Here is a 72,089-nt window from a genome sequence, read left to right as displayed (position 1 = left end):
TATAGAAGTAGTAGCAGGGGTAATGGTATAGTAAATGTCGTAGCTGCTGTCGTAATGGTAATGGTTGTTGCATTAATAGTATGATGCCGACATTCAGAACTGGTATGTCCAAAACAATTTTTAACTTTTAAAATGATACAATTATGCATCACTTACTATCACTCCCCCAAAAAACTCATTAAAAAGGCGAAATAGGGGTTTACTCTCGTTTTCACAGAGTGAACGTAATCAACCCCAGATTACTATTTTCATTGTCTTAGTTGGTACTACACCACATTATGTCATCCGTTGTCTGTTTAGTATAGGGGCGGGACGTAACCTAGTGGTAAAGCGCTCGCTGCATGCGCGGTCGGTCTAGGATCGATCCTCGTAGTAAGTCAGTTGAGCAATTTTTCATTCCAGCCATTGCACCATGACTTGTGTAACAAATGCCCTGTTATGTAATGTCCTGTCTGTGGGATGGTGCATATAAAAGAGCCGTTGTCTGTTTATGCCAGACGTTGTCCTAACTCCCGCCCCGGAGTTGCTCACTGGCTATGTCAGAGGCCATATCCGGGGCGGGCGCGCCCGAACCTAAGTTGAATAGGGGCACGTCAAAAAGTTTCCGCATCCCATTGTCCTAAGTTTTATTTCTAACTACTGAGCCACAGATAAAAAATATTTTTAAAAACCTCACAAAAACAAACATATATTTTTGGAATCCAAGTGTTGTAAAACCGGTATAGCAGCTGTCAGTGAAGATTTTAATTCTTTTGAAGAAGATAATTCATCATGCATGAACTCACAACATAGTGTGGTGATATATTTTATATATGACAGATAGTCACTGTTAAGACATGTGGGTGTTGAAAGAATCCATTCCATCATGCTGGTTACACCGGTGACCCAACTATCTGTCAATATATATTATAAGTGAAATTCACAGCTTTAAAATCACTTATTTTGGGTTTCAGGTATCAGAAAATAGCGTTTCATGACTTCTAAATTTTAAAATGTTCAGGGGGATTATGCACACACACACACACTCAAAAAAAAAAGAAGAAGAAGAAAACCGCGATCCACAAAAATAGTTCGTGTGTACTTTGTGTCTTGCATATTGCCTCAGTCCACCCCCACCCCTATGTAAAAATAATATTCCCCCACTTTTGCTGCTTATGTGTCAAACAGTGCGCGATAGGCGTATATCTTTCTCTCTTTTTTTGTCATTTAAAAAAAACAAAAACATTATTGTGACTGTAGAAATATTAAACCTTTGCCCTGACTGTGAACCATGACGCGAACACTGGTTCAGTATTATAGTATTTATACTGCTTACATGTGTCTATCCGTGGAATAACTCACGTGTACAACCTTGTGTGATACCAGACAATATTACCTGCATAAAAGAGATATATCAACAATACACAGTGATGTCATTTTGTATCACAACCTCTTGTGTTGTTTTGTAATACAGATTAACTTTAAATCCTTTGCGCGATCATTAAGTGTCAGTGAACTTTGAAATGTTTTCATTCAGAATGTAAACGACAAGAAACAAATATGCGAGTGTTCTGGGGAGATAGTCAAAGAAGTATTACGATTATTTTACCTTGACATTCTTTCTTCTGTACATCCAGTAGACCGTGTAACTGTTTGTACAATGCTACGTAATTAGAATACGTTATATCGGTTATGTATGTAAAGTTTATATTAAATAGGCTACGTAATTACGATACGTTATAACGATATGTTATGTAGGCTACGTACTTACGATACGTTATAACGGTATGTTATACACACTATGTAATTACAATACGTCATAACGATATGTTATACAGGCTACTTAAGTACGATACGTTATAACGGTATGTTATACAGGTCATGTAATTATGATACGTTATAACGGTATGTTATACAGGCTACGTAATTATGATACGTTATAACGGTATGTCACAGCGGATACGTACTTACGATACGTTATAACGGTATGTTACACAGGCTACGTAATTACGATACGTTATAACGGTATGTTATACAGGCTACGTAATTATGACACGTTATAACGGTATGTTATACAGGCTACGTAATTATGATACGTTATAACGGTATGTTACACATAACAGGCTAGGTACTTACGATACGTTATATCGGTATGTTATATAGGCTACGTAATTATGATACGTTATAACGGTATGTTATACAGGCTACGTAATTATGACACGTTATAACGGTATGTTATACAGGCTACGTAATTATGATACGTTATAACGGAATGTCACACATAACAGGCTAGGTACTTACGATACGTTATATCGGTATGTTATATAGGCTACGTACTTACGATACGTTATAACGGTATATTATATAGGCTACTTACTTACGATACGTTATAACGGTATGTTATACAGGCTAGGTAATTATGATACATTATAACGGTATGTTATACAGGCTATGTAATTATGATACATAATAACGGAATGTTTTAGCGGATACGTAATTATGCTACTTTATAACGATATGTTATACAGGCTCCGTAATTATGATAGTTTATAACGATTATGATAAGTATGTTACATAGGCTACGTACTTAAAGGAAACATGACACGAGACCATATTATAGCTCATTTTAAAAGAAAAATGATATAAAAATAATATACAAATAACTTTATAACAATAAAATACGTGTAGTTAACTTAAAATGAAGAAATTACGCTCATCAGTATCAAAGTACGATTTATGCATATTTCTTCGTGAGCGTTCGGAAAAAAAGGGAAGTGACGTCAGAGCCGCTGTACTCTTCCATTGTTGTTAACTGTTTATATATGGAGTAAGGGGCTTACGATCTTTTCAGTCCAACAGTGCCGTACTGCGCGGCCTTTGGGTGTAAAAATAAACAGTTTAAACAATCGGGATTGTCTTTTTATGGTTTTCCAAAGGATTGTATCCGAAGAAAGACGCGTGTATTTTATCGCAAAAGAAAAGATTGGACACCAACACCGCATAGTACTTTGTGTCGGCCGATTTACAGCCCGGAGCCCGAACGTTACCCGGAGACAAAAACAGTACTCGGTTGCGAATGCCGAGGTGTACATTGTACATATTTGGCACAAAGATACACCTCAGCATGATGTATTTATATATGTTAAAACAAAAATGTAGAATTTTTTATTTATTTATTTTTTTGAAAAAAAAAAGATTTTTCATGTTAGGGCTGTAGGCCTACATAACAAAATCTGTATTCACCGTCCGAAGAAGGAAACGTCAATAAGTAATTAAATATGGCATATACAAACATGGGATTTGGCATGAGGATACATCTCAGTACGATGTATTTAAATATGTTTTTAAAAAACGTGTAGAAAACAATAATAATTTTAAATAATGTTTTTAATCTTCGGGCGGAATACGTCACAAAAACGTTCCTCATCGCCCGAAGCCCCAAAGCAACACGAAGTTCAATACAAAATAAACCACTACTGTCGGTGTCGAAATAACTATTATGTTTCATCCACGGGCTGACTTGAGAATCGGAGTGTTGTTTTAGTTAATTGGTCCTTTCTTTCCGTGGCCTGCACATGTGATTCCTGATTGGCAGGTGTATATTGCAGGGTATCGACCAGGTAAGTGATTACCACGGTCTAGACATACGTACAAAATACGTGCCAGTTTTTTTAAGTTCACAGGGTATTGTGGCGTAACCTGTCGCGACTATAGTACAATGTTAATGGACATTATCAGCCGCCCTGCTTCATTACTGTAAATAATGCTGTAAAACCCTTGATTAAGTAGACTTTCCCCATCTAAAATTACAAAACTGACCAATTACGTAGTACCAAAGAAAAGAAAATTATCACTTGGGTATCGTGAGTGGTCGTTTTTTACTCTAACGCACCCTACCAATAGGCCTAATAATATGCTACTTTTTTTTATGAGAGAAAAATACTATAACCCCATTTCGTTCTATTGATGCATAGAAATATATTTAGTTTAAAAGTTGATTATACTCTCAAGTCATTTATGTTGTTTTACAAGCCAGGTTAATGAAAGTGAAGCGCCTTGTCGTAAATTAGAGCGTTTGTTTACACTGTGCATACAGATTTTATTATGTACAGCCCGAACATAAAAAATGCGATATTTTCAACAAAAAAAAACCCAAATTTTTTTTGTCCTACATTTATATTTTTTACATATTTAAATACATCATATCGAGGTGTATCTTTATACTAAATATGAACAGTATACACCTCGGCATTAGCATCAGAGTTTTGGTTTTGTCTCCGGGTTACTTTCGGGCTCCGGGCTGTAAATTGATCGACCGGTCTGGTCTGGCACCATCAGTTTCTCCACCCTCCGACTCGCTATCCGTTTTGTCTTCAGTATCACTGTTGTAAGTAAATGTGTGTCTTTCTTCATTTACTAACAGCTCATATTGATACGGCAAAACGTTTTGCGAACGAACACTCATTGTTTTGGTAAGCTGTGCAAGTCTTAGATTCTTTATGAGTGGTACGGACTAATGCTTTTAAGTGTAAGGCTTCAGATCAAGCGACGCGTCTCTGACGTCACGGACCTCGTGATTGCCCTGCTCATTAAAGATCGGCAATTTCCGCTAAGAGCTCGTATCTGGGGTTCTTTTATGGAGATATCTTAAGTAATTTATTTTTTATAATTTTTTTTTTTAGGTGATTCAATTTATAATTAATTGTACATGGTTGGTGCCAAATATGGTTTACGTGACATGTTTCCTTTAAGATACGTTACAACGGTATCTTATATAGGCTACGTACTTACGATACGTTATAACGATATGTTATACAGGTTACATATTTATGATACGTTATAACGGAATGTTTTACAGGCTACGTAATTATGATACGTTATAACAGTATGTTATACAGGCTACGTAATTATGATACGTTATAATGGTATGTTATACAGGCTACGTAATTATGACACGTTATAACGGTATGTTACACAGGCTACGTGATTATGACACGTTATAACGGTATGTTATACAGGCTACGTAATTATGACACGTTATAACGGTATGTTATACAGGCTACGTAATTATGATACGTTATAACGGAGTGTTTTAGCGTATACGTAATTATGATACGTTATAACGGTATATTATATAAAGGCTTCGTAATTATGATACGTAATAACGATTATGATACGTAATAACGATATGTTATATACTGTTAATCGTGGGTTACAACGTGTAATCGTCTCTTCGCATAGCCATTAAAAATTATAGAAATGTTTTGGTAAATATTTTAATGTGTTGTACTGTTCAGATTTAAGGGGTTTTCATTGATTGAATGAATGAATAAATGAATGAATGAATGAATGAATGAATGAATGAATGAATGTTTAACGACAACTACTACTAAATACTACTAATGCTACTACTTCAACTACTACTACTGCAACTACTACTACTTCAACTACTACTGCAGTTGTTACTAATGCTGCTACTAATACAACAATAACAGTTACTACTAATAATAATTTTACTACTACTACTACTACTACTACTTCAACTACTACTACTGCAACTACTACTACTTCAACTACTACTGCAGTTGTTACTAATGCTGCTACTAATACAATAATAACAGTTACTACTAATAATAATTTTACTACTACTACTACTACTACTACTACTACAACTACTACAACAACAACTACTACTACTACTACTACTACTACTAAAACTACTACTACTACTACTACTACTACTACTACACTACTACTACTACTACTACTACTACTACTACTACCTGCTATTTTTCAGTTTTTCAGTTGTTGCGTCTAACTGTACAAGTTTAAAGATCAGAACAATATTTGTCTTACCTGTTAGAAAGAGCGAAACCGTGTGTAGTGGAGTGTAGAAAAATTAACGTCTCACGGGCCAGCGTAAATATGGCCGTTTTTACTTGGAGACTTAGTCCATAAATAGATTAGCTCTCCATGCGGATAATCACACGTGCAGACAACGGAGTTTACACAGAAAGAATGATTAGTTTTCTCTGTTGTGGCCTACTAGGTGTAAGACAGATAGGATATCCGAGTAGGAAACTGTGTGTGTTATTTAGGGACACGCTTATTAAAGCATGACATAGGATTTTTCTTAAAGGGACATTCCCGACTTTGCTGCATTGCAAGATGTTTCAGACTAATAAAATATTTCTACTATTGAACTTACATATTAAATATATTTACTTGTTTAGAATATCAGTGTCTGTATATTCAATGTGTTTCTGGTCTTCTTAATATTTGTAAGAAGCCCAAACTGGATTTTGTCTTCCAATAATTTCGTACGTACGAAAAAACATATTTTAGGAAATAAAATGAAATTTAACCTAGTACAAATAATAGAACGACCAGAAACACGTTTAATATACAGCCACTAATATTTTATGCAGAAAAATACATTTGATGTGTAATTACAATCGTTAAAAAGCCTTTGTTAGTCGCTAACATGTTAAAAATTTCAGCAAACTCAGGAATGTCCCTTTAAGAAATTTCGATTTTGTTTCATCTTTTTCCCCCCAGAAGTTCTTATATTTTAAAAGGTAACTGCTTGCAGATATATTCTGTATTCTTGCACTTTGTATATAGATCATTTCCCATTGATGATAATGCTGACCGAACATAATAAAATTTTAATATTGTTATTGGGGTTTTTTTTGTATGTTTTTGAATTATAAAAACATGTATTTGTTGGGGGGGGGGGGGGGGGGGGGGGGGTAGTTGTAAACGGGTACATTATAGGGGTGTCACGGTACACTAATACAATGATGCATCACGATACTACTGCTGACGATACGATACACGATACCTTAACTTTTGTATCGATTCATATTTTTAATTCCTGATCGATCTACCAACACCAATTTCTACTGAGATGTACTTATTGTTAAGTTAAATCTGTCGAGGAACGACAGTGGAGTGGACATATGATATGTCCCTGCTTATGTCAATGTGCCTATGATATGATATTTCTATATTAAAACTAAGTTTATCCAGTGTTTCACTTTTATCATGTTTATTTCTGATTTTTAAATCACTTCACCTAAGCTTAAACGTCTTGTTTTACGGGGAAAACACCATGGATGAGGTATTGTTATACGTATCGTATCGTGGCTTATGTATCATGATACGTATCGTATCGTGGGCTATGCATCGTGATACGTATCGTATCGTGGCTTATGTGTCGCGATACGTATCGTATCGTGGCTTAGTATCGCGATACGTATCGTATCGTGTGATATGTATCGTATCGTGGGCTATGTATCGTGATACGTATCGTATCGTGGGCTATGTATCGTGATATGTATCGTATCGTGGGCTATGTATCGTGATACGTATCGTATCGTGGGCTATGTATCATAATAAGTATCGTATCGTGGGTTATGTATCGTGATACGTATCGTATCGTATCGTGGCTTATGTATCGTGATACGTATCGTATCGTGGCTTATGTATCGCGATACGTATCGTATCGTGGCTTATGTATCGTGATATCGTATCGTGGGCTATGTATCGTGATACGTATCGTATCGTGGCTTATGTATCGCGATACGTATCGTATCGTGGGCTATGCATCGTGATATATATCGTATCGTGGGCTATGTATCGTGATACGTATCGTATCGTGGCTTATGTATCGTGATACGTATCGTATCGTGGGCTATGCATCGTGATATGTATCGTATCGTGGGCTATATATCGTGATACGTATCGTATCGTCGGATATACATCGCGATACGTATCGTATCGTGGCGTATGTATCGTGATATCGTATCGTGGGCTATGTATCGTGATACGTATCGTATCGTGGCTTATGTATCGCGATACGTATCGTATCGTGGGCTATGCATCGTGATATATATCGTATCGTGGGCTATGTATCGTGATATGTATCGTATCGTGGGCTATGTATCGTGATATGTATCGTACCGTGGGCTATGTATCGTGATACGTATCGTATCGTGGGATATGTATCATAATAAGTATCGTATCGTGGGCTATGTATCGTGATACGTATCGTATCGTCGGATATGTATCATAATACGTATCGTATCGTCGGATATACATCGTGATACGTATCGTATCGTGGGTTGTGTATCGTGATAAGTATCGTATTGTGGCTTATGTATCGTGCTACGTATCGTATCGTGGGATATATATCATAATACGTATCGTATCGTCGGATATACATCGTGATACGTATCGTATCGTGTGCTGTGTATCGTGATACGTATCGTATTGTGGCTTATGTATCGTGATACGTATCGTATCGTCGGATATGTATCATAATACGTATCGTATCGTCGGATATACATCGTGATACGTATCGTATCGTGGGTTGTGTATCGTGATAAGTATCGTATTGTGGCTTATGTATCGTGCTACGTATCGTATCGTGGGATATATATCATAATACGTATCGTATCGTCGGATATACATCGTGATACGTATCGTATCGTGTGCTGTGTATCGTGATACGTATCGTATTGTGGCTTATGTATCGTGATACGTATCGTATCGTGAGGTAGGTGTATCGCTACACCCCTAGTGCGTTATCTTGTGAACAGGGAGGTGGCCTTACAGTAAGAGGGGCATGAATATCACTTAACTGATATATAACGAGGTGTAATATTAGTAACGGACAATTCACCACTAAAAGGAAATTGCAATCTGTTATCATTGTGTACATGTGTGAAAGTGATTAACTACGTATTGTACATTTATTTAGTTAGTTATTCGAATGTTTGATTGCATTATTCTTTTAAGCAGTACACTTGTTACCGAAATGTTTGTAAACCACCTGAAATGTAACACCGATGGCGTTTTGAGTGAATAAAGTTCTCTTCTGTCCTGTACTACTGGGCTAACCCGTCACCCACCCACCCACTCACCCCCACAAAACTTGACATCAATCCTCAATTAGGGGAGTTTGATATAGAGAATAATACATTAGTGGCCGTTAGATACTATTTATCTCACAACGAGTTGTTTTAAAACGTATCTAACGAGCGAAATCGAGTTTGGTACGTTTTTAAACAACCAGTAGTGAGATAAATGGTATCTAATGGACACAAATATATTATTCTATTTCTTACATATCCTAAACAAAACAGGTTTTAAGCAAATGTTAACATCTTTATCGACTAAAAGATTATTACAACCCTTTGCACTTGTAGCTGACTTACGCGTCACAAACACATAATTGCCAGGTTAACTATATGTCACAGTGTAATCGATTTCCCCCGTTCTGGGGTTTGTTTATTAGACGTATGGCATTAGTGACTTGGTCATCACCTAGGAGCAGCCAGTCGTATGTCTTGAAATTGTTAACATACGTACGTGTGTAAACAGCTATGCGTTATCAAATATAACGCATGGTTTTTCACTAACGGGTGTGTAAGAAAAGCTGTTAATAAATATTTTTTTAAATACTAAAACAAAAATTAAAATACTGAAATTTTTCTCCACGCACAACACGTACCTATCATGGATCAGCAATTTGTCAAACTGAACACTATAGCAGCAGTTTGAGTGGTAGCCATGATTCTGAGAAAGATGAAACAGCGTCAGCCGGAAATAATCTGTGCTGTTACCTTTTGCGGTAGTCGCTATGTGCTCATTACAGTCTAACAGGTGAGTGAATCACCTTGATCCTGTGTAGGTACGCCGCATGCTGTAATTGGTCGTTGTATCTAGTCACACAAGGAAAGTAAGGTAAAGGGATGTGACGGTACATGCTCTTAATTTTGTTTTCGCCTGTGGCGATATTAATTGTGTTAGAGGGCCGTGTGCAGTTTCATTGCACTTAGCCCAGGTGGGCAACTTGTTACGTAATACTTCTGCGCGACGGTCCTCGAGCTATACTTTCTAATACACACCCAGCCAGGTGCGGAGGCCATGTGGCGAGTAGTTACGTAATACCTCCGCGAGTGCGGTTTTTACAACCGTGATTTGGCGACGATGGCGACAGCCAGTCTGACGATCAGAGAAAAATATACCGACTCTGGGAGAGGTGGAATATCAGATGATAGGTAAGGTACCGCGTTGTACCCCCAGGCGATATTCGCTGTCTCTAAGAGTTTTGAATAAATAGCTAGGGTTTAGCGATATCGAGGAGAACCATTGGAAGGTATCCCGGGGGAACGTTGTCCGTTTGGACTTTGGTAAATATATTATTTCTGCTCTGTTGTATAACCTTGATGTGATTGATGTGACTTTACATATTTTAATACTGTATTATACCAATATTCTTTAGACAGTGTCTTCGGTCATCTGACGAAGTAAATCGTAGTCTTACTGTTCTGTATTTATACGAGTATTTGGTAATATAAAGCTTAGCCAGTCATCCTAGAAGACCTAGGTAAACTGTAGGTTATTGTCTTTATTGTGATAGGTACCAGTATCAATTCTGTGTTACAAGTTTACTGAATGAGTAGTTAAGGGTTAAAACAAAATTAACCAATTAGGAATAGTGTTGTAATTCCTTTATTCATTAAGTTCTCCTTGCAGCATTTCTCAATTATCCCACGTTATTGAACGAGTAGTAAGGGTTAATTAAAAATTAACCAGTTAGGAATAGTGTTGTAATTCCTTTATTAATTAAGTTCCCCTAGAAGCGTTTCTCAATTATCACACGTGTGGGTGTTGTGTCACGGTGAAGGGATTAGCATATTGTGTAAACTAGACACCTAGAGATTAACTAATTAAGTGATCAGTTCTGGGTTGTTATTATTGTTGTTATTAATTAACTACTGCGGCAGTACATTTGTCAGCGTAGGTTAATACAGATTCCAAAGTGTATTGTGTTTTTCTTGTGTTTTCTAGTGAACTAAACGTGCTATAATAATATATACTTTATATAAGATCGTATCTCTGATCATACCTAGACGAGCCAAAGCGGTTTTGAACTGCCCGTTACAGAGAGATCTAAAAAAAAAATCTAGTTCAAGTTCCTTTTATTGCCTTAAGTTTTACAGCTCATCAGCATCATACAAACAATATAGCATATATTATACAGATATGTACACAATAATGCACAGGATAATGGTGGAGAGTGATTTAACATTATAGACATATATAATACAAAGTATCACATTACTGCTGACTTATATCACATGAAGATAGATATACAGTTAGGAGAGATATTTGGGCAATCGTGTTTTATTCAGTTACGGGTATTATAGAATCCCCGTGACAGGAGTAGAAAATTGGGGCGCTCGACCCGGATCTGAAACGGGACATGCATATTTTAAAAAAAGTATTGTTTGTAAATGGGGGCTTTATAAATTATTTTTACAAATTACCAGAAGTAGCAACGGTGTTCACTAGAAAATTAATTAATAATAAGTGCGTCATATCTAAACATGGATAAGAATTTGCTGGATAGGCCTACGCTCAGTGTAGTGGAGATTAAGCGAGCACGTAAGGCCGAGTTAGTTGAAATCGCGGTGAGCGAGAAATTGATTTAACATCAGCTAAAACCTTAGGAGATATAAGGACAATTATTATCCAGGAAGTTTTTGGTGATAGTCCTGTTATGGAAGACAGTGAGATTGTTCCAGAGATAGAGATAAATGAGTTAAGTGTGGAACAACAATTAGCTTTTAAAAAGCTTGAGTACGAAAGAGAAGAACGTGCATTAGATAGAGAGAGAGAAGAGAGAGATAGGGAGAGAGAAGAGAGAGATAGAGAGAGGGATAGAGAGAGAGAGAAAAAAAGATAGAGAGAGAGAGAGAGAGAGAGAGAGAGAGAGAGAGAGAGAGAGAGAGAGAGAGAGAGAGAGAGAGAGAGAGAGAGAGAGAGAGAGAGAGAGAGAGAGAGAGAGAGGGAGAGGAGAGGAGAGAGAGAGAGAGAGAGAGAGAGAGAGAGAGAGAGAGAGAGAGAGAGAGAGAGAGAGAGAGAGAGAAGAGAGAGATAGGGATAGAGAATTCCAGTTAGCAAAATTAAAAGTGGAACATGAGTTAAAGTCGAATACTGAAGAAGTTAGACGGGAAGCCGGAAATGGTTTTAACATGTCGGAGGCTTATAGATCAGTGCCTGTATTTGATGACCAGGAGGTAGATATGTTCTTTCAACTTTTTGAACGGGCCGCTAAGCAGCTAAATTGGCCGCAGTCTAAGTGGACATTGTTAGCCGTGTCTAAGTTTAAGGGGAAGGCTAGCGTAGCTTATAATTCAATGAGTGATGAGCGAGCAAGTCAGTACGACCTAGTTAAGGCGGCAGTGTTGAGAGCGTATGAATTACGACCTGAGGATTATCGTTTACGGTATAGCGAGTTGAGAAAAACCTATATGTAGGTTAATACAGATTCCAAAGTGTATTGTGTTTTTGTTGTGTTTTCTAGTGAACTAAACGTGCTATAATAATATATACTTCATATAAGATCGTATCTCTGATCATACCTAGACGAGCCAAAGCGGTTTTGAACTGCCCGTTACAGAGAGATCTAATAGATATATAGTTAGGAGAGATATTTGGGCAATCGTGTTTTATTTAGTTACGGGTATTATAGAATCCCCGTGACAAGGGACCATCTCAATGTTGCATAAGGATCCAAAATATTTATTCTTTTTTCTTGTGAAATGTAAACATTATAAATGAATTACATGCCAACAAAACACTGCATCCAAATAATTTAATTTACTGCAGTTTTATAAATTTATATTATTGCAAAATTCAATAATGGTAACCGAAATATGACACTTTCAACTTTGAGAATGGATCTGTGACGCTAAATTAGTTCAGTAACATAATCACTATTACTAATTTATTAACTACAGGCATATACTATTAAAAAAACGTCATGAGAATTTGCCCGCCCAGGTAATACCAATTCGTTAAATTTCAGGGTCTGGCCCATGGACTATATCAGAAAAACAGTCGGTAGGGCGTAGGCGGTTTCGGCTGATAGAATGCCTGGTAGGAGCCACCCCCCACCCGTTTAGTTCACTAGAAAACACAACAAAACACAATACACTTTGGAATCTGTATTAACTTTAAGCTGACAAATATATTTGCCGCAGTTAATTAATTAACAACAACAACAACAACAACAATAATAACAACCCAGAACTAATCACTTAATTAGTTAATCACTGGGTGTCTAGTTTACACAATATTCTAATCACTTCACTGTGACACAACACCCACACGTGTGATAATTGAGAAACGCTTCCAGGGGAACTTAATTAATAAAGGAATTACAACTCTATTCCTACTTGGTTAATTTTTAATTAACCCTTAACTACTCATTCAGTAACCTTGTAATACAGAATTAATATCACCATAAAGACAATAACCTACAGTTTACCTAGGTCCTCTAGGATGACTGGTTAAGCTTTAATAATTTTAGACAGTGGAGCCTACAATTTACTTCGTCAGTTTACCGGAAACACTGTCTAAATAATATTGGTATAATACAGTATTAAAATATTTAAAGTCACATCAATCACATCAAGGTTATACAACGGAGCAGAAAATATATATTTACCAGTCCAAACGGACTAACGTTCCCTGGTAGCCTTCCAATTTGTTTCTCCCTGATATCTCTAAAACCCTAGCTATTTATTTGTTGTAACCCGGTTAAATGTTCATCCCAAGTGTCGGTGGCTAACACCACATCGTCCAGATACACATTGACGTTTTGTAAGTCTGATAACACCTGGTTCATCATCCTTTGAAAGGCAGCAGGGGCAGTCTTCAAACCAAACGGCATCACTCGGAATTGGAAGAGGCCGTCAGGTGTGATGATCGCCAGAATGTCCTTAGCTTCCTCCGTTAACGGAATGGCATAAAAACCCTTCAGTAGGTCCAATTTGGTGATGAAATACCGGTTCTGTAATGAACCCCGTTTAATGGGAAGGTACAGCAGCACTTTATCCCCTAGTTTAAATTCCCGACTCCTAGTCTTCCTATCAAACACTGATTTTATTTTGCTCTGCACATGGCTCAGTTGCTTCCTAGCCTTCCTATCTCTAACTCTCTTATACATTAATACTCCCTTGTCCATATCATAACCTGAACTCTGATCCTCCATCTCACCTTCAGTTAACAAAGTAGTGCGAACTGCCAACAAATCTGGATCAGCCCCCTGCTCTAGAATTAACTCTTGTCTATTACAAGGTAAGTCTCCTCTGTCAAACACAAAGGGTTCGTTTCCCCTCTGCGGGAGATCAACAGGTTCCACCACATTTAATTCCTCGGTTGACTTATCTACCATTTTACTAATAACCTCATCCACTGCAATTTCATGGCTCACACACAAATCACAAATATCCTCTGGGTCTTGTGTTACCCTTCTGGCCATAGCCCTAATCTTTACACACGCGGGATATCTAATCTCATCAACCTCACTCTCTTCTATTGGTAAAGGGCTGTCTTTAATTAACAATTGGTCACATTTCGGCAGACAACACTGACTAGTCAAATCATTACCCAACAAACCTCCTATGTTTTCAGCAGGCAAGTCCTTTACAACACCCATAATGACTGGTCCCGTCACAAACTTCGAACACAATAAAACCTTATGTAACCGGACAACCATTTTTTCGCCAGTAACCGAGGTTAAGGCCAAACTACGTCCTGTTTCTGAATTCTCAATACCAGCTAAATACTCCGACGTGATCAGTGACTGACTACACCCGGTATCTCGATAGACTGATATTGCCTTAGGACTCAGTTCTTGTTTCACATCACAAACCATACCAATGGACACATACGGGTTTTTTACCGGCCTCGGTGGCGTCGTGGCAGGCCATCGGTCTACAGGCTGGTAGGTACTGGGTTCGGATCCCAGTCGAGGCATGGGATTTTTAATCGAGATACCGACTCCAAACCCTGAGTGAGTGCACCGCAAGGCTCAATGGGTAGGTGTAAACCACTTGCACCGACCAGTGATCCATAACTGGTTCAACAAAGGCCATGGTTTGTGCTATCCTGCCTGTGGGAAGCGCAAATAAAAAATCCCTTGCTGCCTGTCGTAAAAAGAGTAGCCTATGTGGCGACAGCGGGTTTCCTCTAAAAACAGTGTCAGAATGACCATATGTTTGACGTCCAATAGCCGATGATAAGATAAAAAATCAATGTGCTCTAGCGGCGTCGTTAAATAAAACAAACTTTACTTTTTTTTCATACGGGTTTACTTTCTCTGCCATGGGACTAACCATTAACTCTCTCGCTAACGGAGCTGACCTCACTAAACCAACCACTTGCGCATTATCGCGTTTCCTTTTAAAACAGTCCCCGACAAGATGGTTATCCTTTTTACAGTAACTGCAATGTGGACGAAAAGTTCGTGCATTGGCTGATAATGCAGGCTTATCCTTACTTTGCCTACCAGGTGCATTCCTTGCCTGACTAGCTGACCAACTAGATGACTCTCCCCGATAGTTACTTTCAAGGAAAAAACCTGGCTGAAATTTCTTCTTATCACCCTGTTGTAAAGAGGTACCCTGTACTGCCTGAGCTTTGTGTATTAACACGTAATCATCTGCCACTGTGCCTGCCTCCTCTATTTTTTTGATATCACGATCCTCTAAATGAATACGTAAGCTAACTGGTAATCCATTTTTAATGTCCTGTAAGATCAATAACTCCCGTAACTCGGTATATGACTCTACCTGATGAGAAACCACCCATTTATCAAACATCCCTGCCTTCTTAGCCACAAACTCACTATAAGACTGACCCTGCGTTTTTCTCAACTCGCTATACCGTAAACGATAATCCTCAGGTCGTAATTCATAAGCCCTCAACACCGCAGACTTAACTAGGTCGTACTGACTTGCTCGCTCATCACTCATTGAATTATAAGCTACGCTAGCCTTCCTCTTAAACTTAGACACAGCTAACAATGTCCACTTAGACTGCGGCCAATTTAGCTGCTTGGCAGCCCGTTCAAAAAGTTGGAAGAACATATCTACCTCCTGGTCGTCAAATACAGGCACTGATCTATAAGCCTCCGACATGTTAAACCCATTTCCTGCCTCACGTCTAACTTCTTCAGTATTCAACTTTAACTCATGTTCCACTTTTAATTTTGCTAACTGGAATTCTCTATCCCTATCTCTCTCTCTCTCTCTCTCTCTCTCTCTCTCTCTCTCTCTCTCTCTCTCTCTCTCTCTCTCTCTCTCTCTCTATTCTTTTTTCTATCTCTATCTTCTTTTTCTCTCTATCTCTCTCTATCTCTCTTTCTCTCTTCTCTATCTCTATCTCTCTCTTCTCTATCTCTATCTTCTTTTTCTCTATCCCTCTCTTCCCTTTCTCTCTCTCTTTCTCTATCTAATACACGTTCTTCTCTTTTGTACTCAAGTTTTTTAAAAGCCAACTGTTGTTCCATACTCAACTCATTTACCTCTATCTCTGGAACAATCTCACTGTCTTCCATATCAGGACTATCACCAAAAACTTCTTGGATAATAATTGTCCTTATCTCTCCTAGTGTTTTAGCTGATGTTAAATCAATTTCCCGCTCACTTGCGATTTCAACTAACTCGGCCTTACGTGCTCGCTTAATCTCCACTACACTGAGCGTATGCCTATCCTGCAAATTCTTATCCATGTTTAGATATGACGCACTTATTATAATTTTTTTAGTGAACAACGTTTCTACTTCTAGTAATTTGTAAAAATAATTTATAAAGCCCCCATTTACAAATAATACTTAATAAATATGCATGTCCCGTTTCAGATCCGGGACGAGCGCCCCAATTTTCACTCCTGTCACGGGGATCCTATAGTACCCGTAACTGAATAAAACACGATTATCCAAATATCTCTCTAACTGTATATCTATTAGATCTCTCTGTATCGGGCAGTGTATACCCGAGTAGCTCGGCTCTAGGTATGAAAAGAGATAAGATCTTATATAAAGTATATATAATATAGCACATTTAGTTCACTAGAAAACACAACAAAACACAATACACTTTGGAATCTGTATTAACTTTAAGCTGACAAATATATTTGCCGCAGTTAATTAATTAACAACAACAACAATAATAATAACAACCCAGAACTAATCACTTAATTAGTTAATCACTGGGTGTCTAGTTTACACAATATTCTAATCACTTCACCGTGACACAACACCCACACGTGTGATAATTGAGAAACGCTTCCAGGGGAACTTAATTAATAAAGGAATTACAACTCTATTCCTACTTGGTTAATTTATAATTAACCCTTAACTACTCATTCAGTAACCTTGTAATACAGAATTAATATCACCATAAAGACAATAACCTACAGTTTACCTAGGTCCTCTAGGATGACTGGTTAAGCTTTAATAATTTTAGACAGTGAAGCCTACAATTTACTTCATCAGTTTACCAGAAACACTGTCTAAATAATATTGGTATAATACAGTATTAAAATATTTAAAGTCACATCAATCACATCAAGGTTATACAACAAAGCAGAAAATATATATTTACCAGTCCAAACGGACTAACGTTCCCTGGTAGCCTTCCAATATATTTCTCCCTGATATCTCTAAAACCCTAGCTATTTATTATAAAACCGAATATCGCCTGGGGGCACATCGCGGTACCGAATACCTACAAGTGATATTTCCACAGCGACCAAGACGGCAATTTTCTCTTAGATGGCCAGACTTACTGTCGCCTAGTCGCCAAAATCACGGTCGTAAAAACCGCACTCGCGGAGGTATTACGTAACTACTGGCCACATGGCCTCCGCACCTGATCTGTGTGTGTATTGGAAACAGCTCGACCACCGTCGCGGGGAGGTATTACGTAACAAAGTGCCCACCTAGTCTAAGTGCATATTGGGACTGCACACGGCCCTGTAAAACAATTAATATCGCCACAGGCGAAAAGAAATTAAGAGCGTGTTCCGTCACAACTATATACCCTGCATATTGTCTTTTGTATTCAATTAGGTGCATTCAAAATTTAATTATTGTACTCACCCCCCCCCCATTATATTTAGACCGTGGTCTTACCATTAAATATTTTTCTAAATTACCCTTCCATCTCAACTGAATCCACCCCCCCCCCCCCCCCCCCCCCCCCGGAATTGTCCACTGGCGAAGTCAGAGGCTAAGTCCGGGGTGGGCGTGCCTGAACCTAAGTTGGACATGGGCACGTTAAACAAGTTCCGCATTGCGCATTCAGAAAAACAGTCAATCTACTAAGTTTAACACATACGAGTACAAACGCTTGATAGTGTATAACTTTGTATGGCTAATCGTATAAAAATAATTCTACATGTTCTAGAAAATAATGCATATCGTGTATTTAAATTAATATAATTGATGGTGTGAATGACAATGAGATACTAAATGAATCGTAATTTGGTGGGGTTTTATAAAAAATTTAAAACAAATTTCTTGTAATGTTAACTTACTAGATATTAAATAGTAGTGGTGGTAGTGGTTTTGTCTTATTTCATTAATAATTATCAACATCAGTAATTTAGTTAGCTCCGTGGTCTAGTGGGTAAACTGCTGGACAATCAAGCCCGTCAAAGCTGGCTTACACTTTCGTTCATCTTTCTTTTCTATCTTTTCTATCAACAATGCCAGATGTAACTGCTGAACACTCTCCGAAGCGGTCAGACTAAGCCCACAGTTCAAAACTGATGGGGAATGACAGGTGTGTGGCACGGATTGCTACAAGAGACAAGCGCCTGTTGCTGTTGGAGAGACAAGGACTGGGATGTGGAGGTGGACAGCGAAAGAAGCTGATAGATAGGAGGAGTTGCCAGATCGGGAAGAAATGAGATGGAATTCAAAGGAGTAAAAAGGAAAGTGAAATATAAGCATATTTAAAAAACCGCCATCAGTTATTTAGTATCATTTAAACATAGTAAACACCATTATTATTTACATTTACTACAACGAAATAATTACACTGAAAACTTAATTTTGTTCTTTTAATACAAGTGTATAGTAATAGTAGTTTGCCTTTAGTTTGGGAAATACACCAGAAGGAGCGTATAGAATTGGACAGAAGGATAGTGATTTCATTATTGGGATATGAATGAATGGATGGGTGGATGGATGGGTGGGTGGGTGGATGGATGGATGGATGGATGAATGTTTAACCACACCCAAGCACAAAAATACACATCGGTTATTGGGTGTCAAACATTAAGAATAAAATGTATATAGTTATGTAAAACCACAGTTTAAAGAGCTGTAGGGGAGTATAATACAATACAAACATCAGTGTAAGTATACCGTTGAATCTCGTTGGTTCGAACCCCGTAGGTGATCGAGAAAGTGTATACGACCCTTCCGAGTTTGACCCTACGAGATTCTACTGTATTTTAAAACGTTGTATAGAAATCAAAGTGTTTTCAAAAGTTTAAATTAATTCTGGGTTAAATTTAAAACAGTGTAGCTCATTTCTCGCAAAGGCGGGACGTAGCTCAATGATACAGCACTCGCTCGATGCGCGGTCAGTCTGGGATCGATCCCCGTCATTGGGACTAATTGTCGTCACAGCCAGTGCACCACGACTGGTATATCAAAGGCCGTGGTATGTGCTATCATGTCTGTGGGATGGTGCATATAAAAGATCCCTTGCTGCTGATCGGAAAGAGTAGCCCATGAAGTGGCGACAGCGGGTTTCTTCTCTCAATATCTGTGTGGTCCTTAACCATATGTCTGACGCCATATAACCGTAATTAAAATGTGTTGATTGCGTCTTTAAATAAAACATTTCTTTCTTGCTTGCTTTCTCATTTCTCGTCTGCTTCAGATGATTACACTCCACCAAAATGAGTCGCACAGTCAGTGTACACTGGCAGTGCTTACACTGAGGAGGAGGGTCCTTCTTTAAAATAAATAAATGTGGTAAATGTGTATCGTCTATGCGATCACAATACAAGACCACAGGTCTCATTCTTCATTCTTCCTGTGCTGCCTTAGGAAGACTGCCACTCTCCCAGGACTGGCTTGACAGAATAAAACTTGTTCCAATCATGTTGCCAAATCGAAAAGATAATATTGGTTAATATACATGTATACTATTTAAAATCACTGTGTGGGACCTCAGCACTAGTATGGAGCAAATTCTAAGCATACTTGCCTTCTCGTTACCCTTATTGTCAACATGGCTGGGTACCCAACAAAATATAACATTTGGGAATTACAGAATACAAATGGTAATATAATATAATTGGTAATATTTCATTATTATTATTTCATTATTATTGTTTCATCATTTGCTAGTTTCGCTTGGGAAGACACAGGTGTAAACTGCAGACGTACACAAAAGGCTTATGTTGAACCAAAATCAGGGTTAGGATAATCCTTGATCACCGTGCATACATCAAATAAGGTTCACGCACGCCACCACGGGTCCAACTTCTGTCATCGCCTGCCGCTGGATCCGGGGTGGAGAGACAAACAATATGCCATGATCTGTCACAAGAGTGTACTTACATGTTACTCCTGAAAAACTAGTTTTTAAATAAATTGACTGGCGGATGAAAATAACTAGACTCGGGGCATTTTCCAAAGCGCAAATGGTGACACCGAAGCACTCAGTTCGAATCCACGTACCGGATCTCACCGAGAGCGAGTTGGATAACGTCTCAATGTAAAGGTGTAAGGCCACTGTGTCGACTTTTCTCTTATTAACTATAAACAACTAACGATTAATCATCTGCCCTGAACCGACAGCCTCGAAATATTGGTTACCACTATTACATGTTCGACTCTCAAATCATTATCTTCCCATTGAAAAAGGCAGATGGAAAAAATAAACTTTAACACATAGAACATGCTTACTGGGTACAAATAACGAAATTGGTGATGAATTTCATTATATAATGTGTTGTCCTTTTTTTAAAGATGAAAGAACAAGACTTCTGCCAAAGTGTTGCCAGTCTAGACCAAATGTTTATAAATTTTAAATGCTATTTGACAGTAAAACAACTGGTGTTCTCAGAAAGCTAGCAGTTTTCTGTAAACAAATTATGCATATTCTTAAGTCCCAGGGCTGAAATCTGTTTTTACAATTTCATTTTATTTGTATATGCAATGTATGTCTTCAAATGCAAGTATGAATCTATAGATATACACTTGTTTTATCTGATGTACATTATTATGATGAATGTGCCATCTTGTCATTTATTTATTTAATTATATTTTTACAATGTACCTTATATGCCGTTGAATTACGGTCAGAGTGTGAATAAAGTTCAGTTCAGTTCAGTTCAGTTCAGATGGCTGGGCGCGTGTGACCAGGATAGCATGAATGAACCTAATCAAATATAAGCATTAATTTCAAGTGAAAATAAAAGGTTACAAAGATAGAAACGCATTTTCTTTTTAATACACTCGCTCTGAACAAATAGTTTTGAATTATATGCTAAAAACACCAGGCACTCAGGCTGTATAGGTTTTTGGTGAAATTTAATAGAGGTTATCGGCCTTAGGCCATTATCTTTCATGTTCTAGTTTAAAAACAATTCATCTTGAATGTGACTATTCAAAACTGAAAATATATAATGAAACCACTGTAGTTTTTAAAGTGACATCATTGATGTTATTGTGTTTATTACTTTAAGAATACCCGCCTTTAATTTGGTCACAGTCGTCTGAGGATATATCTTTTTGAAAGAACTTAAACTGTGCATTTATATGTTTTCTGGTTCTAGTATTTATCTGGTTTCACATGTGAAAAAAATCCATTGTTGCCAAATCATTTTTAAAATATTAATTAACATGAGCCCCCATTAAAAGGACTGCCCTGAGTTTGTTGCAGTTTTAATGACTGTAATTACATATTAAATATATTTCTGCTTAGAAAATTAGTGTCTGTATATTAAATGTGTTTCTGATCGATCTAGTGTTTTTATTAAGTCAAACTTCATTTTGTAAGTACGAACTTATTTGAAGACTAAATCTACTTTTTGCTATTTACAAATATTAAGACGATCAGAAACACATTGAATATACAGATACTGATATTCTAAATAAGAAAATATATTTAAAGGGACATTCCTGCGTTTTCTGCATTGTAAGATGTTTTCGACTAACAAAATAGTTCTACGATTAAACTTACATATTAAATATATTTTCTTGTTTAGAACATCAGTGTCTATATATTCAATGTGTTTCTGGTCATCTTAATATTTCTAAGAAGCCCAGACTGGAATTTGTCTTCAAATAATTTCGTACGTACGAAAAAAAACAATATTTTAGGAAATAAAAGGAAGTTAACCAAGTACAAATATTAGAACGGTCAGAAACATTAATATTTTATGTAGAAAAATATATTTGATAGGTAATTACAATCGTTAAAAAGTATCTGTTAGTCGATAACATCTAAAAAATTGCAGCAAACTCAGGAATGTCCCTTTAATTTTGTTTTGAATTGTATCAGTCGGAAACATCTCACAATGCAGTAAATTCGGGACAGTCCCTTTAAATAAATCACTGCCATAATGTTCACAACAAAACACATTGAATGTAATAACATTTTAATGTGAAGTATTGCTCAAAGAAATCTAAATCTAAATCTTAACCTATCCCTAAACCTAAACCTACACCTACACCTAACACAGAATAAATAGAAATAATCTGGTTTCATTTGAATTTTTAAAACAAAATTATATATATATATATATATGTATGTATGTATGAACATTACAAAAACGTGATTTATTTAGTTTAAGCATTATTCTCTATGTGAAGAATTGCATATACAACTCAAGCACCTCCCCGATTGCATCCCACCTATCCTTCATCCCCATCTCTCAATTAAACAGCCAACAGGATTAAAAAGTAACAAATCAATCCCCAGTTTTGATATAAAGGGAAATAAATTGTTTCGTCAATCACGAAAGCCAATAACTCATTCTGAGGCTGGAGTTCTTTCCCTTACACAAATCCATTTTTGTTCGATTTGTTGCACGCGTCTGAACATAAGGCTACGTCGTGCTCAAAAACCATGCTGAAAAGTTCGACGTTTTCTCATTGTTCAATATCACACATCCTTCTAAGATCGAATAAAGTATTTGCATGTCTAGCCGACACACGCTCCATACGAGTAGCCGATTTTCTCGTCAAATATTATCATTTTGTCGCAATAGACGGCAGTGGGAATGTACAATTTGGAAACGCTGAATTCAGCCTGCGTGTTTTCACGTGTAAAGTTTTTTGCGACAGGTAGGCGGCTTACAGTTTAAAACTGATTCCGATTACCTTTCTTGTGTACTGTTTGTCTCCTCTTTGTCATTGCTAAAAGATTGTAGAACACGTTACTGCTACAAACTGGTTTTTAGTTTTGATATACAAAAGAAAAGAAAAAGAAAAAGATGCAAAGAAGCATATATTATTATTGTAAACCAAAGGTATGAGCGGCAAAAAATATTGTAATTTGTCAAATAGGTCGTAATGTATATGTGCAAAAACTATTTCTAACTATTAATACTGCTATGTCAAAGTATGTTATGTTTTGGGTTATCGTTTCATGAAATTAATAATAATAATAATAATAATAATAATAATACAGGCCTGTACGCAGAAATGTATATGGGGGTGCGTATTCGACGGCTCAAATGGCCGGAGTTGCTAGGGGAGTCCAGAGGCATGCCCCCCGAATTTTTTTTAAATCTAGAATGCAGGAGATACATTTTCCTGCATTCTGGGAAGTTTCTTTGTCTCAAAATATGTCAAATATATTTTTTACACATCCACGGACGGACCTCGGCAGACTATGGGGGGGGGGGGGGGGGGGGGGTGCGTACGCACCCCTCGCTCATCCACCCACCCACCCACCCACCCCTGCGTACGGGCCTGTAATAATAATAATAATAATAAATAATAATAATAAAGTTGATAGTTGAAAAATATCTTTTTAATGTATTTCAATAGCAGTTTTGATTTGTAAAGAAAATGACAAAATAATGCAAATAAATGATAATCAAATGACATGGCAATTCATAATCCAATGTTTTAATATAAGGTAATTATTAGGTATCTGGCGCAGATACAGGGATTTGTAAAATGGGGGTGGGGACGCCCCGGACATGGTAAGAGGTGTTTGAACAGGCTTTTATTAACAAAACAAAAACAAAAAAACAAAAAATTGTACGTCGGCGAAAAAAATGGGGCAGCGCAAGCCACCCCCACTACCACCCCCACTCCCGGCACCTCCCCCTGGATTTGAACCTGGGTATAATTTTTCAGATGAATCGTTTTGCTTATTTATTGTTTGAATTAATGCTATTTTATGGTATAATAAGGCGGCATAAAAAAAATGTATAATAACACTAATAGGCGTAACAAACTCAGGTTGTTTGATATGAAACTATGATAACACATTGCGGTGACAATCTACTGAAAAACTAATTAATTTAAAAACTCAGATATAGAAATTTAACTGTCTAAAAAAATATTAAAAACAAAATTCTAAACTTTCGCAATATTTCAGAATTCATTTAAGATGAGAAAATGACAGTAGATCTATTGACATGCGTATACTAAAGAACTAAATAGCGTTTTTCATAAAACGAAATATTTAATTTTTAAGAATAAGAATATTAATTCTTGGAAAGTTTTATTGTTAAAAGAAATATTATAATGGTAAACTTAATGTGTACTTAATATTAATAATTTCATGATCTACATAATAAATGTAAACTTAATGTGTACTTAATATTAATAATTTCATGATCTACATAATAAATGTAAACTTAATGTGTACTTAATATTAATAATTTCATGATCTACATAATTGTTACATGTTTTCCTTCTCTTTTTTAAAAAAGAAATTAATAAAGTTATATTCCAGTAAAACAAAACAATTGAAATAGCCAACATATTTATAATAAATATGCGTGTCCCTTGATCTTATTTAAATAAACGTATTTTGAAATAGCGCTAATTATAATTATACATAGTGTTCAATTAACTTAGTTATATCAGTGAGAAAGCTGAAATTAGTTTTAATTATACGGGCATTTTCATTCTCTTTTTTTTCTTCTTTTTTTAACAAATACAATTTTTTTTATATATATTTATTTTTGACTTTGTAAAAAATTATTTTATTTATTTACTTATTTACTTACTTACTTACTTATTTACTTACTTACTTACTTACTTATTTATATAAAGTCTTCAAGACATTCCAGGCAAGTTTTTTTTTTTTATTTTTAGTGAAGTAAATATCGGTTTTAGATTCAGTAATGCAATATGACGCACCCATTATTTAAAAAATGTTTTTTACAAGACGATTAGCTACTTGTTTTCCAACATAGTATGCATATTAAAATACTGAGAAATTAATCAAAACGTTTTGATTTTTTAAATTATATTTATGAGTACTTAAAAGTAATTGTACATAAAGAGCTATTAATAGTTTCTTCAACGTTCTTCTGGGAAATGTATAGTTAGAGAAATACTTATTCCGTTTACATATTATTATCAACTCATTGCAGTTCATTTAATTGATTTAGAATTTTTCGTCTTTAGGTTAAAATATGTGTTAGTAATAAATAAATAATATAATATATTGCTAATATAGATCTATGTGTTATCACACAATTCGATAATATTTGCCCGCGTATTTTAGTTTCACGATAGACTTACATGTTTGGGTAAACCAATCGTTATACCGTTAACATTCCATAAAATCCTAAAAATATTGTACAGTGTACTTATTGAAGTTCAATACAAAAAGAAAATTAAACTTCATAAAGAATGATTTTTATCTTTTTCTTTTTTTGTCTGAAAGCTCTGAAATGTTTTAAAAAGAAATAATCATAAGATTTAAATCTGAATTTATTGGGGAGGGGGTATTTTATTTTTGGAGCATGCGCATCATACTATTGAATATTGTACCTTATCAGAAAAAAAATGAAGGGAAAGAAAACTCTCAAAAAGTTACATTTCTACACGGTAGCTACATCTAATAATTTAATGGTGATAAAAAGAAATTGGAAATTAACTCATGAACAAATTCCACAGTGGTACAACAAACACCGAGTGAAGTGTGTGAACTAATAATAAGCTGTATAATTATAGATAATTTATCTGTGGGAAACACAAGATGCTACTCTCTTGCGATCTAATTAAAAGGCTACAAGATAAAAGCGCTTCTCCTGGCTATTTTACGAGAAGATTTTTCATCAAGTTCAAGAGCCTTGTTATGTCGACTGAACGCGTTTTAATTTGACACAGCTGTTGTCTAACATATTGCTTCAAGTCCGAGATGAAGGTCCGACTTGACGTTATATCGCGTCATTCAACAAGCCGTCACACGCGCCGCACAAGACCTTCGGAAAACAAAAATATTTTCCTTTGCATGTTTAATAAAAATCTGTGATCCCTGCTGGAAGTGGGCGCTAATCTCAAAGTTATTTTTCCAATTCCTTCCCTTTGACTCGGCGAGACGAAATTACGGGTCGCGTGAGCTAAGGTTCCACGTGTGAGACCCGGGTTCGCACCACGCTGCCAGTTTCCCTTAGTGTCTCAATGTTCCTGGATCATGCGATGCCAGTGGGTTTGTAGCTAGCGGGACCTCAGAGATCAAATCAAAACTCACTTTTCCAATACAATTTTCGCGCCGGCTCCCTGATGAGAAATTTCTACACATCTTAGGGAGGGATACTTTTGCGAAGCATTTAAAAATCTAATTCTGTCGGGCAGATAACATTTCTGTTTGGACTTGGTTTGGCTACTTTGTTAATTAGAAAGGACGTGGTTATTTGCCGTGTTATGTGTGAAATCGTTTCGTATGTGTATTGCTTTCAGAATAAAGCTAATTGGTAATAATTGTATTATGACGTGCAAAACGACCATTGGCGGTCCACACACCTACAAACAGATTTTCTTGATTAACTTAGGTGTTAAACTATGATACAAAAATAGTTTTTATTATATAATACCAGCTGCAACATGTCTGGTAGTAGGTGATATCGTATTTACTAGTTATCACAGAGCAAACCTAAATAAGCACATGTGCCGAGTATATATAATATGTATTTGTTTCTTTGTTTTGTGGTTTTGTTTTATTAATTTTTTTAAAACATTTTTAAATTGAGGTTTGGGATCTATAGTATACGTGTTTTAAAAGAGTATGTTTCTTTTCTTGTAGTCTCTTCTTTTTCGTCTCTCTTGCCTGTCTTTTTTCTTTCTTTCATATTTCTCTGTTTCAATTACATATTTCGTTTACTCGATTTGGTGTTGGAACCATCTTCTAAATTTCATAGCACGTTTACTGTTATTTGTGATAACTGAATGCGTGTATCTTTTATTGTAATAATACGGAGTGGTGTTTAAAATATAGAATGTACGTTTTATATTGAAACTCATAATAAGAATAACAGAAAAAATACATTTCGTTAGACAGTAGAGAATAATATTAGTAAAGGAATGTAAAAAAAAACAGAACAGAGGGAAAATAGTTTACTAATCAATTACAGTTTAGTTTAAATAATAAAACGAGGTTAGCTTTAAAAAAAAGTATTCAAAACGTGCGAATTGTGTTTGTTTGTGCTTTTGCTTTTAAAATTTCAGTTTTTATTTAGAACTAAAACAACATGTCTGGTTCATTTAACATCAAGTGTAGCTATGAGAGACTTACAAATAACCAGTGCTCCTTGACTAGTATATTAAAAGATGCTGTGCATTGCTATTCTGTTAGAAAGTGCAGCTATCCATCTACATACAACTAAAATATTATATTATCAAACTTGTGACATACAGGAAGCGCGGAGTGTATTTGAAAGTGCGGGCGAGTGGCATGAAACTAGGAAACAGGGAGAATGAAAATACATGCACATGATGGCACGACCCTGTGTTCAAATACATGTTCAGCCTTCTGAGCACGGTAACAGGAAAAAGAGGGAGGGCCCCCTTCCCCTCACCCAGTTCCTCGGCCCCATATGTAATAAAATACTTAAGTACTATTTGTGTGCGTGAATGCGTGTAACAGCGAGTGCACCCGTGTGTGATGTCTGTGCATCATTTGTTTAGTTTTTCTTCAGAGGTAATAGGTACACGATAGTGTTATCATTATTTGTATTCTTATTCCTATTTTACATACTGATATTATTTAGCTATGCTCTCTCAAAAATCTATAAGGAATGGCTTATGTTGTTTTATGTTTGTTTCATTTTGTATATATGTGACGTGCATAAGGTGAGACGATAATAAATTACCTGTCTGTCTGTCTGTGTTTATGTATGTATGTATGTATGTCTCTTTGTCTGCCTGTCTGTCTGTCTGTCTGACTGTGGGAAGATTCATCATCTATAAACTGCATATCAAACGACAGGTACAGACTAGAAAATTATAATTCGAGTGTCTGTCACCCGCCATCCTAAAATCTAATCATACACGGCAGAACATTAACAAAATATCATGATGTCCTGCCATTTGTTTTGTGAGATTTTTTATTAGTTGGAATGGCAAATCGAAATTAAATACTTCATTCATACCAAAACTGAAATTTCGCTTTTGCTTTGAATTTTTATTACATCCAAAATTGGTAACTTTAAAAATTTATTTTTGATTTGATTTATACCCTCTACGTTTTATGTGACACTTACATTCTTTTGGCTTTCGTGTACGCAATGCCTGTGAGGCTGTGTGGTACCTTTTAATCATCTGTGAATAATCTAATGAAGTATTGTTTGCGAAACTTACACTGTTTGCTTAGTTGTGCTTTCCAGCCAACTGGTTCCGGCTTGTAACAGCTGTTTAAACGTGTCCCAAGTGTTAATGTCGTGGCTGTTGTTTGTAAGTCGTAAAGCAAACAACAGTATTAGCGGAACAAATTTCAACAACTTAATAGGTTGTCGTAAAATTGAAGAGAGCATTCAAGAAAGTCCTCACAATGTTCAGTTATTACTTGTACTACCAAGTACCAATACCATTACTACTGCGACTACTACGACTACTACTACTACTACTACTACTACTACTACTACTACTACTACTACTACTACTACTACTACTACTACTACTACTGCGACTACTACTACTACTATTAATACTACTATTACTACTAATATTACTACTACTACTACTACTATTATTATTAATACTACTATTACTACTACTACTACTAATACTACTACTACTAATAGTACTATTAAAGGGACACACCCTAGTTACGGCTATTTGTTAACCATTACGGCGTTGTTTTTCGCTATTAAACCCCATTTTTCACAAATAAAATTGCACTTTACTTACATTTTATTATTTAGAATACACATTTCCATTCACCTGAAGTGCTTTTTGGTAATCCTGATGTTTGTAAAACCACGAAATGCATTTTTTGACCGTTATCATTTTGGTTCGGTTTGTTTTCTCGTGCACGGTTCGCGCAATCAACATCCGATTTGTTGTTGTTCATTTGTGAGATTTTTCTTCACAGTTCGTGAACATTTTCAGTAACAATAAAGTTCAGACAAGTAAGTGTCTCAATACAAAACGTTACAAACCCTTAAAACCAATAATTTTGCTAAGTCTTACGATATCTGGAGAGGGGATACAACCAGGACAGAACAGTTGGAACATGTCCAGGAGAGGTGAAACGAACGCACCCCAAGTCTGTGAAATTTGTCGTGACATAGTCATTGTTGTGCTTCGAGCGACATCTACCGGTGACATCAGAATACTAACTTTCAAAATTATTTCAAGCAATTGGGACATGGGGATTCCCATGGTATTTTTCACTCCATTTGATAAAAAAGTGATCTAAGTGTGTTACAGGTTTGTAGATTAACCAAATTATAATTTATTTTCGCTGGATGGAACTAGGGTGTGCGGCTTTAATACTACTATTAATACTACTACTACTACTAATAATAATAATAATAATATTACTACAACAACTACTACTACTACTATAAATAATACTATTACTACTACTACTACTACTACTACTACTACTACTACTACTACTACTACTACTACTACTACTACTATTACTACTACTACTACTACTACTACTACTACTATTATTACTACTATTATTACTACTATTACTACTACTAGTTCTACTATTCCTACTTCCACCACCACCAATACTATTACCCAACCACTGTCATAACCGGGGAAGGGGACTGTGGTGGTCAGTCACAATTCTTTTTCACCATCACAAGTAAAAGCAACGTGCCCCCACCCGCCGCCCAATATAATATCGTGGCTATACGAATGTATCTGGTGAGTATTGAAAATAATTACGTTTGTTAATAACAGTTATTTCTGCAAACGTCTTCCCCGTGGTACCTTATGAAAGGTGAAATTTTACTATTTGTATTTTATATTTGAATCGGATTGTCTCACAAACCAGTCTTCTTTTCCCCTCGTTTCTTCTTTTTTGTTTTCATTTCTTCTTTTCTATCCTCCAAAACGCCATCATCCATTCTTCGCATTTATTTATTTTTAACTTATTTTTTCTTTCTTTCATTCTTTGTATTTGTTGTTGTTGTTATTTATTGTTGGGTTTTTTGTTGGATTTTTTGCTTTGTTTTTTCCATTTATTTCCTTTTTCTATCTTTCTTTTTCTATCTTACTTACTTTCTTTCTTTCTTTTTTTCTTTCACACTCACTGTTTTCTTGGAAATATCTGCTATAATTAATCGACATTCTGTCGGTGCACAAGAAAATAAATGTATGTGTGTGTGACGACCCTATGTGACTAGGTCAACATCCCAACGTAGACCTCTACCGATCCGCATTTCACCACTAAGTGCATTCCCGATAATCCGATAGAGTTCCGGATCTGAAAGCACTAACTGGTTTAAGACTATTGAAACTACAATAATCCATAGGAAAACGGGGCATGCAGGAAGATGCTCAATAATCAAGATCACTGATACAATACTTACAGTTAATGTTTGTTTTGTTTAATGACACCACTAGAGCATATTGATTACAGTATTAATAATCGGCTATTGGATGTCAAACATTTGGTTATTCTGACATATTAGACTTAGACTTAGTCTTTTTTCCATTAGTATCAAGGGATCTTTTATATGCACCATCCCACAGACATGATAGCACATACCACTGCCTTTGGTGTACCAGTCGTGGTGCACTGGCTGGAACGAGAAATAGTTCACCGACGGGGCAATACTTACAGAGTCCAGCGACAAAATGTCCAGTGTCCAGAGTAAGCGTGTATGGACCCGTAGGATATAAACCCATTAATACCTACATACCAAACAATATTCTTCTGTTTTACGTATTCTTTTGTAGAAACCTTTTTGAACCTTGTGCATGAACCCTTTTTAACTTCCTTGTAAATAACGTTTATTTAACTATCATTTAAGTACAAGTATTTTTATCTAATCATTTGTATAAACGTTTTTAATCTTTTTTTCTTTTTTTCTTTTCTTTTTTAAACCTTGTGTATAAACCCATTTTAACTTCCTTGTAAATAACGTTTTTTTAACTATCATTTAAGTATTTTTATCAAATCATTTGTAGAAACGTTTTTAATCTTTTTTCTTTTTTATCTTTGTTTTTAACACTCCCCTACCCCCTCTCATTCCGAGTACAGTTTTTAGCCCTGGACCCCGTTCCACAAAGCGATCTTAGCGCTAAGATCACCTTAAGTGCACATGATAGCTGTGCAGTTACGGTATCTTAGGGCTAAGATCGCTTTGTGGAACGGGGCCCAGGTGAGATATCGTGCTCGCAACGAGTGTGCTTGAACATTAAACTGAGATAAGCACGTTAATTCCTGACATCTGACCTGAGAGTTATTTGTGGCCATACATACATGCATACATACATACATACATGCATACATACATACATACATCAATACATACATACATCAATACATACATACATACATACATACATACATACATAATACATATGGTTGAGTTAAAGAACTTCCTTTAAATGGAAGCTTCGATAGCTCAGAGCGTATCGTGGTTAGTCTTGCAATTTGCGGGCGAATCGGTGCCACAGGTTCGAGTCCCAGCAACGGCATGGGACAATTTGAGAGGCCAGAAAGGATTTAATTATCCCCTGCGCCAGTGCGTTAATATCTATGTATGTAACAGTCAACCTCGACATACATACAATATATAGATATTCATACATCAATACATACATACACACACACCAAACAAACAAACAAACAAACAAAATGCTGTGATGGGTTGGGATTGTTTTGTTGGGCTGGTATGTAAGGAAAACGGGTCTATAATGTGCACAAGACATTGATAGAAACGAATGAGATTCAGACTGAACAATTGTACATACATTTAATAAACCCAAATTAGTATGCTCCTTTTTTCTTTTTTTTTCTTTTTTTTTTCTTTTTTTGTTGTTGTTGTTGTTGTTGGTTTTTGTTTTGTTTTTAGTCCAGTATATATCTTGTATCAGGTGATTGATAACTAGTTCAAGGAAAGTAATTTTTAGCTCTGCTTAGCTTGTGAATTTATATGATAGCAAAATAGAAATATCTTAAATGGCTCCCCATAATTTAAATTAGGGGAGCAATTAATGACTCCCTTAATTTCCTTAATGGCGAGGACTTCATAGACATAGTTTACTTTAAATATGGTGCAGGTTTCAAACAAACAAAAAGTAATGTAAAAAAAATGCTATGCCATTAACAAGCTACTCGACTTCTATCTTACATAGTAAACACGATTGTCAACTGGCCCATCATCTTCTACCACGGCGTGTAATCTTTTCTAACAATATGACAATTTTAAATACACTTCCTTACTTGTTCGAGTGTCTCTCCCCCCCCCCCCCCCCCCCCCCCCGCCAAAATATTTAAAAAAAATAAAATAACATAAAATAATAATAATAATAATAATAATAATATTAATAATAATAATAATAAATAAATAAATAAATAATAATAAAATAATAATAATAATTTTGGGAGAGATATTTCTTAAAGAAAACGTCAGTCGGTGCATTTGAATTGAAAATGTCAAAATTTTGAGAGAAAAAAAAGGAAAAAAAGAGAAGTCGTAAAAGTAAGGATGTGCATTTTATCCACGAAGGGGCGGGACGTAGCTCAATGGTACAGCGCTCGCCTGATGCGCGATCGATCTAGGATCGATGCCCGTCGGTGGGCTCATTGTGCTAGTTCTCGTTCCAGCCAGTGCTCCACAACTGGTGTAACAAAGGCCGTAGTATATACTATCCTGTCTGTGGGATGGTGCATGTAAAATATCCCTTGCTGCTAATCGAAAAGAGTGGCCCATGAAGTGGCGACAGCGGGTTTCTTCTCTCAATATCTGTGTAGTCTTTAACCGTATGTCAGATGCCATATAACCGTAAATAAAATGTGTTGAGTGCCTCGTTAAATAAAACATTTCCTTCCTTTATCCACGACTGGTATATTATATATTAAATGCCATTGTACGTGCTGTCCTGTTTGATGGAAAGTGCCTATAAAAGATATCCTGTGTTTGACATCCTATAGCCGACGATTAATTAATAAATATGCTCTAATGATGTCATTAAAAAAAACCCCACTTTTATCCTGGAAAAAAGACTGTGAGCTCTTTATTCAAAACGTCCTGCCATTTTACTTGTGTCTTTAGTATGTTTAGATGCATTTTTGTTGACAAAATCATTGTGGATTTTGTCAATAAACATTTGTTGTCCATCCTGACAACAAAGTATTATTTGCATTTTTTATACAACTAATATTACACATATAACCTATTTAAAATATTTTACAGTTCCTTTGAAGTTAAAGTTTGTTTTGTTTAACGACACCACTAGAGCACATTGAATTATTAATTATCGGCTACTGGTAATCAACATTTGGTAATTATTCTATACAATCTTAGAGAGAAATCCCGCTACATTTTTTTATTAGTAGCAATGGATTTTTTATGTGCACTTTCCCATATACAGGACAGCACATACCACGGCCTTTGATATATCAGTCGTGGTGCACTGGTTTGGATTGGGAAAATGCAATCAGAGAATGGCTCCACTGCGGTGATTCGACCCTACGAAGCAAGCACCTCAGACGAGCTCTCTACTAACTGAGCTAGATCCCGCTCTTGACAGGCCCGGCTCCGCAGGGCTCAATGGGTAGGTGTAAACCACTTGCACCGACCAGTGATCCATAACTGGTTCAACAAAGGCCATGGTTTGTGCTATCCTGCCTGTGTGAAGCGCAAATAAAAGATCCCTTGCTGCTAATCGGAAAGAGTAGCCCATGTAGTGGCGACAGCGGGTTTCCTCTCAAAACGCTGTGTGGTCCTTAACCATATGTCTGACGCCATATAACCGTAAAAAAATGTGTTGAGTGCGTCGTTAAATAAAACATGTCTTTCTTTTTTCTTTCTTGACATGCCCTTTAAGAACAAAACTATTTTATTTACCCATGGTACGATAATACTTCTAGCTAGCGAAAACTAATGGTTATTTCAGTATATATTTCCTTGGAACATTAATTTTTGCACACCACGTGTTTTTGACTTACACCATCACAGCTATTTAACAAAATGTGTTTTATCTGCAATCTCTCTTTAATGCACGTGAATTGTGGTTTTTGATGTATGTTTTTCCAATATGTGATCAGTGCACATTACCTGCAGTAGATGAATGGATTAACCCACATGTGCACCATAACGGTGATTTGGAGACGTCGTTTTAATGTCCACACCTACAGACCATGTATTGTAAATCGCAAGACACCAAAGAAAGTCGTCCTTGGTGACTCTCGTTATTAGAACAGTTGTTACCTCAGGTCGATACGACAGCAGGACAGAATTCTCTAAAATTTCTTTACAAGTATTCCGGGCTTTGTACCTGGTCGCTTGACAAGGACACGCGCACACCTGGCGCAGGTAGCCTTTGAAACCGACAACTATCTGATATGTGTAATATTCTTGACATGTTCCAAATTGGTTTTGGCTTTCAAGGACTATGGGAAATTAACACCACAAATTACAAAACATACATTTAATTTTTTAAAAAGAAAGAAACTTTATTGCTCAAAAATCGGTTGTGTGAACTCGTATAATGTATTAAGATAGATTTATGTGGTTTTATTTTATGAATCCCGATGACATCATACCTTGATTAGCAATAATGTATAATAATTTCAATATTTATGTGCTCTGATGTCAGAGATGTTTGATCAATTTACTCCAGGGACAGGTAACATCTTGATATGCATAGATTTACACACGGAAAAAAATACACTATTTTGATTTATAGTGTCTGTCAAATAAGATTCAGTTACAATCAGTACCATTTAGAACCTCATATTAAACAAATTTGACACAACTTAAAAGTTAACAAATATATTATATTACGTACGCATACACATGAATGTGTACACAGAAGTGTTTTAAACAAAACAGTTATATATATATATATATATATATATATATATATATATATATACACACACACATACTCTGGAAAAAAGAATTACATGAAGGGGATTAGCTATGCAAATGACTATGAAAATATTACTAACTTTATTTTAGCTAAAATGTATACAGTGTACATTGTCAAGCAATCAAAAATATTATTGGTAGTAAATCTTAAGGCAAAGATGAATTTTACTTGTTGAATGTAGGAAATTGCATTTCAGAACATCTAGTTTTCAACTTTTTACGGGTTGCATACACGGGCTTCCCATGAAACGTTGCTCTGTGCCCTCGATCTCAGTTAGTCCCCGCCCCTCCCAATGTTTACTTGCTTCCGCCGTACCTGATTGTGCATACCAGTTGTTTATGATAATAATTATTGTTGTTATTAGTATATAATTCATTATTTTTATCTACATCTATTTCGTTATTTAAAACAAACAAAGAAACAAAGAAACAAACACAAAATTAGTTTACTTTTTTAAATTACATGTAAATTAAAATAGATACAATCATCGTCAAATATTTATACCTATAATTGTAGCTTGACAAAGTGTATTAATGTGTCTGATATTCATGCTAAATTCATCTTTGTTCTTTATTTCTTTTCCTTACAGTCTCGCGATAAGCCATATCACTAAATCAATTTGAACATGGACAAAGTAATTATACTAATTTAACAAAGCACATATTTTTCATTTTACCATGACCGGTTTTTCTCACAGCTTTGCGGCACTTGACCAAAATATTGTTTACCGTCGGACCCTGTCGGCAGCGAGCGGACGCGCTTTCTATCGGTTCGTCGATGTAGTTGGTGGCATCGTCAATATTACCTGTAATTTGTTTGTTACAGTTCTTAAAAACCTTCTTTCAAAACTCTATTTGCAGAAGAAGACAAAAGATTGTAAAGATCTTAGAAGGGGAAAAAACGGGTTAGTCGAGCGACATTAAGAAAAATACTTTTCTTGTACATTCACCGAGTAAAATTATTTTATTTTATTAAGTTTTGGTTCAGAAAATTGAGTTAAAAGAATCCAAGTTCTTCCTAGGTTTCTGTCCAGTTCTCTTCTCTTTTTTTACTCTTTTTTTTTCTTTTTTAATATTACATTAATTTGTTTGGCACTAATTTTCAAAAGTGTTTAAAAATACAACAAACATTTGGAAACAAAATTTGAGAGATTTGTTTTTTTAGTTTGTCTGTCATACATGCTATTTTCAAAATCCGCGTTCCTTGTTTTATACCTATGTTTGACAAAGACATAGAACATTTAGTCTTTTCGTGTTGGGATGTTGTTAAATATCTATTCACTCCATCACCACTACCATCCACAAAAAAGAATTGTAATAAATGAAATTTATTTTCGAAAATAGAATTTAAAAAATATTATGTGGCTTTTAATATTATGTGCATGCATGTGCTGTGGGACTGTTTCGTAAACCGCACGCGTTTGTGTGTTGTAACACGAAAGATTAGTCTTACTTATAAAAACAAAACAAAAACAAATTTTAGCTACTAGTTACTAAATGTAAATAACGTTTAATATATTTTTTTTATTCTTGAATACGATACAACTAGTCATGGTATATATTTGAAAGAATGCGTGGGAAACAGTTGATGAGATTTAAAATTTAACTAACGTTTGTTAATAAAAAATAAAAAATAAAAACCCAAGGACGAGTACTAGTACATTACTCTTGCCGTATTGGTACTAGTGTTAATACAAGTGTGGTTATATAAATATTAATTAACAGTACTTTATTATGAAGTTAAAAAATTAATCATTCGCCATCACAAAAACTATTGCATTTTTTTAAAAAGAAATTTTAAAACAAATTGGCAAAAACAAGGACTATTCAATAAAAGAAATTTTAAAACTGATTAGCAAATCTTAAATAATATTAAATGTCGTCTTGAAAACGCGAGCACCTAAAACGTTTTTGTTTTTATTTTCAAATATTTACATACATAATATGCCATGTTATTCTAAACTGTATGCACAGATATCACTGCATGCGTTACGATCGTACTTAGCCGGAGTAGCTGACCTCCCCCCTAATACCCACCCTCGAAAATACGAAAAAGATATTTTATTTTTGTTTATAAGAGCCCTTGTCTACCTGGAAAATACGGTGCCCCGGTTTGTGTTTACTGTTCCCCCGGGTGTTTTTAGGACATTTCCACACCCGTGAAGTAAATTCGATGAACTGACGAAGCTATCAAAAAGTCTCTAACATTAACACGAGTTAACAGCCGGAAACTCGACTGGAGCGAAAATCCCCAATCTATAAAATCTATACGACAGATCATTGTGAGTTTGTTACGGCAACAATTTGACCCTGTTTATCACACACCGCCGAGTATGGGGTCACATCTTGAGCGATGTTTATTGAATTGTAATTTGTATTGATATTACATTTTGTCAAACGATTTTCGCTTTAAAAATTCCATCTCTGCATCGCGATGCAGAAGAGAAGAAACATCGCCATGTAGAATTTGATGTTGAGACAATTTCTGTGACATTTTGTTTCTTGGTTCTTAAAATTTATTTTTAAAATTATTTACTTTTTTAATATCCTAATAATGGCATTTTAAAGGTATATAAAATTATGTGCACATATAAAATAGGTTTTGTTAGTTTTGTGGATTCATGTTTACATATTTCACTTTTATGTAGCATAAACCATTGTTCAGTAGTTACCTCTTTTTTAATTGGTGGGTTTGTTTTTTGGGCGTTGTTTTTTGTTTTTTTGTTTTGGGGTTGTTGTTGTTTTTTTGTGGGGGTTTTTTGGGGGGGTTGTTGTTGATGTGTTTGGGTTGTGTGGGTTTTTTTTTTTGTTGTTGTTGTTTTTTGGGGGAGGGTGTTTAATTATTTTTGTTCCATTATTAAATTTCATGACATTATGTGATAAAAAATAATAAATTTGTTCTGTGATAAAAAAAAAGAAGAATTTCGTCTTCAGAGTTTGTATGGTTAGCAAAACCAAATGTTGGTGGGGTTTGGGTTTTTTTTTACATATTTTTATTAATTATACTATTTGTCATTAATTATAATAAAAAATAGTATAAAAACAACTTTTTAAAAATATATCATGAGATAAACACTGAATTTTATTCTCGGTTCCATCTTTAATTAGTTGCCGTGTTACTCTCCCTGTACTGAATCCACCCCGCTCTGACCTTCATTCCAAGTCACGTGACTCTTACCAGCCCTTTGAGGATATGGGTTACGCCCCTCGGGCCGTTTGTTTAGTGATCTCAGGCTACTGGTGCGAAATTGAAAAGCTATTTTCTTCATTTGTCCTTCTTTGGTCGTAAAAGTGTGGCAGTATATTTCCCACGCGACCACACGCGACAGCACGCGACAGAACGCGCTACTCGTTTACAAGGCGCGTGCCTCTATTTTGATTGGTGAACAGAAATATTTACAAAGGTTTCACTAAAATGGTGGCTGTTTACTTTTCAATCTGGTACATGGACTTGCCTTGCACATTTAAAAAAGTTCTGTTTTCATAAAACAATGTCTATGATTAAACTAGTATATTTAGCCTATATTTATAAATAATACGGCAGGCAGGCAGTACGGCAGGCAGTACTAGTGTGTCAAAATCGGGTATTGTCGCATAATAAAATGACACCATCGTGAAATTATTAGGTTGGTTGGTTGGATGGTTCTCTGTTTTGATGGTTGGGTGGTTGGTTGGTTGGTGTTTGGTTAAAAAAAAAATTAAAATATATATATTTTTATTTATTATTATTATTTTTTGTTTTTGTTTTGTTGTTTGCTGTTTGTTTTTGGGTGGTGTCGTGGGTGTCAGTCATAAGGAGCATATAAGTGATTGTTTATTGTCGGCAGACGGTTTGTTGTCTGTCCTGTAACATACACACTGTTACCTTGTGCGACACCTAACCTAAACCTAAGCGTGCTGAGGTATTATTTAGCAAAATATTGTTTCCTTTCTTCTATGCGAAAACCTGTATACATATTTTTTGTACTAGAGTTTAAATCGGACTAATTTGAATAGCAGGTAGCAGGATTATACCCAATATTATTTGACTGTGTGAAGGTTCGAAGTGCACCGTACTTTAAATAGCGCAGTAAATGCTAAAACGCCTGTCATTGGTGAGATAGCTGATTGCTTGTTGTCATAAAGCTGTGTTTTATTTGTTCAGCAAATTCCTGTAATATTTCTCGTTCCAGACAATGCATCACGACTGCTTATATTAAAATGTCTGTTTGTTTCTTTTGTTTAACGACACCACTAGAATGCATTGATTAATTAATCGTCGGCTATTGGATGTCAAATATTTGGCAATTATGACTCGTAGTCATCAGAGGAAACCCGCTACATTTTTCCATTAGCAACAGGAAAACACATACCACGTCGTGGTGCACTGATTGGAACGAGAAAAAACCCAATCAGTTGAATGGATCCAAAGAGGTGGTTTGATCCTGCGACGCAAGCACCTCAGGCTAACGCTGAACCGACTGAGTTAAATCCCGCCCCAAAAGGTCGTCGTATGTGCTATCCTGTCTGTGGGATGGTGCATATAAAAGATTACTTGCTACAATTGGGAAAAAATGTAGCGGCTTTCCTTTCTAAGACTATATGTCAGAATTACTAAAAAAAACCCACACCATTTAATAGACATCCAATAAACGATGATTAATAAATCAATGTGCTCTAGTGGTGTCGTTAAGCAAGCAATTTTTTTTTTCCTGTAGTATGGCTTGAATAGTGTAACATATACTATATTGCTTGAAACATGTGCGAGGTGTCAATAAAATTAGGATGATAAATTTGGGGTGGAACTAAGTTAGTAAATTTATCTTGAAGTTTTGTTTACGGGATGTTCAATTTTATTCGAAGTTTTTATATACTTACCTGTGATGCTTATAATTTTGCACAGCTCTTTACCCTTGATCACCGATTCATTTCAGTATTTACCATTGTTTTATTCCCAACAGCCGAATGTATTTTTCGTGCTGTGGTGTCATTCATTCATTCAGTAAATCATTCATTCCCAATAGCTGATGTATTTGTTTGTGCTGGGGTGTTGTCATCCAAACAAAGCCTCACTGGAATATGGACACGGGACGTGTTTACGTTCATTAACACCTGACGGTTTTTGATGATTTCTTTTTTTTCTCCACCTGTTCACGACCACGCTAGATCTGACCGATGAATAGAGTATCGGACCACATGCAATGAGGCTGACGAGAACAAAGAAGAAACCCGACAACTGCACTAAATGGACCAGTCAGCACAGGGACACACGTATGACAAACAGATGTTTTTTTTTCTTCTTCGTTTTCTTTTTTCTTCATCAATCTCAAGAGGGTCCTGTTGTACTTCTTGAGACGTTTCTTGTTCGTATGTTGCTTTCAGCCAACATGGGAGTGACTTGACAGAATTCTAAAGAAGTTTTTTTTTAATCTGTTCCAAGGGGTGTGATGGGTGTACACGCCCCCTTCCCCCTCCTTTAGGACCCGGCAACGTAGATTAAATGTTCTAGATGGCTGTTAAAGAAAATTGTAAATTTCTGAAAAATTATCAGACTACTGTCATACCCATACCCCACCTTCAGCCGCAAATGCCTTCGTGGTGAATTACGTGCAGATGTCCACTACATGATGTAATTAATAAGTTTTATAATTAACTAAATTCATAATATGAATTAAACAGGTTTCAGAATTAGTTAAATGCCACCTGGAAAGGGCATAATGTAGACCTCCATTTTTGTATTCCTTATTATAAGGGAGCGCGGCGTAGTTCAGTGGTACAGCGCTCGCTTGATGCACGATCAGTCTAGGATCGATCCCCGTCGATGTGCCCATTGGGATATATCTCGTTCTAGCCAGTGCTCCACAACTGGTATAACAAAGGCCGTGGTATGTATTATCCTGTCTGTGGGATGGTGCATATATAAAAGATCCCTTGCTGCTAATCGTGGTCCTTAACCATATGTCCCACGCCATGTAACTGTAAATAAAATGTGTTGAGTGTGTCGTTAAATAAAACATTTCCTTCCATTTCCTGTCCTTATCATACATATGTTAACAAACATTTTTGGTATACAGGGTTCTTAACTGATTTTAAAATGAAGATAATATTACATGATATTTCTCAATCATGACCGTAGGATGGATATTGAAATAGTGCGCTCTGTCACTTTTGCGAATTGAGAGAGCTGAAAACTGGTATTAACATCTTATAAAGTTTGTTTTTGTTTCACGACACCACTAGAGCACATTGATTTATTAATCATCGGCATTGTACGTAATCTTAGAGAAAAACCGCTACAGTTTTCTGTTAGCAGCAAGGGATTTTTATAAGCCTTTTCTCCACAGACAGGATAGCACATATCAAAGTGTGAATAAATGCGGCTGGCGTTGTGTGTGACTGATCATAGATCGATCCCCGTCGGTGGACCCATTGGGTTCTTTCTCTTTTCAACCAGTGCTCCACAACTGGAGTAACAAGGACTGTGGTATGTACTATCCTGTATGTGGTATGATGCATATAAAAAATCGTTAGCTGCTAATCGAAATGAATAGCCAATGAAATGACGGCAGCGGATAATAAAGGAAAATTATTTATTTATTTATTTAATACATTTTAAATAAATAAATAATAGTAATTATTATTATTAAATGCAAATGTGTTTCCATACAATACCAAACACACACGCATGCTCGCTTGAACACACACATATATATACACACACGTACACGTTCATGTACACGTACACGTACACACACGTACCAACAAGTACACACATACAAATACATACACATACCAACCCTCCAACCCCCCCCCCCTCTCTCTCTCTCTCTCTCTCTCTCTCTCTCTCTCTCTCTCTCTCTCTCACACACACACACACAAACACACACACACACGCGCGTGCGCGCACACACACACACAAACACACACGCACGCGCGCGCGCGCGCACACACACACACACACACACAAACACACACACACAAACACACACACACACACACACACACACACACACACTCACAAACACAATGTTATTATTGAGTGATCTTCGCACGCCGAATGGTGCTTGCGGTGTAACGATACGGCCTGCTGCGATACTTGATTGAAATTCTATATACACCGACCACTTGCTATGTCCCTGATTGCATAAACGAACGCGTTATTTAATTAATATGGAACACATCATACACCTAATAACATAGACATAATGTCTGAAGTATTTGAGACTTACAGAGATAGTAGGCGTACTGGGATGACATCGTAGGAGTGATAGCAAAATGTGCCTGTAGGTCCGAATAAATCCGTTTGTCAGACTTTCATATTTCTGGGCACGTACGTGCGAATATTGGAGTACATTCATGTGTAAAATTTAAAGTTTGTTTTGTTTAACAACACCACTAGAGCCCATTGATTTATTAATCATCGGCTACTGGATGTCAAACATTTGGTAATTTTGACATATAAGTCTTAGAGAGGAAACCTACTACTTTTTTTTCCATTAGTAGCAAGTGATTTTTTTTTATATGCACCATCCCACAGACAGGATAGCATATACCATGTCCTTTAATATACCAGTCGTGGTGCACTGGCTGTAACGACAAATAGTCCAATGGACCACCAACGGAGATCGATGTTATACTGACCGCACATCAAGCGAGTATGTGTATGTGTGGCTGTATTAGGTGTTGGTGTGTATGTGTGCATGTGTGTTTATGTATTTGTTCATGTGTGTGTTCGTGTGTATGTAAGCAGGAGGAATATAACTATTTTAGCCGGTTTGTTAAAGAAACTAAGAAAGATTCGCATCTACATCTGAAGAAATCCGGACTAAGTTGTAGTCTAAAACGTTTTCCCCCACTTTTCGTTTATACGCGTTTTCCCACCAGAGGGGAGAGCACATACCACGATCTTTGAGCATTGAGTGAAATGTGAACAATGTATTGGTTGATTTATTGCCATAGGTAACATGACCCCATCCCAATCCGAATCAAATGGATTTATTCGGATATTGCCCTTGCCAACTATTATATTAAAAGTTACCCCAAAGTTACCCCCCCCCCCAAGGGCCTTAATTTGCATAAATTCAAGATGGCCGCCATGTCAGAATTCAATGTACAATGATCTTGACCCAACTGATATGACATGCATTTATTCTACACTCCACTTCGTTGCTACTGAAAGCAAGCGTCAAGGCACAGTTCCAGTGGTCACATTCGACCAGCCTCTCTGGTGGAAATCTAGAACAATCATTCTGAATGAAGATGCAGCCAGCATTCTCAAGCCAATCATACTGATACTTGGGGGTTTTCACACCACAATGAGTTACCTTGGCAGTATCGGTCACATAATGCAAGGATCGGGCCTGAAGGAAATGCTGGAGCTAGTTTATGCTGGCAATGCTGTGGAGCACATGTTAGCTGGAAAGGCATATGCAAGGGCTGTTAGAGGACACTTCCTGGTAGACGCTGCTTTAAATGCGATCCTCTTAACACACTGCCATGATGTACCAGTTTTTTCAGGAGAGGAAGACGTCCCAGATATCTCAGATGACCTTCGGGAGGCCCTGAAATGCTGTGATGCTTTCCTGGCAGAAGAGATGACTGACGAAGTGGTTTGCCAGCAAGATGTATTTGACCGGATAAAGGAGAAAATGGAAGCAGAGAAAGAATGCTTGTCCGAGTTCCCAACAGGAAGACTCTGGATCCAGTACATGGGGATGGTTGAGTTGTTGAAGACGTTTCTGAGATCTCAAAGGACGGGTGACTTTCAATTGTACCTGAGGTGTCTCCAGGACATGCATCACTATCTTGCCGCATCTGGACATAACTTCTACGTTAAATCAGTGCAGATCCATCTTCAGGATATGCTGGAATTGAAAGAAACAAGCCCTGATGTCTACAACAAGTTCAGTTCTGGTCTTTTTGTCATTCGGCGCAGTGACCGCTTCTGGGCTGGGTTGCCAAGTGATCTGGTCATCGAACAGGATCTTATGCAGACAATCAAATCCACAAGGGGTTTGACAAGAGGCCGGGGTATGGAAGAGAAGCAGCGGACACGCTGGCTTCTTGCAATGCCCGTCTGTGCTGACATCAATGAATCAATGCAGGAACTTACAGGTGCAAGATACAGTACTGGTGATCAGCATAAGACCCTTTTTGTTGCGCGGAAGGAACGCGATCATAAAAACACTTACGAGATCTTTCAGTACCTCAATGACTACAACCCATTCGTGTCAGAAGAAGGAGCATTACACAGCGTAGCCACTGGCGTGACTGCAAGTGCCTCGTGTAATCCACATGAAGCAAGGAAAGTCGGAGAAGCTATCTTGGACAAAATGGAGGGACAAAACGCATTTGATTTTGTCTTCAGAAGGAAGGACCAAATAGAAAGAATGGGACTGAAACAGCTGGTTGTGGATGGCGAAAAACTAAAAGTTGACCCTCAGCTTCTCTTTCAGAGGCTGCTAATTCTAACTAATAACAGTGAGTATAGCATGGATGATCTATTGAAATATGAACTTTCTGCGCAACAAACAGCATTGTTTGATAAACACGGTCTTCTCCGCCCTGCAAACAAGCCACAACTGGCTGATGCGCTACCGTCCACCCCGTCAAATGAAGGCCAGCAAACAAGTGACAGCAAACCAGTGTACAATGTCCTCGATGGAGGTTCTCTTTTACAGAGATTTCCCTGGGAAAGGGGTGAAACATTTGGTTCCATAGCTTCTACGTACGTCAAGTATGTGAAAAAGTTTTCAAATCCAACTGTCGTTTTCGATGGATATGAAACGGACATCTCCACAAAATATGTGACTCATCTCAGGCGATCAAAGGGTGCAGTTGGACCAAAGGTGTTCTTTACTGGCAGCATGGCGCTAAAGTCGAAAAAGGAACACTTTTTGGCAAACGACGAAAATAAGCAGAAATTCATCAATTTCCTGTCTGAAAAACTCCAAGCCCAGGGTATCAAAACATTGCACTCCAAAGGTGGTGCTGATCTTTTGATTGCATTAACTGGGGTGAAGTGCGCAAAAAATGGTGCTACACATGTTATCGGAGAAGACACCGACCTTCTGGTGTTACTTTGTCACCATGCTGAAGAGGACATGGATGATTTGATATTTCGATCGGACAAAGCAGTGAAACCAGATAAAAACACTAAAATTACAGAGTGGCAGATCAATGCTTTGCAAACTTTTCTGGGTGAAAAGCTTTGCTACCTGTTACCCATCATCCATGCCATTGGGGGTTGTGACACAACTTCCAGATTGTACGGGATTGGCAAGGGACTTACACTTCTACCTAGAACAATGGACTGTCAGCCTGCCCCTGACTATATTCTTAAGTTGATAAGGTCCCAGTGTAAAGGGGACTGCTCCACAAACAGAAATGCACAAATGCACAAATGCATGTAGTGAATGTCGTGGTGATGACTGTTCTAATAGCACAGCTATAATTGATGTAACTGAGGATGACACGGACTTGCACCTAGGGGCTGAGCCAAGTTGTGCAGCTGATTTATTGGACTAGGTAGGAAGTATTTGGTCCCAAAGAGTCTTCTAGGGCTAAAGAAACATCAATCAAAACCAAATTCTACAGGGAATTACAATAACAAGGTACAAAATATCTATTTTCAGTAAAATCAGGGACTACGTCATGCCATGACGTAATACTACGTCATAGTGACGTCATATCATGACGGAAGTAGCCTTATTTGATAGATTGATATCACATTCCTATCTGTTGTTCATACATTTATGGGCCCTAAAACCACTCATAAAAAAGTTTGCTGTACATTGAATTCTGACGTGGCGGCCATCTTGAATTTATGCAAATTAGGGCCCTTAGGCGGGTAACTTTGGGATAACTTTTGATATGATGTTCAGTGGGGTCCAATGAACCAGTCAACGCAAAAATACCTTCTGTAGCAATTTGTTCTAGGTATTTTACAACTTTACTGGACTACCTCATCACATCTCTATTAGTTTTCAGTTTAGTATTTCCGCCTCATCACATCTCTATTAGTTTTCAGTTTAGTATTCCCGCCTTATCATGTCTCTATTACTTTTCAGTTTAGTATTTCCGCCTCATCATATTTCTATTTGTTTTCAGTTTAGCATTCCCGCCTCATCATATCTCTATTAGTTTTCAGTTTAGTATTTTAGTATTTCCGCCTCATCATATCTCATTTAGTTTTCAGTTTAGTATTCCCGCCTCATCATATCTCTATTAGTTTTCAGTTTAGTATTTCTGCCTCATCACATCTCTATTAGTTTTCAGTTTAGTATTTCCGCCTCATCATATCTCATTTAGTTTTCAGTTTAGTATTCCCGCCTCATCATATCTCTATTAGTTTTCAGTTTAGTATTCCCGCCTCATCACATCCCTAGTTGTCTAGGTGTCAGTTTAGTGTCTAATACCTTTTACGTCGACAACTCCTCATATCATTTCATTCCAATTCACCATTTCTATGCCTAGTCTTCTCACACCAATGCGACGTATAACATACTCAGAGTGGGAGCAGGTATCGGGGTACGAACCTAGAACTTACAAGTCTCAAGTTATATGATCAACGGGGTCCTAACATTTGCCTGTGCGTTTGACAATACACACACGTGCTTTAACAGTCCTCTTGGTTTAGATCGCTAAACAAACACTCCCAGATCGATTTATGTTTTGTTTTCAAAAACACAGAAAACTTTAAACTAGTCTTTTGTGATTTGACACGTGCGTCGAAATCGTGCAAATACTGACCACTCAAAAACAATAAAATACATTTTAAAAAATTAAATACAAGAAAAAAGAGAAGGAATAAACAACAAAAGAGACATAATAAAAGAATGAAAGACAGTTAAGAAAGCGAAACGTAATTGTATTATGTATTTAATGCATCAAGAAAATCCTTTTAAAAAATTGTAACTTGCACAATAAATGATTCGCCCACGCTTTTTTCTTTAAAGTTCTGGGAAGGGTTTTTTGGTTTAGATACATTTCCCTCTCTTTGTGGTTATTTTTTTTTTTTTTTTGCTCTCTCTCTCTCTCTCTCTCTCTCTCTCTCTCTCTCTCTCTCTCTCTCTCTCTCTCTCTCTCACACACACACACACACACACACACACACGCACACATCTATCTAGAAAAAGGTATTGTAAATAATGGCAAATGATCCATTTTAATAATCTATACTCTTTGTCAATTTATTTTATAATCTTTATGTCGGTATTCCATATATATGAACAATAAAGCACTTATTTATAATAGCCAAACCGCTGAAATACTAGTAAGGTGTATATATTCAAACCCACATCACCACTTTTAACACTGTTATGCTAAACAAAAATATTTTTATCACATCAAGCGAAAAGCTTTGCAATTCAGCAACTATCAAACGACATCTTTAAAAATAAAATCCTTTATTGTTAGAACATGCCAGGCTGTAGTGCTATTAAAACACTAAAATGTACAGACAAGAAAACATTAAAAATAAAGAAAACACTGGTGATATAATTCCATCATAAATTCTCTATTTTTCTAGTGCTGAACTAACAATCCGCAGTTCTGGGTGACACACTTCGCTTATTGGCAGCAATGGCTATTTCAAGTCGTACAATGTTTCTGCAATTAAGTGGCTCTGCTCATATCCTTTTCAGAATATTTTACCTTTATTTCTACTCCGTAAACATTTCGAATGACAATGGTAGATAGCGCATGGAGCATTTTTATGTCGTTCTCCTGTGCTATTACTGCGCAGAAAGCGTATTAAGCCGTGCCGGATGTTAGGTATGAAAAGACCACGTCGAAAGGGCGCGGGTCGGCAGCTAGCGCTCTCAGAAAGCCTTCAGAGCCGCACCGGAAGGCTTACCACTTATTATTTACAGAAAAATGGCAACCGGTTTTAACGCTTGGTTTCCTTGATGGCGTTCATATGTTGCATTGTTTTACTCCCACAGCCCGCGGCGCTTTTGATTCCATTCTGATGTTTGGCCATTTTTCAAAGCGCTCTTTTGCAGTGTAGAAATTCAACGTGGTGAGCCAGAGAGAGAGGGGACTTGGAGAGCAATTCAAACAGGCGTACGCCGCGGAGGCATTCTCTGTCGCTTGGGGTTTTTGTTCTTTCGGTAACATTCATTGTCCCAGCTCGTGTTTTGCTGTCTTTCAATCACACTCGAAACTTGCAATTCTCGTCTGATGTTTCAAAAGATTTGCATTTAGTCCATTTATGACACAGAACCCCATGACAGGTATCCGCGCTAATATTTATTCTGAAATGCTCAGAGAGAGAAATCAAGTGTTTTTCCTGCGCATCACTGTGACAAGAGCGCAGTTTACTTGAAGGGATTCTTGTAAAGAAACCAGTTATTATTGAGAACCGAGTCCAATAAAGTTCAACGAACGTTAGACCTAAAGCTTTTCTAAGTTATACTACACCATAATGTGTCATGTCGTTACCTGTTGTAATATAGTCCGGTTTAGGAAATAGTTCCTCATTAGAAATAATATAAAATACTAACATAGCTTTTTTAAATATTTCTTTGATGATTAAAAGTAGGTTCACCTCTGAAGTATTTTAATAACTCGTTGCTTTGAAATTGCTTGTCATTTTTTTACTAAATGATAACACCTTAAAGCGAGTGGTATGTTGTTACTTATATAACAGCAAAACGAGGCTGCGCTCTGTCGTATGGGTGGATAACTGGACATTTGCATATCAACTTATGTTGAATGTTGTTTTTATTTTGTTTTTGTTTTTGTTTTGGGTGGGGTTTTTTTTTGGGGGGGTGTGAGTTTTTGTGTGTGTTTTTTGTTGGTTTTGTTGCTGGGGTTTTTTGCTGGTTTTTGTTTTGTTTTTTTGTTGTTGTTTTTTTTTTGGGGGGGGGGGGGGTTGGGGGGTGCAATATACATGTAGTTATCAAGGAAGAGTATTTCCTAAAACAAAAATAGTAGTCACGTAGCCATCTCAATATTATGGTATTTTTAACAGACTATATTCTGACATAATTCTTTTTTTAATTGCATGCACAAGTGAATGGTGTTGTGTAATCTTACGGCCCAATTATAGATGATAGAGTCAAACCCAGCCTAAAAACGGATGGGCGGGAGGAGAAAAAAGTTTACAAATACTAGTATACTAAAAGGCACATGCAAGGCGTTTCAGTACCCTAATTGAATAAAGTTTAAAGTATGTTATGTTTAACGACACCACTAGAGCACATTGATTTTAGATCATCGGCTAGTAAGAAGTAGAAATAACCGTTACTATTGTTAATGGTCGATCTTCCCCGATTCGGTTTCAGGCTAACGTCTTCTCTCTTTTTACTTTTTTTTTTTTTTTTTTTTAAACATTATTTGTTTTCTATTTTTACAGGATTGGATCGCCCGGTAAAAGTCAAATTCGGACCACACAAAACAATATAATTGAAAATGAATGAAGACGTCGAAAAATCAAATTCCTCTGAACGTATTTACAGGAAATTATGGCTATGGACACATGTACGTGAAATGGAGGTCGTAAAAATAATATGCATGAAACGGCAATGAATTGTTTCTTCGGAATGTGTATGTGAAAGTACCGACCAAGAAGGTTCATACGTGAAATATGACACGCTATGAAAGTCCATGCGTCAAAGGACGAGCATACACGTGTTTGCCTACATCCACGTACATGTATGTATGAATGAATCAATCAGTCAACCTTTGACACGTGCTTAAAATCCACTGAAGCTTCAAGCACGTCTGCTAACATTCTTTAAGTTATCATATGCATGAAAAAGACAGCTCTGCAAAATTTGTGTCAACTGATCTGCATGGCTGTGATTTACATGGCTGTGGCTGTGGCGGTTCTGGACCAACGGGAAAGGACAATTAAGGTGAACTGAGGCACTAGAACAACGTTAACGATCTACGTGGTTCTCTGGAAATCGAAGTTTGCGACAACGACTACCACTACAGACAGAGAGCGTTTAATGAGCTGCGCCAATTAACCCCCGCTCTGATCAATGTGTGGGATGGACACGCTATCTGGTCAGCTAAGAGAGTTTGTGCGTCTGCAAACTTGGACAGGCGGAAATACAGGAAAGAGTCATTAGCGAAGAAAGATGCTCTTTATGTTGTGTACGAACACACACAGCGGCGCGGGGAGGAATACATGCTCTAAAACTAAAGCGCGAAGATAGAGTCTGTTATGGGATCGGGAACCAAATAAAAGAAATCTTTTATTTTCAGATGTCTTTTTGTCTATCGGTAATCAGGAACCGGGAGCGTCCTCTAGTCAGGACTGTTGATGTTCTTTACTGGTTAATTGTACTCGTTGACGGCTTCAGTTAAAGCTGCAATTAAGCTGCAATCTCGCTCACTTATCCTGGAACATACTTATTAAATATAGTATTAAACGTCCACAATCAAAGAAGCGTTTTAAAAATACACGTGTTCCACCTTCCCAGTAAAATGTCTGAAAGGCACGTGTCAGCACTCAACACATTTTATTTACGATTATATGGCGTCGGGCATATGGTTAAGGACCACACAGATATGGGGGGAAGAAGCCCGCTGTCACCACTTCATGGGCTACTCTTTTTATTAGCAGCAAGTGATCTTTTCTATGCATCATCCTATCATAGGATAGCACATGCCATGGCCTTTAATGTACCAGTCAAACTATTTCTAAATACGTGTAGTATAGTTACATTACATGAAAAATATGCCACATCGATGATAAAATATAATATTCTGATACAAACACATTTCAGCCCTTGAAGTAAAAAAATCGCAATGTTATTTTTGTTTGTTGGGGTGGAGGGTGTTTTGGGGGAAGGGGTGTTGGTGTTTTGTTCGGGGTTTTTTTTTTTTTTTTTTTTTTTTTTTTTTAATACGTGACCCACTTTTCACTTCTTGATCTTGTAATGTTCAATTTGTAACCAGGTTTGTTTTAACGGCGTCATCTAATTTTTCCTAAGTCAGTGACTCGCGAGATTTATGTCCGCCTGGCAATCTTGCGCCGATCTAAATTTGTTGCCAATTACTCCAGTGTTATTAACAATACATTTTAAACAAAAGGCCATTTGAGCGACACCGATAGCGACAACGCGGGAACGATTGACGGCAGGCCGTGACGGTTGACGGCAACGGTTTCCTTCTTGGCGACTTGAGCAGCAGTTAAATGTCGCAAATGATCAGCCGTAACGGACATGTACCGATCTAACAAGGACCAAATTACAAGTATCAGCGAAAACGACTCTGAATTGCCTTTGCCAAGAATTGTCGCATCAAATTATGAACCTAGGTTGAAAATTTGCGACAAGTTAATAAGCGTTCCTGTCATGGTGGAGGACATAAAGGCCTCCGCTGCCCCAGTGTAATTGCCGGGTGGGCAGGGGAAGCCGACTGTTTCCGTCATCGCATATACAAGACTCCATTCATTATGGCCAGCATCTCAGCGGGAGCTTTGTGTACAAGTCAAACGTTGAGACAAGACGACCACAGCAGAAAATTTGTCATGATTTTTCAAATCTACCGGTCATAGCCCTTGGGCATCAAATGTCAAAGGTTCTGCTGTGAATAAAAATATTATGTTCCTGCAGGGCTCGAAACGGCCTGTTGCAAGGTCGCCAAATGCGACCAATGTCCTGTTTGGGCGACTTAAGTATTAAAACAATAATGGTGTTAGTCCCCCAAATAATATTATCTTCTTTAGGGCTATAATATATGAGCCACTATTAATATTTGTATACCACATTAAAATCTTGCTCGTGGTTTGCTTACCATAATTCGCCAGCATGCATTATTATTTTTGGGGCCATCATATGTTTGGTGAGTTTCGAACCCTGTTTTTGGTACAGTCATTGGCGAATTCACAGGTTGTGTCTGGGTCAGTGTGCTTGGATCTTAATTGGATATAGGCATGTTATAGGAGTACTCTTACCTATATTCATATCCATATCCGCAGTAAGAAAAAAAAAACCTGTACCGATGGCCTAATGGTGAGACCATTGGCTTTTTGATTGGTCAGTATTGCCTTCAAATCATAAAACCGGCTCCAGCCCAACGTAGAGCTACCACATGGGCAATCTAATTAAAATTAGCTCCACTATTACATGTGGATCTAACAGCAGCCAGTTGGAGCTCATGTCCGCCAATCAAAACCTTACTTGCAGAATCATGCCAGTGATTTAAAAATAATTTGAAAACATTCCGAATTATCCTGAGGGTATACGACATGTTTCGTGTGAACTACGAATGCCTTATTTAGACCAGTAGAACTAATTTTAATCAGATTGCTAACAACACTGCGTAGTTTTCCAATGTCCAGGTAACATTTCGTCTGTAAATAATAATTTAAATATTGACCAGTCACACTTCGCCTTTTATAACGTTATTTGGGAGCATACAAATTCTAAAAATATCGGGCGAGTCTATTTTAGTGGCCGCAGTACAGCGAACCATACCAATACGTACGGGATGGTTTATCAGTCTTCAATTTTACATTAAAAATTATTTATTTATTTAAAAAAACTAAATCAGTCTTCAGTTTTACATTACAAAGTATTTATTTTATAAAATAAAACATGTTTTAAGGCATTCGTAATTCACACGAAACATGTATACCCTCAGGATAATTCGGAATGTTTTCAAATTATTTTTAAATCACTGGCAAGTAAGGTTTTGATTGGTGGACATGAGCTCCAACTGGCGGCTGTTAGATCCACGTGTAATAGTGGAGCTAATTTTAATTAGATTGCCACATGGACATTGTCCTAAGTTCTAACAACTTATTTCGACTCTTGGTAATGACTCAAGATAGTGAGAGAGGAAACCCACTTCTGTTACGTATTGGCCACTCATATCCTACATATAGGCTACTCTTACTGAATAACATCGCGGCATGTTTTTCATGCCTTTTGTTATCAACAGGAATGTACATACCACAGTATTTAATACATCTGTCGTTGAGCACCGATTTGAACACAGGGGAAAATCCGATGTGTCGTAGAGGGTGAGCGACCCTACGACATATCGCACCATAGGCGAACGATCTAGTGATATTACTAAGCCAACCCTGTCTTATTAATTTAGTGTACATGAGCTACAAGAACCTATGTAGGTGGAAAATCAGAAGATAGTACATACCAAACGTTTAGACGATACAGTAGAACGGAGATCGTTGGTGAAAATTGTAATTGCAATATTGTTTTCTAATACAGCATTAACATTTAATGTGATTGACCTGACTTTGCTGCAACTAATACAATTTTGTAACGACTAGTATTATATATTAAATATATTTTCTTGTTTAGAATACCAATGCGTGCATATTCACGGTGTTTCTGGTCGTCTTACTATTTGTAAGTAGCCCAAACTGGATTTGGTATCCCAATAATTTTGTACGTACGAAAAACAATATATATTAGGAAATAAACACATGGACGATGAGAAACGCGTTTAATATACAACCACTAATATTTTACTTAGAAACATATCTTTAATATATAACAGTCAGTCGTTAAAGAGGCCCTGTTGAGGCAACATTTTTAACAATTATGGCAGCAGACTCAGGGTAGTACCTTAAAGAGTAGGCCTAATAACGTCCTGTCAACACTGTAGACGCTATAGGTACATAAACCTCTAAAATGCGGAACTTCTCGTTTAATATACAGTTCCTGATAAAAATAATAATTTTTCTGTACCTTTTGTGTTATCTTGGTTATCATATTAATTTCTATAGATGCTCAAGATAGTGTCTCCGTGGTAACGCCGGGGTCGTTGATTATACCGAGTGGGTATTTTTTTTAATAATTCGGCACATTTCAAATGACCACGTACATAAACATTTATTCGTCTTTAAATACGACTTGAACAGTATGGGCTGTGGAATGTCGGACGAATTCATAAGTGATTAAAACAATTAAAGGGACATTCCTGAGTTTGCTGCAAATTTTAAGATGTTATCGACTAACAAAGACTTTTGACGATTGTAATTACATATCAAATAAATTTTTCTGCATAAAATATTAGTGGCTGTATATTAAACGTGTTTCTGATCGTTATGATATTTGCACTAGGTTAAATTTCATTTTTTTCGTACGTACGAAATTATTTGAAGACAAAATCCAGTTTGGACTACTTACAAATATTAAGACGACCAGAAACACATTGAATATACAGACACTGATATTCTAAACCAGAAAATATATTTAATATGTAAGTTTAATCGTAGAAATATTTTATTAGTGGGAAACATCTTACAATGCAGCAAACTCGGGAATGTCCCTTTAAGAATTAAAAACATGACTATGCTTCATCACATTTGTTTTTACAAACAAATTTTTGTAAATAATTTAATTTTTGTTTGACGTATGAAAGAAAGTAAAAGTGTTTTGGAAATAACAAAATCCCCACTATGTATGTGTTTAATTTAGAAAACAATCGACTCAGAAATAAATAACTTGTATTAAATGCCATAGTATGAAAAACGGCGTTCCCTGTGGGAAGGACTATTAAAGCAAGAAACAAAATTTTAATTAGAAATATATACAATATTTAAAAAGAACAAATTGCGCTATAAATAAATGCATTGCTAAACAAAGTCATACGCGACTAGTATATCAAGGCTGTGCTATAAATAAATGCATTACTAAACAAAGTCATACGCGACTAGTATATCAAGGCTGTGCTGTCATGCCTATCAAATTGAGGAAAAGAGGGTATTATGTACAACATGATTTTGAAAGAAACTAGAAAAGAAACAAATAATTATATACATACATTAGACTATTTTAATCAAAACGATATGTTGAATACATTTTTGAACACAAATAAATGAATATTTTTTATTATAGAGAGCACTCAAGGTATTTCAATCATATACAAGCAATTGTAAATTTATTGGTTGTACATGTTGTAACGAGTTACAAAGAACCTGCCTCTTGTGCTCATATTTTGTTACATTAAAACGAATAATGAATATTGTTTTCTGTATAATATCCACAGTTACACGAAGGGTCTGTAGTAAGCTCACATCTGTAAAGATCTGCATTTAGGGCACTACACCCGTGTCGTAATCGTGTGTGTAATATATTTTCTCTTCGTTTTCCACACCCAAAGTATATTATGTATATGGGCTAAATATCTTATAAAACAACAGTATATACTTTTCGAGAAAGGAAAGAAATTTTTGTTTAACATCGACAACCACGTCTGTTCAGTTTCTACCTTGATAAATTGGTCATTTCGACATTTGGTCGAAACAGGTAGAACAGAAAGAAAGAAAGAAATGTTTTATTTAACGACGCACTCAACACATTTCATGGGCTACTCTTTTCGATAAGCAGTAAAGGATCTTTTATATGCATCATCCCACAGACAGGATAACACATATCACGGCCTTTGATATACCAGTCGTGGTGCACTGGCTGGAGGGAGGACTAGCCCAATGAGCCCACCGACGGGGATCGATCCCAGACCGACCGCGCATCAAGCGAACGCTTTACCACTGGGCTACGTCCCGCCCCCTATTATAGATGAAGATGCTGACGTAATTGTTTAAATTGAAGTGTCAAATGGCAATACACATACAACTGTACAATACTGGAATACATTACATCGCCTAACCTGAATAGGTTTATTAAATACATAAAACATTATTGCAATTATTTAATCTGAATGACAAAACAGTATTCCTTAATCAAAATCGTATCTCTGCACTAGGCAGAGTAAAAATGTTAGGTTAAGTCATGATTGCCTCCATGATCCACTGTCAGGTGCTCGTCCTTAGGAGGACTGCCACTCACCTAGGGGATTCATAACAGGGTGTGTTTAATCCATCTTGCATCGCCTGTAAGAGGACTACCACTCCATATTCCTTGATCAAAATCGTATCTCTGCACTAGGCAGAGTAAAAATGTTAGGTTAAGTCATGATTGCCTCCATGATCCACTGTCAGGTGCTCGTCCTTAGGAGGACTGCCACTCACCTAGGGGATTCATAACAGGGTGTGTTTAATCCATCTTGCATCGCCTGTAAGAGGACTACCACTCCATATTCCTTGATCAAAATCGTATCTCTGCACTAGGCAGAGTAAAAATGTTAGGTTAAGTCATGATTGCCTCCATGATCCACTGTCAGGTGCTCGTCCTTAGGAGGACTGCCACTCACCTAGGGGATTCATAACAGGGTGTGTTTAATCCATCTTGCATCGCCTGTAAGAGGACTACCACTCCCAAGACTAGCTTAGAAAATCCAAACTTGTACAGGATAGAGTTGAATGGAGTATACACAGCTGTGATGGCATACTATAAAATGCATATGTCATAGTTATTAACATATATTAGTAATTCAAGCGAGACACTGGTATTCTAGTAAGGATAGCAGGGTTCTTACATGATTTGTTTTTGTATAGAATAATAAAATGGCTGGTGCTTTCATGAATATGAGCCAACTTAGACTAGTTACTAAACAGTAGTAGGGCGGTAATTAAAAGACACCTTTTTTGTAAAAATCTTGACTTGAAGTTGAGTTAAGAGTTGAGTAATCGACCTGTTAACAAATTCGTTCTCTACTGGCATGACACAACACAACCGGTGACACACACATGACAACCGAAAGCACGGCCGTGGTATATTAAGCCCCATTACTAAGGTGACGAAAGTACGTCGGACTTAGTGACAACAATTAATTTACCTAATTAACAATGTTTCTGATTTAAATTGCTTAAGGAAACTTTAGTAAAAGATCATTAGGAAAATACTTTTTTACGTAAATGACAATCACTTCGTGACAGGGATCACGGGAAGGCATCTTCAAAACTTGGCGCTAATGGTGCGACTGTCGTCTGCTTGGTTTTCACGAGATTTTACTGAAGGTAATTGCGAACATTCTGCCGGGACTGATCACAGACGACAAACGTGATTGTTAAAAATTCCTAACTTCCTTCATGACCGCCACGCTTGTTGTTTTTTTCCCTTCTTCACTATACTTTTTTTTACTAACGAGTCTAATAAATGAAGTATAATTAGGCTGTATAGATTTCTCTCGATTCATACCTGAAAATAATGTCTCCAGTTCTCGTTATTCTACTATATTTGTGTCCTGTGGATTTTCTTAATGACGGGTTTGGGAGGACGGTGTGTATTATTTAATCAATATTTCCTTCGCAAATAAAAGAGAGGCATTTATCGGCTGTCGCAGGTGTGTAGCTTGTACAAAGTGGTATAATTTGAAGTAGATGCAAACATAACGAAGTCCACCTTCAAATCTGGCTCGTCCCCTCCTTGATTAAATCAAATATAACTACGACTCAGACCAGTCTTAATGCGGGTCCTTCAGTCCCGGCTGAAAGTCGATGAGCTGGCAATCATTTTTATTGACTCATTCTTACACAGGTAGTGAGAAGTAGTGGGACACACGCTATAGTAGGGGGCCACGGACACTTTGTTTTTGTTCATGTTATTGACTCATTTTTGTCACAGGAAAAGAGCGATATCAGAAGTGGTGGGACACACGCTATAGTAGGGGGCCCACTGGCACTTTGTTTTTGTTCATGTATTTTTACTGACTCATTCTTTCACGGGTAAATACTTTCCTGTCCTGGATGTGCACATTAAACCTTATGTTCTGTCCTGTCGGCATGTAAAGAACGGTAAGAGAAGTGGTGGGACACACGCTGTAGCAGGGGGCCACTGGCACTTGTTTCTGGTTCATGTATACTAATCGTTTGACACAAAATGTACAAGTTTTGGGCCTCAAATGGGGAAATAGTCATCCACCTAATGAAAGATTTATAATTGTTTGTTAGAATGCCCTAGATATGACAATTTAAGAAGTAAATACATTGTGTATATCAAAAGGTTTTTTTGGAAAAGACCGTCAGCCTATAAAGTTATCTTGTAAATACAGTGCCGGATTTATAAGGAGGCAAAGGGGGCAATTGTTCCGGGCCCCCCTGCCAGAGGGGTCCCCCAGATTAAGAAATTCCTTTATTAAAAAAATGTAATAATTATAAAATTAGTTCATTTTTTTATTTGTGATGTAATTTCATTTCTATGTTGAGGAGCCCCCGGACCTGAAGTCCCCCGGGACAAGCTTTAGGTCAATAAAGAATTGAACATCTTATTAATCAATTACAACACCAACCTGCAGTAGTAACGTACATCTCTGGCTGCGGTTCGGTGATAAAGGCTGTATGAACTCATAGATGGTGGATACGGATAGCAGTGAATAACACAATTTCCATCGTCATATGTGTTCAATGTCATGGATATGATGAATATTTAAAAACTGAAACAAGTAAAAACTGCTAAAGCTATTCCAGATGTTGTTTGTTTGTTTGTTTGTTTGAGAAAACAAAAGTGTTTTTTCGTGAGTTTTCTGTGATTATTTCCTTATTTCTTTGGTAGTGTTTTAAGGGGGCAGGGGTGGTAGTGTTTCGAAGTTGCCAATAATTTAACAAGCGTATATATAGTTTTTGTGCTTTCCTATCTGTGGGAAATTGCATAATAAAGATCTTTTGATGTTAATGGAAAAATGTAGCGGGCTTCCTGTAAGAGTTCGTGTCATAAAGTACCCAATGTTTGAGATTCAATAGTCGACGATTAATATATAATTGTGTCCCAGTGGTGTCGTTAAACAAAATAAACTAACTTTTAAAACTTTTTTGTAGTTTTGATGAAGTTCCTTTTTATGTTTTGAGTATAATGGGTGGGATTTTTTGTTATTTATTTATTTTATTTTATTACTTTTTGTTTTACTACTCTCTCCCTTCCTAAATGTTTACATAAAAATATTGATTTTAAAGGACTATTTAACATCAATATTTCTTTTACTTTTAATACAATATTTTAACAGTTTAGTTTTGAAATTCCTACACCTGTTCAACTAGAAACAAATCGAATGCAGAGATGATTTTTAAAACACGATTTCCATCAGACGTGTGACTCTTCGCCGTGGGTAATTAGCGGTAGCCTGATGGTTTTTAATCAATCTTTCCATCAATAAACATAACCGTATTATCCAGGGCCTGTCTTTTACCCACATTTCAAAACAAGGTCAGCGCGTCTACTATTTTTAACACTATCGAATTTGTAATCACTGTCATACAAAGCTAGATGGATTTATTAAGAAACGAGTGTATATTAAAACTTATTAACTTAGATAAAGAAGTATATATGGGCCATGTTCTACTGTATTTGATATTTTTTTCTTATTATTTTGAAGTACTTTTTAGCTTTATATAACAGTTTTTGAGACAAATATTACAAAATTAAATACTAATTTAATGTTGGATTTATTTTAACTTTATGTTTTGCTGTCGTACTTTTGTCATATGTCTGAAAATTACAGTTCATACTTTTACTGACAAGTAAAAACTGTATTTGACATTACAAACGATTAGTAATAAATGCAAAGTTTATTATTTATTTCCCAAGGCGAATCTCGCCAATGTGGTGTACAATAAACAGTACATTAAAGAAAAACACTTAGAACGTGCGCCGTCTTGTTGCAATTGCTAGAAAAGAATTTTTAAATTTTAAAAACTCATTAAAGAAAAGAATAACAGAATTTGAAGACAAAAATTATCTAAAGAAGAAAGATATATTGTTTTATTTGTATGTATGTCTGTTTATTTTTGTTTGTGTGGGGTTTTTTGTGTGTATATTATATTTGTTTGTTTGTTTGTTTGATTTATTTTATTTTTGTTGATCGTTTTTCGTTTATTTGTTTTTTTTCGGGGTTTTTTTCAGTAGGATGTAACTTTTTAACCTGCAATTATTTTAGTTTTAAATTCGTACACTTGAACAGAACACTACCATCGACAAAGCATAGTAATACACTTCTTACTTCTTTGCAAGGACCCCCACCCACCCGGCCTCGGCCAGTTCCCCCGTCCATGCGCTGGACAGTGCAAGGGAGCACTAGCAGCCCGACCGAGGTCGGTAGCGGACGAGGGGGGGGGGGGGGGGGGGGATTTTGGTGCTGTTAAATTTTTAATATCCCGTAGGATCCATTAGTAGCAAGGGATCTTTTATATGCCCCATCCCCAAAACACAATAGTATTTTGTGTTTGGTATTTCATTTTCGTCCGTTTTATTTTTCATTCAGTAAATGCAAGGGATCGATTAAATTAGTGAGTAAATGTTTATAGCGACACCTCACCATGAACAAAAACACATCGGTAATATCGGGTGTGAAACCAAAGTACACGTATGTATATAATGACAAACGAAGAGATGTTCCGATTAAGCAAGTTTGACAAGTGTCGATTATTTCAGCACAAAAGAAAAGGTGTCATACTTCGTTGTGTGTCGTGTCTTAAATACGAATTATATATAATTTTCGTCGTTTGTTCCTATGGATTTGGCGTCACACGCGTCTAAACAGAGACATGTGAGGCTTCCAATATCAAACTCTGTTTTTTTCGATCTGTTTTAACGCTTGTTGCGCGGGGGTTTATCTCGCTCTTAATGGAGGAATTCTCAAGTCGGCCGAGTCAATGCGAAGTTTCGATGAGTTTTCCTCGAATACTATTGTCGTGCGAACTGGTCTCGTGTTGGCGTATCGATCCCAGACGGTCGCGGCGCGGGAGATCCGTGCAGGCTTTTGTCGTGGATCATGAACCATGCTGCGGAACATCATCCTTTAAATTCTTTTCACAACTGAGAGAGATTTCTCGAATCGTGGCTTCGTCTTTAAATATAAACAGGAACGCTTTGTGGGCCATAGATAATCCTTTACCTCCCATTTTAGAGCTCTAAAATGCTTTTCGAATCCCCTTGACAAATTTACAAAGCCCGCTAATCCCAGTCGAGTCAACATGACCACCCCACGCCGATCTTCCTCCGTGTTGACAAGTGCTCAGGTAAATAGTGTTTCTGGAAACACCGGCAAGCTTCAGGCGGTTGCGAACTGGCGCGAAGTTTGCCGACATCGTCTGCCCGACAAAGTTATTAAAGATGCTAAACAGGATTCCGTAAAATGCTACAAAGTATATATTTGTATCAAAAAATAGGAAGCACACCGGAGTCGGCTTCTTGTTTGACTTCGCATCTTGGACGACGGTCTGGTATAACCTCGTGTTTGTTCGTGCTTTATATATTGCCATTCAGGACATTCTGACATTTTTTTGGTCTTCTTCCATTTTATTTTAAGGTCATTTTCTGACACACCGGAATCACAATTAGAAAGCAAACTAACGCCTTTCGTCCTCTTATTTAAGAGTACACATTTTGTATTTTTAGCATTAATAATAGTGCCATAAAAGTAAAGCGTATTCATCTTTGCCGAAATCTAGCATTTCTAACTAGAAACTCGAGTTGATATGATAACCTGTAGCTCTCGTGCTAGACATAGTTCTTAATAAAACGTGCAAATATAATAAGAAATTTTCGTCAATCAACCAAACAAAAACAAAATTTGTTTACCTATATTTACTATTAGAGGGAAATACATAGCGATAGGTAAAGTATAATTAATACTATTTCAATGATATTGTTCAAGTAAGTTATATACGAAAGGGTGGTTGATTTAAATTTAAACAAACAAACAACCAAACGCATAAATAAATAAATAAAATAAATAAATAAAAACTTATTTTACTTCAGAATAATAGATAATATTTAGAATTATAAAATATATATATATTTATTTTTTAATTCTCAAATATTCTTAAATGCACCCAAGGAAGGTCATTTTTAAATTTGACCACACCCTATAAATGCAGTCGTCAATATTAACCTTATTGCCCTCGACTTGAACCATTAGATACACTTAGACATCAGCGTGTTTCAATCTAGGGTAGCACATACCACGGCCTTTGATATACCAGTCGTGGTGCACTGGCTGGAACGCGAAGTAGCTCAATGGGGACTACTTACAAGGACTTATCTCTAGCCATTAACAACTAACCATAATATCTTGTCCCGATAATCGGTGGCGCAGTGATTAAGCCATCGGACTATATGCTGGTAGGTTTGCAGCCCGATATCGGCTCTAGCCCAGAGCGAGTTCTTAAGGGCCCAATGGGTAAGTGTAAGGCTACTACACCCTCTTCTCTCTCATTAACCACAAACCAACTAACAACTAACCATCTGTCCTGGACAGATAGCCCAGATAGCTGCGGTGTGTTTCCAGGTAAGCATGACTGAAACAACAACAACAACAAAATTCCTTTTTTAAAATGTGGTCTAAGATCACCGTAAAACAGCTATTTTAAACGACTGGACACAGATAGACTTCTGTGGAATAGGACACTCAATTATTAATTTTAAAAAAACACCCTTATTAATACACACTAAAGTTTTAATATAAATAAAATAAAATAGTGTTATGGGTGTATACTCATTTTAAAACATTAAATACAATCTCTCTCTCACACTCGCTATCTCTCTCTCTCTCTCTCTCTCTCTCTCTCTCTCTCTCTCTCTCTCTCTCTCTCTCTCTCTCTCTCTCTCTCTCTCTCTCTCCGTTCCTCAAACCGTATCTTTTTCAATGAATATAGTTTTTCCTTGTATTAAAATTAAAGAATTAATCATCTTTATGAAGTTCGTTTTTCACGGGACGGAGGGGGTTCGTGGTCCTTTGGTGGGTGTTTTTTTTTCAGATTGTCTCCCGTTTCTTTTTTTTGCTTCCTTGTCAACGTTCGTAACTATTTAAAGTTAAGGAATAATCTATAGAAAGCAAGCAACTAGTTTCTTGAACAAATTCAACGCGGAAAGTCGCGACTGCCCGATAAAACAAATTTCCACACGCCAGTTGTAATATTTGCTCATTCTTCCGCAACTGAAGGTGATTGTCGGGGGGGGGGGGTTCTTTTTTTTTTTCTACAAATCTTTGTTAATGAAACTTTATCACGGAAATAATTTTTCAGCAAAGAATAAAATAAGAACAGGAACAAAACTGAATATACTAATACACTTGTCTAAAACGACCAGCTGAAGAACTTTGGTCTTTACATGCAGGTGGTCTAGTTACAAAGGTCACATGAATGCTTTTCCGTGGAGAGAGGATATACTGCAGTGTCCGTAATAGACAACCGGCCTCGGTGGCGTCGTGGTTAGGCCATCGATCTACAGGCTGGTAGGTACTGGGTTCGGATCCCAGTCGAGGCATGGGATTTTAATCCAGATACCGACTCGAAACCCTGAATGAGTGCTCCGCAAGGCTCAGTGGGTAGGTGTAAACCACTTGGACCGACCAGTGATCCATAACTGGTTCAACAAAGGCCATGGTTTGTGCTATCCTGCCTGTGGGAAGCGCTAATAAAAGATCCCTTGCTGCTAATCGGAAAGAGTAGCCCATGTAGTGGCGACAGCGGGTTTCCTCTAAAAATCTGTGTGGTCCTTAACCATATGTCTGACGCCATATAACCGTAAATAAAATGTGTTGAGTGCGTCGTTAAATAAAACATTTCTTTCTTTCCGTAATAGACAGGTGTCATTATGGACGCTGTCCTGTGAAACTGGTAACTCGTGGAAGTTTATTTTGTTTATCGACACCACTAGAGTATATCCATTTATTAATCGTCGGCTATTGGATGTCAAGCATTTGACGTATAATCTTAGAGGAAACCTACTACATTTTCCCATTATCAACTATGGGTCCCTGCACACAGTACCAGGTTTGAGGTGTCAAAATGTTTCTTGTTAGAGTACTGGCATATCATTCAGCAAAAATTAAATATAATTTATTGATGAATCATAAAATATATTAGTATGAAAAATTTGTTACAGAGAAAATTAATAGGCAATTATCCTTTTCTTTCATTCACCCCCCCCCCCCCCCCCCCCCGTGTCTCTCTCTCTCTCTCTCTCTATCTCTTCTCTCTTTTTTTATGAATGTAAAAGAATTTGACACAACGACTTCACATCACTTTATTCGCAGTTGACATTGAATTTATTTAATTTGCGCTGTTAATCGTGGACGGCGAAGTGCCTGAGTCACGGCCTGCAAGGCGTTACGTCATCGATCCGTTGACTCGGGCGCCACTCGGCGACGAGTTTGCGATGTGCGGGATGGGGGACAGATGTAACACCGCGGTGACGTTTCCACGGCGCGGAATGTCGCTCACATGGACTCGACGCTGCTCTGAGAAAACATAAACATAGCCGAGGAAAACACTGCACACACAAAAAATACACAAAACAAATTATTAGTATACCTGGAGCTGAATACATTTACATCAAGTTTAATTAACACATGGCAGAAGACGTTTTGAAGAAAATAATATGCAATGCCTAGACACTGCGGTTGCTTAAACCACAACTAAGTTTATGTTTTGCTTGGTATATATATAATATATATTTCATGTTTTGCTTGGTATATATATAATATATATTACATGTTTTGCTTGGTATATATATAATATATATTTATCTGTATGCATCTAATGTGTTCTTGTTGTCCTAATGTCTATAGAAGGTCAAGACCAGTCGCGCGTGCAGGGGGAGGGTTTCTAGGGTCAACCCCCTCCCCGCTAAAACCAGTTTTCTTTTTCTTCAGTATGTTTTTACGGGGGAGCATGACTTGATCCAACCTGTACAATTCGCTCGCCACAGTCGATCCCCCACCCCATCCCGTACAACACGTCTTTTTAAATTACTAAAATTTCATATCAAATGAATTGTCTTGTTTAGAATATCAGTGTTTGTATGTATGCAAAATCTTTCTGATCGCCTGAATGTTTCTAGAAGTCAAGATAATATTTAAAGGGCTATTTCTCGTTCCAGCCAGTGCACGACGACTGGTATACCAAAAATGTAGCGGGTTTCCTCTGATGACTACGAGTCAGAATTACCAAATGTTTGACATCCAATAGCCGATGATTAATTAATTAATCAATGTGCTCCAGTGGTGTCGTTAAACAAAACAAACAAACGAACTCGTGGATACTTAGTCCGGATACTTAGTCCCTTTAAATCGATATATTGTCCGATAATTCTAAAGACTTCATGGGACTACAGTCATAAAGCATTTACCAATCTCCAAATACAATTTGAAAATTGTGAACCGTAACGTGCCGGATAAATATATATGCGAGTAGACACTTTTAGTTTATAGAATATCTTGGATGAGTTAATTTGGGACAAGGTATTGTCCGTCTTCAGAATTAAAATGTTCGGCCTTGTTATTATTTAAATAAATCATTTACAGTGAAGGACAATACTAAATTATAACATCAGAAAATAAAGGATTTTAAGCTACAAAAAGTTATTTTACTCAGTCACGTGGGTTATGAAAAGCGAATCTTGAAACCGGTGACACTTTTGACATTTTTATTAGATAAATACCTATCTAATTAGTACATTATTTACCTGCGCATGGGCGTTCACGGGAACCCTTGTGATCCAGCAGTGGGCGCCACGCGTCAGGTTCCATTGCCGCTTGCTCTTTTGATCTGCGTGAAAAGGGAAAATATGGAACACGACGACTCTAGAGCTAAAATCGTTTCAATAAGCCGTTGTTAACTTCTTAAGAAATTGAAAATTCTTTATCGATAAAGTTTTTGTTGTGTTGAGAAAAGCATCTATTATGGCCGACTGAGGATCCATTAGCGCGGGAAACGTCGCAATTTACCTAACCTCACGCACGCACGCGCTGGCGCGTACTTGTTGCCGCCATTTCAAACCGTAATTGAGCCTCATAGAATGGCACATGGGCTCTTCATCTTGCATTGCTTATCTACCAATATCTTTGTTTGCACTTAATTATCATCTGTGAAAAAGCACCTGATATCGCCGACTTGTGGCCATTGTCGCTTTTCTTCTCCGCCTTTGTCTGCAGGTAAAGACTGATCTGAAAAGACGTCATGCGTTTGAGAGTCGGGATCTGACCAGGTAAATGTACCGTCCATTTCATTCGAGCGGCAAAAACACTTGCGTCGTCTGTTAGCCAAACAGCTCGGTGTAACGGACGTGCATTCAGCATACGCGCCGCATAGCTCGTGCGTGCGCCGATTCTTTTCTGCAGTTCTATAGTGGTTTTTCATGAAATATTGCCTTTGACAATACGTCAAATAAACTGGATGGACTGCATCCTTGTGCCTGGCTGATTTAGCCGCCGCCCATTGTGTGCTGGCGGTCGGGGAGGTATTGTTACGCTGTCGTTGTTGTCGAACTGACGTGTTTGTCAGTGTGTAGGCGATCATAATAAAAACACCAAGGCAGAGAAATTGTTTTGCCTGCATGAAGTTATGAATATTATTTGTTAAAATGGGGAGGTTTGGTTTCATGAGAACCCCAACCCCAGTCTAGTCAAGGGAGGTTGGTGGAACAGGAGCGGATCCGGGACATATTTTGCGGGGGGGGGGGGGGGGGGGGGGGCGGACTAACGGCAAAAGGCACGTGCCATTCCAATGAAAAAAAAAACATTAAGAGAACAAAAAAGGGGTACTTGAATATTTTTAGGGAAGACGGGTCCCCTGCCCCGCCCCTGGATCCGCCTGTGTTGCGCTTTAGGAAAATGTTCTTTTAGGCGCCTCTCTGCTTGAAAAAAAAAGTATTTTCATATCATGAAACATATTTTAATAATAGGTGAATAGCTTTTAAATTTGGAAGCTAAACCGGAAGGTTCTAAACAATAAGTTCCCTGTCAACCCATTTGCTATACGTTTTATTTTAAATTTTATTTAAATCGCTTAAAATTTCAAATAAAAGACTTGTAAAAAGATCAATCACAATGAATTGAAGGGTTTGTGAACACAAATATTTGGGGATTTTTTAAAATAATAAAACAAAGTCAAGCTTGGTGCCTATGTCGCAGAAGTTAGTTTTAATTTTGAATAAAGACATTTCACATTGTAGAGAATTTCTGGCTGCAATTTAGTTTCTTGAAGAAAAAACATATATCTAGTTTTGTGAAAGTTATTTCCGAGCTACAAGTTCATCGAATATGCACAAAAACAAATTTCAAATAATATTTGAGGACGAATAGTCGAAATGTTGTGATGATTCAGAAACAAAAATAAAATGGCCTTTTTCAGAATATAGGGTATTAAACGAGCTTCCATTTCGTATCATATTTATGTCCCGAGTGAAATATTTTTCAATTGTCACGAGCTTTAGCGAGTGACAATAAAACTATTTCACGACGGAAATAAACATAATACGAAATGGTAGCGAGTTTAATAACATATTTATTACTCATAATCGATCCTAATTTATATCACTCAACTATTAGGTTGACGTTCCAGTAAGGTTGTAGTGCGCTAATCGATGACGTAACGCCAAGCGGGACGTATCACTGATATGTACCATGATATTTTTATCGATATGGGTAATAAACGTGGTAGATGTTCCGGTTGGTTGCAACTGTGTGTTTAACGTCATGTCAAACAATTCGATGCAGTAGTTTCGAATCCCATCAATAGACATTTTTATCAAATGCTATAGAGGATTGCATTGAGTTCATATTTTCTTAGATATTAAACTAGACTTCTGACGTCACACCATTGTTTAAGTCTTTGGTCCTCATGGGTATTTTTTCAAGAATCGACTGTTAACTGTGTATTGTCCATTACGTGAAATACATGGGAAAATCCCACATTGTTTTAAACGCATAGCCGAAAGACAGACTGCGACCAAAAGCTGCAAGATTACCATCCCACCTTAAATCTAATTTGCATGTCTTCAAAATTCTGTTTACAAAACAGAAAACAAATACTTCTTACTTTTCACTCTGGCCTGGTGCTTATAAAACTTAGAGTCTAGATTCGAGAATAATATAGTCTGAGAGAGTAATGTCACGAAAAGGCCATACAAACCGTATGCGTGTGACGTCATTAAAGAGTGAGTCTGGACTCTAAACGTTTTATAAGCACTGGCCCTGGAGCTAATGTCAGAAGATACAGAAGCCACAAAAACACCTTCTGTTACAATGTGTGGTCATCTATACAATCTTAACAATAAAACCGTTATCTGTGATCAAGACTGTATCTCTGCGTAATGCAGAGTCGAATGGGAACTTGACAAAATACTGGTTGATTCTATGAATCTCTAGCTACCGCCTCGTCTATAGGAGGACAACCACTCTCGAGGACATCCTTTACTGGACAATGCATAATTTTGATTGCCATAAAGAGGACTGCCACTCCTGTACTAGTTTAATAAATCAAAACTAGCACAGGACTGAACCCATTGGAATAAGTAGAGCTGTGATGACATGCACTCATGCATCACTGTCAAAACACTCATGATATCAGGTGTTTGCGAAAGATGCGGATATCCTGCCCCACCGGTGGTACCAGGTTTAAAACGATGAACATAATGGTTACATTACCAGGCCGCTCCTATAGGAGCACGACGGGGGGGGGGGGGGGGGGGGGGGTCTATAGTTATCAATTTGAGTCTAATGTCAGAAGATACAGAATTCTTAAGGTTGGACTATACCAATTAAAATCCCATAGGCGATCACGTCAACGTTTGTGTTTAAAAACACTATAATAGCCGATGTATTTTTTGTGCTGGGGTGTCATTAAACATGCATTCATTCATTCATTCAAAAACACTATATGCAATATATCAACAAAACTATGACACATAAATATCAGTATTACAACCCCTTCCTCAAAGTATTAACTGAAGAATGGGGAACCTTTCATGGCTCATTTTCGGTATAACCAGATGTTTTTACAACACCTCTAGTTTCGCACAAAATTTGAGTACTTTTTTTTTTACATGTACCCCATGCATATTCCAAGCACAAGGCTACTTGACACAGTGGTACTAGATGAATTAAAATTTTATACACTTTTAGCCCAGATGAAACTGATTTTTTTTTTACAACCAACACACTCACATTTATAACCAATCACAGGACTTGTGGTGTTAACTTCTCTATTAAAAGTTCGGTACATCTCGAACTTTGACTCAGCCGGAAATTAATTGGTTTAGTGCTACCTATAAACATCTTATCTAACAATGTGTGGTGACCTATATAGAAGCTCGAAAATAAGTTACATTACTATGCCGTGCGGTACGAAGGGGAGGGGACTTTTTTCTATTTAAGAGAGAGGCCTTTTTGTTTAGCTGAAAAAGTCCCTATATTTTTGTGATACCATTCGTTGTACTGTTTCTCACACTGACAGTGTTTGGCTCGGTACAACGTTACAAACTCAAGGGTAATTTATTTGTGGTAATACAATGCAAATAGTTATCAAATATATATATATATATATATATATATATATATATATATATATATATATATATATATATATATATATATATATGTTGTTTAATGTACCTACCGAACGTAAGTAATATATTTAAACGAATGTTTGGTTTAGGAATTGATAACCAGTTAAATAATGCATACTTGTTTCTCTTCCTGGTGCAGACGGGGTTGAATAAGAACCGTACCGGATTTGATTGAACAAATTAACAAGGGATTTACGAAATAATTATCTGTAACGATTGTATCGATTACCGTGGATTCAAATAACAATAGTTGTTTTCAGGGGCGCACCTAGCCTAAATCAACTAAGAGAAAAACAAAACAAAACAGGATATTGTAAAATAGGGGGTACGTTTTAGTATTGGGGGAAACTGTGCTCCTACCACCCACCCACCTGCTCACTTAGTAAAGCCATGGTTTCTCTTGATTATGTACATAATATTATGTCTTCGAGAAATCTTCATTTAAGTTTAGCCGGTCAGGGAAGTAGCCCAGTGGTAAAGTGCTCGCCTGATGCGCGGTCGGTCTAGGATCGATCCCCTTTGGTGGACCCATTGGGCTATTTCTCATTACAGTCAGTGCACCACGACTGGTATACCAAAGGCCGAGGTATGTGCTGTCCTGTCTGTGGGGAAAGTGCATATAAAAGATCCCTTGCTACATTAAGAAACATGTAGCGGGTTTTCTTTGATGATTACGTGTCAGAATTACCAAATGTTTGACGTTCAATAGCCGATAATTAATTAATCAATGTGCTCCAGTGGTGTCGTTAAACAAAACAAACTATTAAAGGGACACACCCTAGTTACGGCTAGTTGTTAACCATTACGGTGGTGTTTTTCGCTATTAAACCCATTTTTTCACAAATAAAGTTGCACTTTACTTACCGTTTATTATTTAGAATATACATTTCCATTCACCTGAAGTGTTTTTTGGTAATCCTGGTAATCCTGGTGTTTGTAATACCACAAAATACATTTTTCGTATTTCTTAAAAACGCACGCGCGTTTGAGAAAAAAACGTTGAGCAGACAAGGTCTAATCTATTTTTAGAGGGGATATTTCCATTTCAATGTCACAGACGTTGGTATACCACGTGACCGTTATCATTTTGGTTCGGTTTGTTTTCTCGTACACGGTTCGCGCAATCAACATCCGATTTGTTGTTGTTCATTTGTGAGATTTTTCTTCACAGTTCGTGAACATTTTCAGTAACAATAAAGTTCAGACAAGTAAGTGTCTCAATACAAAACGTTACAAACCCTTAAAACCAATAATTTTGCTAAGTCTTACGATATCTGGAGAGGGGATACAACCAGGACAGAACAGTTGGAACATGTCCAGGAGAGGTGAAAGAAACGCACCCCAAGTCTGTGAAATTTGTCGTGACGTAGGCATTGTTGTGCTTCGAGCGACATCTACCGGTGACATCAGAATACTAACTTTCAAAATTATTTCAAGCAATTGGGACATGGGGATTCCCATGGTATTTATCGATATAAAACCTGCTTTTTCACTCCATTTGATAAAAACGTGATCTAAGTGTGTTACAGGTTTGTAGATTAACCAAATTATAATTTATTTTCGCTGGATGGAACTAGGGTGTGCGGCTTTAAGTTTAGCCAGTTTGCTATCGATGAAAATTGGTAAAACAAAGAAGAGTAGACTACGTACTGGATGCGAGTCTCGGTGGCGTCGTGGTTAAGCCATCGGACTACAGGCTGGTAGGTACAGGGTTCGCAGCCCGGTACCGGCTCCAACCCAAAGCGAGCTCTAAAGGGCTCAATGAGTAGGTGTAAGGCCACTACACCCTCTTCTTTCTCACTAACCACTAACCAACAAACAACTAACCCACTGTCCTGGACAGACAGCCCAGATAGATGAGGTGTGTGCCCAGGACAGCGTGCTTGAACCTTAATTGGATATAAGCACGAAAATAAGTTGAAATGAAATGAAATGAGTTTATTTACACCTAGTCGCTGATTAAAAACATATGCTGAAGTGTCAGTAAGTCAACATTTCTTTTCTTTAAACTCATTTGGCTTTGAATCTTTAGACAAAGATCAAGATATAAAACCGATGCATTTTCCAGATGTTGTGTGTGAGGGTGGGGGGGGGGGGGGGGGGGCGGCGGGATAAATCAATGTCATATGTCCATGTCATTATGAAATGTTAATACTCTTTAGCACATTGAAAAAGCGAACGTGTGTACATTTGTATTTACTATTTAAATTATGTTGTTGTAATGATACACCGCTAGTGAAATAATTAGAGTAAAATGGCCTAGTAATGTTGGTATAAAGTGCTCCTACTGGCAGTACCTATTGGGAATTGCCCTATTATCCCAGTTGGTCGAGCACTAGACTCTCACAATGAAGGTCCCTGGTTCGAATCCCCCTCAGTGGAGGTTGATTTTTGTGTTACATTTGAACTTTATGATGTGACCTAATTTAGATCTATTCTTACAGTTTTTCCCGGTTCGTGTTGCACTCTTAACCATGGGCACTGCACCCCGTAGCATCGAGATCCTTCCGCTGAACTAATGGTTCCGCGTATTGACACAATGCAACGAGCGAAATGAAGAAATTATTTAATTTCTAATTCCCCTTTAGT

The 72,089-nt window shown here is 37.1% G+C and overlaps 1 protein-coding gene and 1 long non-coding RNA gene across 2 annotated transcripts; one reads left to right on the top strand and one right to left on the bottom strand.

Annotated features, from left to right (window-relative positions):
* Positions 1-23,006: 23,006 nt before the first annotated feature.
* LOC121381345 lies at positions 23,007-50,543 on the top strand. Its single transcript, XR_005959068.1, has 2 exons — positions 23,007-23,158; positions 49,688-50,543. It is a non-coding gene; the product is annotated as an uncharacterized LOC121381345 (long non-coding RNA).
* Positions 50,544-64,178: 13,635 nt separating this feature from the next.
* Positions 64,179-66,173, bottom strand: LOC121380642. Its single transcript, XM_041509560.1, has 3 exons — positions 66,033-66,173; positions 65,619-65,701; positions 64,179-64,392 (listed from the first exon to the last, which is right to left on the bottom strand). Exons 1-3 carry the CDS (start codon positions 66,155-66,157, stop codon positions 64,262-64,264), a joined length of 339 nt encoding a protein of 112 aa, XP_041365494.1. The 5' UTR covers positions 66,158-66,173; the 3' UTR covers positions 64,179-64,261.
* Between the last annotated feature and the right edge of the window lie 5,916 nt (positions 66,174-72,089).

The sequence above is a fragment of the Gigantopelta aegis genome, chromosome 9 (genome assembly GCF_016097555.1).
Source record: "Gigantopelta aegis isolate Gae_Host chromosome 9, Gae_host_genome, whole genome shotgun sequence".
NCBI lineage: Eukaryota > Metazoa > Mollusca > Gastropoda > Neomphalida > Peltospiridae > Gigantopelta > Gigantopelta aegis.
This window is presented reverse-complemented; position numbering and strand designations above follow the sequence as displayed.

What these genes read in the sequence shown, in the direction of transcription:
- LOC121380642 (XM_041509560.1), bottom strand. Translation starts at nt 66,157, where the DNA reads ATGGACGGTACATTTACCTGGTCAGATCCCGACTCTCAAACGCATGAC. An exon ending in CCACAAGTCGGCGATATCAG is followed by an intron (nt 65,702 to 66,032) that starts GTGCTTTTTCAC and finishes CTTTTCACGCAG; the next exon opens with ATCAAAAGAGCAAGCGGCAA. An exon ending in CCGTGAACGCCCATGCGCAG is followed by an intron (nt 64,393 to 65,618) that starts GTAAATAATGTA and finishes ATGTTTTCTCAG; the next exon opens with AGCAGCGTCGAGTCCATGTG.